Raw genomic sequence first — 72,089 nt, forward strand, 5'->3', positions numbered from 1 at the left:
ATCAATCATACATAGGTGTCCATCTTTCGCACCCTGTCCGTTATCCCCGACCTTCCCCTATATGTGTGGCGTAAACCGGGAGAGATGCTTCAGGAACGACATATTTAAGCCTCCGTGAAGCATGGTTTGGAGGTGTTTCCAGGAGTCGAAAAAGAGTTCCCGAATTCAGAATGGAAATTAAAGAATTAAAACGAAAAACGAAAACTAGTTTGTTCTTTCATCAAGAAAAAGATTCTGAACACACAGCAAGGAAATTAAAGTTGTTATTTTGTATGCATCATATTAGACACATGGAATAGCTCAGATTTAAGGCTAATTAAGAATTTGTTGGTCATTCTCAATATCCGAGTCAAAAAACGGATGTTTCATTTCACGAATCAAAGTGAATACGACGAATATGATCCCAAACCATACGAATATGTTATTATCTATCTATTTATGAAATACTTGAAAGAAAAATGATCAAATATTATGGTGAGTACTATATTTTGATGATGACTGCGTTTCTACTCAATTATGTAATTTTTTTCTGTATTATAGTGGACTTCCAACACATTTGACTGGTTCGTGTCTTTACTTCTCAATTTTGGAAGAATGTCGGGAGTGAGAATTGAACTTGTGACCAGAGATGCCAACCTTCCTGATTCTTCAGGATTTTCCAGACTTTTTAGCACGCTCCCTGATATCCTGACGAACACTCAATTTATCCTGGTTTTTCTGAAATGATCCTAATTTTCTCTGATTGTTGTACTCTTTACATTATCTATATAAATAAAAATGTAAGGCAAAATCTGTTGGTAAGCGGAAAACCCGAAGAAGGGATGGTCCGATTTTAGCCTTCTTTATTTTGTTGTATTCGTCTCTTCCCGTAGATCAATATAGTGGAGAGAAAAACCGGAAAATTTTCGGAAAACTCTGAAGGAAGATCGGAAAATTCGGAAAATTGAATTTCCACATGTTCGAAAATTACATCATAATAAGCGTTGTTAGTCCATTCGATGTTTGCGCTATCGAAATTGATCTTTGTTCGTAAGTGGAAATGGATTTTCAGGCGAAATAACGCATTCCCATATCTTATATCTATCTATATAGGGGGTCTTCGTAGCCTAATTGGTTGCGTGTCCGCTACTAAGCGAACGATCATGAGCTAATAACTCAGGGCCCCTCAACTGACCATCTTTGTGTGTTATTCTAGCTACTACGTCCACGCAACAATCATCATGTGTCGGTAATCCCAGTCCCTTACCGCTCACATTACGATCTGCTGCATCGGTAATTGGTGCTAATTCTAACACAGCAATGGAAGCCTCATATCAGCAGTCCCGTTGTGAACAGTCCAACTGTGAACATTCGAACAATAGGAATATTCTAACGCCGAAAAAGGCGGCATGTGTTGTGTATCGATAGAAATGGAATACTCGGCATGTGTTGTGTATCGATATAATTGGAATATTCTTAGGCCTAAACAGCTACTGTGTTATACATAAAAAAAACAAATGTTTATCGATGGATAGGAATCTTAAGCCTAAATAATATACAACAATAGTTATCTTAACATAAAAATGTATACGAATAAATTCGGCTCTGTGACAGCTGAATTGCTAAATGAGCCTAATAAACGGATGGGATATAAAAAAATCTATCTATATAAATAAAAATGTAAGGCAAAATCTGTTGGTAAACGGAAAACCCGAAGAAGGGATGGTCCGATCTTAAACTCCTGTATTTTGTTGTATTCGTCTCTTCCCGTGGATCAATATAGGGGAGGGAAAAACCGGAAAAAAATTCGGTAAACTCTGAAAGAAGATCGGAAAATTCGGAAAATTGAATTCCCACATGTTCGAAAATTACATCATCATAAGCGTTGTTAGTCCATTCGATGTTTGCGCTATCGAAATTGATTTTTGTTCGAAAGTGGAAAAGGATTTTCAAACGAAATAACGCATTTCCATATCTCATATTCTATAAATAAAAATGGAAGGCCAAATGTGTTGGTAAGCGCAAAACCCGAGGAAGGAATGGTTCAATTTGAGTCATCTATATTTCGTTGTATTCGTCTCTTCCCGTAGATCAACAAAAAAATTCGGAAAACTGAATTCCCATATGTTCTACAATTAGCTAAGCGTTGCTAGTCCATTTGATCTTGGCGCTAACGGAATTGATTTTTGTTCGAAAGTGGAAAAGGATTTTCAGACGGAATAACGCATTCCTATATCTTCTATCTATATAAACAAAAATGGAAGGCCAAATAGTGTGCCCTAAACCCGAGGAAGGAATGGTCCGATTTGAGCTGTCTTTATTTTGTAATATTCTCTGTATCGAACAAGTATTCTATGCAAGGAGAAATATGTTATTTCCAAATGCTTGAACAATCTTGAACGAGAATTGTGTCTGAAAATAATTTTATATTATAGGGTCGAATTTTTGTAGAAGTACTAGACAATTTATAGTAAAAGGAAAATGTAAAGGGTTTTACTGTTTTAAGCATTATAAAGCTGTTTTAAGCATTTTTATAAAGCGTTCTACTGTATAAGCATTATAAAGCACACGAAGGACTTGCAAATATAAATGTGGTATTTATAGTAAATAAATGAGTAGTTTTTCATGCTAAATTTCTACAACGAATATTTTCGATGGTACAGGTTTTTGGACGAAAAAGTACAGATGAGAAAGATTTTTTACCCCTATGGTACAGATTCAAAAGCGGCAACACTGCTTGTGACCTTTAGCGGGAGAGGTATGGATGTTACCACTACGCCAGATCGCCTCCACGATAAATGATTCATATCGATGAGGTATTTCCTATCGGCGTCTTCGTCTCGTGACATCCCAATGGATCCACCATTCGGACAATGATACCTGCTTGAAATTCCATAAAAAATTACACATCTATAAATTCACGATCCGCTGTTTCCCTTTATTCACTAAGTAACATCAAACGAAAGGAGTAAAATGCTTGCCACAAACTCCCGACACGAGAGTGTGTGTGTGGGTGAGGACTGTCAGTACATAAGGCCAACTCCTATCTGCCGTTTGCCAAGTTTCTACTTAACGGGCAAAATTAATAACCATAAATCTTACTTTTCAAACATTTCAACCCCACTCGTTGCTGGTTCACTCGTGCTCCCCCCTCTGTGCCGACGACCCGTCGGAAGTCAAAACACAACGAGCCGCGTGTTGTACCGCGTATGCAAAGTAGCTCAAGTCTAAGCCGGGAAGAATTGCGTACCCCATCCTCTCGTCCTCTTCGCCTCCTTCAACACAGCCAACCTGGGCAGCACCCCGCTAGATCCCAGATGTTGTGCTGCGATGATATATAAGCCTTGCCTTCGGAGCAAGAGTTCCGTAGGACCATCACTTCTCGGCTTTTGCCCTGACGATAACTTCCTTGTAACGCACAGCATCTTGCCGCTCGGAAGATGCCCCACACAAACACAGCACAGACTCTGAGACAGCGGCAGACGAGTTTCGTGTCTTTCGCGTGTGCATTCTAAATTTGATAGGGTTGAATTTGGAAAATATTAAAAAAAATCTCTGGGGTGTTTTACTTCTTCTGCTGCTGCTGCTGCACGGAACCTGTATCAGAGCTGGAAGTCACCCTCACATTTTTTTCGTGTGATTATTTTATCTCGGTGACGGCGTTTTATTTTTTTTCCATTGCTTCGTATTTCAAGGGGGTAAGTTTTTTAATGCGAACGACGAGGGATTGGGAGTGGGAAGAGTTGACGAAGAATGAATATTTTTTCGAGATAATGAGAAGTAATGATTATCTGAGTTATATATTGCACTTTCTTTGTGTGTGTTTTGTAAGCTACATCGCTTTTGTAAAAATGATTGAATTCGAGCAACCTGAGATGAGTTTCGCGTTCAGATCGATCGATATGCAAATTACAGTCGAGAAGGAAAAGGGCACCGAGAACGTTAACCCTTTCGTGTCTTACTTCATTCTAGTCATGTTTGATCTTAGGATTTGAGAAAATGTGAATTTAAATTTTCCGTTATTGATGAATTATCGTTCGGTTGCTCATCGGCTGAATTCTTTTTGCAAAACAACTGTGTACAGAGGAAATAAAATGAAAACCTCAAAAACCATATTTTCATCGGTTAAAAAAATCGTTCGTCAATTCGGCTCAAAAAGGTTATTTAAGGATTATTTTTTAACTGTATCTCTCGAATTGAATTTCAAAGCTGTTCACTTTTTTCCATGCTTTCACCTCAGTTGATCACTTCCTATTTTTTTGCTCCTCTCCTTTCATCCAGCGTCTCGAAGTGTATCATATTTATTTAACCGATTTCGGTTCCTTCATTCATAATTTTGAAAAGATTTCTTTATTTTTCCTCAAAACCGTACGAAACGGGTGTATGAGTGCAAGAAGGTGATCTGTTTGATTTGCGGTTGATTGATTACTGTCTGTTACCTTGGCTCGGCGAAGGATGTTTCTTGCTGAGGCGCATCCTTCTTAGCCCTGCCACGCTAGCGGTTCACTACAGATGAAATGCAAGCGGGGTGAGACGAAGAAAAGGATTTCTCGTGAGGAAAAAAAAAGTGCTACGCTTTGTTACCCGAAAGGTTTAGCTGATGTGGAGGATTTGGGATTAACGGGAATCGTGAGCGGTTTACGTACTGTTAGAACTGGTATGAACTTTTTTGATTTTATTACATTCTCGCTTTTCATTCGTTACCGTAATTACCAATTCAATTTAGCGCTGAGGGAGCTCTGTATTGCTTCCATTTGCCTCTCACAGCGTGTTTTGAAGCGCTCATTAGATCACTATGTGTGGTTCTTGTTGGCGTTTGAGAAAGATTTGTGGCCTCTTTGGCCAGTTCATCTACAGTTTCATTTCCAGGTATTCCCATGTGGCTTGGAATCCATAGGAATTTAACTGTCTTTTGACTGTGATTGACGCGTAGCAATAGTCCATGTATTTTTTGGATCAATGCATTTTCAGAAAATGGATCTTGTATTGCTTTAAGAGAACTCATAGAATCTGATATGATTAGGAATTTATAATGAGAATTATTTTCAATAGCATATTCAATGGCACTTTTTATTGCGAATAGTTCTGCTGAGAAAATTGATGTTTGATTGGTCAAGCGTTCCTGCTTTCGATGTTGTAAACTAAATACAGCATAGCCAACGTTACTGGAGAGTTTCGAGCCATCTGTATAGATAAAATAGAAACCATCATATTTGGAGGCTTGGACCAAAAATTCTTTTTGGGCCATCAGTGGAGTTGCACTTGTTTTAAACGTCATTTTTAAGGATAAATTTATTTCAAGTTCTCCCACAATCCATGGAGGTACAACGTGGAATCTACGTTCGTAGATATTTCCAGTCTCTGTACTGTATGAATTGCATAAGCTTTTGAATCGGTGTATTAAGGATTTGGTCCTTACTGATGGGCTCCATCTATTTGAATCAGACAGTTTTGTGTTTAAGGGATGTGAAGATGAGGCAATTGATTTGATTCCATATGCTAATGTTTGGGAGTCTCTCCTGAAAGATAATGGCATCATACCTGCATCACAAAGGATACTAACAGACGGGCTTGTATTGTAAGCTCCAGTTGCTAATCTTATACCTAGGTGATGAACTGGGTATAATTGCTTCAAGCGTGTATTTGATGCCGAGTTATAAATAACGCTTCCGTATTCCAGTCTTGACAGAACAAGTGAGTTGTGTAAGGTAAGGAGAATTTTTCTATTCGATCCCCAGTTTGTATTGGATAATGTGCGAATTATTTTTACTGCTCCCATGGATCTTACTTTAGCATTTTTCAAATGTCGATCCCAGTTCAGTTTTCTATCGAATGTCATTCCCAGAAACTTGTGGGTATTCACCACTTCTATTTCCTGTCCATATAGAGTCAAGTAAGGTTCGGTGTTACAACTAGTTTTACGACAAAAATGGATGACCTTCGTTTTACTAACCGAGAAACGAAAACCAGTGACTTTGCTCCAATTTTCTAAATTTTGTAATGTAGTCTGCAAAAGTCGTTGTACTTCAACTAGAGTTTTCCCGGATGTATATGCTGCTACGTCATCAGCAAATTTATAATTCTTAACATGCATTGGAATAAAGTTTTTCAAGCGATTCATTGCCACTAAGAACAAGGTTACGCTTAAAACAGACCCTTGCGGGACTCCGTTTTCTTGTGTAAATTTTGACGAGTACGTATTTCCAATTGCTACACAAAAGGATCTATCTTGGAGAAAATTATTGATGAACCACAACATATTGCCTCTAACTCCGTAAGAGGAAAGTGTTTTCACTATTTCAAATCTCCATGCAGTATCATATGCCTTTTCTAGATCGAAAAAGATACATACCAGGTGTTCTTTATTTTGAAAAGCTTCGTGGATATCATTTTCCAAAACAGCCAAATTATCAATCGTGCTACGATGTTTTCTAAAACCAGTTTGAGTGTTATCTAGTAAACCATTGGATTCGAGATACCACGTTAGCCTACGATTAACCATCTTTTCAGAGACTTTGCATATGCAGCATGTCAACGATATTGGTCGATAATTCGTAGGGTTCAATGGGCTTTTATTGGGCTTTTTAATTGCAATGACTATAGATTCTCTCCATTGTGCGGGGAACTTGCGTTGGGTCCAGATATTGTTGAGCATTTGTAGGAGGTAGAAGTATGCATCAATCGGTAAGTTTTTAAGCATTTCGTAATGAATATTGTCAGGTCCAGTAGAGCATCCCTTGCAGCTCTTCAAGGCCATTTGCAATTCTTGCATTGTAAAATTCATGTTCAAATCGCTTTGAATGGTTTCTTCAAACAGAACAATATCATTATTTTCCGTGTAGTTCTTGTATTGGATGAATTCTGGGGAATAAGATGAAGAGCTGGCAATCAATGAGAAATTTTCACCCAATTTATTAGCAATAGCTACTGGTGAATGAATCAATCTTGATTCGGATCTAAGGCAAGTTATCCCTTGAAATTTTGTTTTTCCTGAAATTTTTTGTACTTTGGACCAAACTTCTTTCATCGGTGTTGAGTTATCGATTGTAGATGCATATTTCTGCCAAGAGTTTCGTTGATGTCGACGAATGGTACGTCGGGCTGTAGCTCTTGCGATTTTATATATTTTTTCCGATTCGGGATCCATTTTCCAGTTGAAAACCTTGAGAGCCTTTTTCCGAGCCCTGATGCAATCTGATATTTCTTTACACCACCAGGGAGGTTTACATATTTTAACAACATTCGATGTCTGTGGAATTGATTGCTTTGCGGCGTTTAAAATGCTTGAAGTGAAATGATCGACTTGATGCAATGAATCTGTGGGTTGTTGTTCGATCAAATTTGAGTTTACATAATTCTGATATTCATTCCAATTAGCGAATTATGTTAACCATCGAGGGCGTCTCGTGGTATTTAACATTCTTGAAAGCGGAGAAATGATAATAGGAAAATGATCGCTAGAACATAAATCAGTGTGTACAGTCCAATTAAAATGGTTTGATAGGCAGGCAGAACCAAACGAGATATCAATGGCAGAATAGCTACTGTTTCCAACACTGAAGTGAGTAGGTGAACCATCGTTGAAAATATTCAAGTTCCAGTCATTTATTATTAATTCGAGTATTTTCCCACGTGAATTATTCTGACAGCTTCCCCATAAAATATTATGGGCGTTGCAATCGGTGCAAACCAGAAACGGAGTAGTAAGTTGATGAAAAAGGTCATCTATGTCTGCTCTTTGGATCTGTTGGTCGGGAGGTAAATATAGTGACACAAGTGTAAATTCAAGTGGATTGAACATTTTGACTGCTACAACTTGAAGATTTGTGTTAAGATTTGATTCTTCCGCATGAAATCCATTTTTTACACATATAGCAACTCCTCCTGATGCTCGTGTATGGAAATGGTCTAGTTTATAGTAAATTGAATAGTTTTTAAGCGTGGGTTTCCTTGTATGGTTGAAATGACTCTCTTGGATGCAAATAGCGAATGGGTTGAAATCATTCATGATCGTCTTTAACTCGTTATAATTATTATAAAATCCATTAATATTCCATTGTAATATGCAATTATCCATAATGAATATATGTATAAAGTATGCCAAGAGATATGATTGTTTATAACTGAATATCATCTGTTTCAATATCATCAACGAAGATCGACTGTGAGATTGCTTGTGACAAAGTATGGAGATTTCTAGTTTCTGTCGTTGCGTTTGTAGTATTGGATTCATCTGTGTTCTTCTGAAGCTTAAGGCTATTGTTAGTTGGGTTAGTAATATCATCTGTTATCGAACTGATTTGCGAATTATTCATTGGACTTTCATTGGACTGGTGGAGATTATCTGCATTAGCTGTGGGGTTTTTCATCTCGTTGCTGTTAGTATTAGTCGTTGAGTTCTCTTCGACTTGGTTAGTGGTCATTGTAGTATTCATTTGAGTTTCTCTTTCCATTGTTTTACCTGTTACGCATGGTTGTATTTGTTGAACATTTTGTGAGTTCTCGTTGGTTTTTCCTGTATTATTGTCTCTAGTAGTGTTCACTTTCTTGGGCTCGCCTTCAGATGTATTGAAGTGACTAGAGAACAACTGTCTCAGTCGTGGTGGGTTAGGGTCCGGTGCTTGTAGTCTTCTCTTTTGTCTGGCTTCACGATAGGTGATCTTTTCGGTGGTCTTCATACGTTGAATTTCGAGTTCATCGGTGCCCAGTGTACACCGAGTCTTTAGATAAGGTGTGGTGTCCTCCACGGCAGACAACACATCTTCTCTCTTGCTGGCATTCAGTTTTGTCATGGTATAAATTCGCGCAGTTGGCACAAGTCTGGTTTCCTTTGCAAACATCTTTCTTATGACCAAATTTTAGGCATTTCATGCACCGCAGTGGGGGTGGGATGTACTGTCGAACCCTGCACAGATGAAAACCTACATCAATAGAATTTGGGAGGGTTCCCAAGTTGAAGGTAAGGATGAATGCTCCTGAGTCTTCCAGCTTTGCACCGTTCCGCCGCTTGATTCGTTTTACATTGATAACATGTGCGTGTTTCAACTCCTCTGTGATTTCCTCGTCTTTATGCATATTCAGATCTGGACAGAAGATGGTTCCACGGGTTGTGTTCATTGTAGGATGTTCCATTATTGCGATGGTTATTGTTCCAAGTTGAGTCTGTTTCAAGAGCTTTACTGCTTGCTGTCTGTTTATGGTTTTCAGTAGCAGTCCACCATCCATCGTTCTTCCTATCGTGATATTGGATGTGATACTGTCCATTGCCTTTCTGATGAAAAACGGGGAAACAGTAGCCGTTGTCTTTCCTTCGTCCGTACGTTTTAAAATCAGATAACGTGGTCCATTGTGAACAGCTATTGTGTCCACTTTTTGGTGTTTAGTAAATTGATATTCCTGGTGTGTTGCTCGAACAGCTGTCCTTTTGTTTCCTTTGTTTCCTCTATTGTTTCCTTTTGTAAGCGTTTGTGTGCTATCCAATTCCTGTTGATCCACGTCCAAACTACTGAACCTAGATCCAAAGGTTCAGGATGGCCCTCCGCCATCTGAATCCTCCGTCATTGTCCAACGACCTCCCTCGTGACTTCTTTTTAAATTCTCCTGCTACGCGTGAAAATTAATAGAAATCGACTATGATCTGACGAGCTACAGTGGAACGATGCTTCTCTCTCGGTAGCTTAGATCGAACTCTGTTGCCTTTTTTACTGCTTCAATTTGTTTGAAGCGAAAGTATCATTATGCAGGAGACGCAGGTTGCAGGGGGGATTCAAAAAGGTATGGAATGAAATGAAGAACATTTCTAACTGTCTTATCCTGGAAAATTATTACTGTATCAATGTGTACAGCATACATTTTGGTGTACAACATAAAAAGTATCAAGTATTTCATTTCAGTTCAAATACAGTTCGTTCCTTTCAATAAGCCTATGTATAAATATGAAACCGTTTTATTTTCATTGACAATGCACGTCTTTTGGTCTTGCATGTTTCAAAATATTTGAACCGAAGTATTAGCTATTGGAAACTGAACATTTTTGCATCTCACAGACAATTAATGGATGAGTCGACAAATAAAAACTAGAAGTGGGTTATATCTTTGATATAACCGCAAGGTGGACGTAGGACTAACGTTGACTTAGCAATCAATAAGTAACAAGCATATAAATCTTAGACGTTTCATCTTTCGAATAAAGTGATTATCATGCCACTTCGTTTAGCTGGAAAAGAATTATTAACATTCAAAGGGGGAATCGATTCCTCCTCGGAAATACCCAGCGCAAATAATACCCACTCCCCAAACCCCGACAATTGGAATCATCGTTGGTCCGGAGCAGGATTATTAACGATTGAGAAGGAATGGATTCCTCCTCGGAATTAATCAGCGAAAATAAGACCCCCTTCGCAACAATTCCAACTTCCCAATAACGACAATCGATTGCAGCATTCGTAAACAAATAATTTTATAACGCTGCTTTTATAAATGTGAGTTTTTCGATATGTAATATAAAACCACTTTGATCACTACACCGTATCATACCATATCAAATCCATAGTCAATCCGAGTACAATAGTACTCGCTGCTTGCATCTAATTTTCTATGCCAATTTCCCCTGGCTCCATGGTTTTGAAATCTGTGTTAGGGAAACATTCCGATTTGCAGAAACGCATGCGAGTACAAAAGTACAATTTTACATCATTATTCACTAGAAATCTCAACAGAATATTTACAGAATTTCGAGACGAACACGCTAAACATCTCGGGCGTAGCATGGTCTACATCATTCATTATTGATATTTATATTTATTTTGTCCATTTAATATTATCTATTACTAAACACTAAACTTCTTTAAGCAGTAGTGATACTAACTCGTCTTTTGACTATCAGGTCGAACACATAATCATTAAGATAAGGTTTAGAAGTTTGTCCTATGGGAGAGAAGTTAGTTGATGCACTCTTTCTCTCGTGGGTTTGTTCTAATAAAGGTTTAATTTTAAACAATTACACAGATATGAACGTGCCAACCATCGGAAGGCTGGTATATATTTGTAACATTGTCAGTATCGCATAGTTTTACTGAGCAATTATTATTTATATTTATTTATATTTTATGATTGAATTTTACTAACCAACTATTTTTATCATTTTGATCATTTTTATTCATATTTCAATTTAACACGTTGAGCCCCGTGTCCCCGTCCGGCCCCGTGTCGGTCCTTAGGGGTTGAGTTTTTTGGTAGGAAAGTGCTGACTGACTGGTACTGGCAGTTATAAAATAATAAAATAAAAATATATACGTGAAATATATATATGTGAAAATCTGTGGTAGTATTTATTTATTTTTGAACATATTTATTAAGATGAAAAGATATAGAGGGTTTGGACCTCTGGGAGAAGAGATAGTAAAATCACTCTCACTCCCGCGGGTTCACCCCTATTCCCATTAACAGTTAAATAACAATTCATAAAAATAATTCTTTCATACAGCTACTGATGTGACAATAATCGGAAGGCCGGAGTGCACTCATAATATTCCACATATAATATTACTTATTACTAATTTTACTAACCAATTACTTTTTCAGATACAATTTTCATTAAGTTTTATTAATAGTATAAACTAATCGTAGTGATAGTAATAGTAATAGTAATAGTAATAGTAATAGTAATAGTAATAGTAATAGTAATAGTAATAGTAATAGTAATAGTAATAGTAATAGTAATAGTAATAGTAATAGTAATAGTAATAGTAATAGTAATAGTAATAGTAATAGTAATAGTAATAGTAATAGTAATAGTAATAGTAATAGTAATAGTAATAGTAATAGTAATAGTAATAGTAATAGTAATAGTAATAGTAATAGTAATAGTAATATTAATAGTAATAGTAATAGTAATAATAATAGTAATAGTAATAGTAATAGTAATAGTAATAGTGATAATAATAATGAAGTAATTTCTTTACTAAGTACTACTAAGTTATTAATAATAACAAGCTACGCCAATAGCACTGACTGAGTGTATCCTATGGCTTACCTTCCCTACTAAAACATATCCTAAATTCCCGAGGTATTTATGAGAGGTCGTAGAGTTCTTTGCATCTCTCTTAAGTAAATATCGAACTAACATTCCTTCCCTTTCCTTAGCAGTTGCAAGGACGTGGCCAGGGCAATTCTCAACTGTTGGAGAAATCCTGCCTTCATCTAAGAGATATTACCAATCGTCAGTAACGGATGAAGGCGAGTTTTTGACGTAACAGTTCTGAATTCGTACCACCTACGATATTGTGCAACTTGCTCAATGCTAATGCTAATGCTGTGTAAGGGAAACATTCCAATTTGCCGAAACGCAAACGAGTACAAAAGTACCCGCTGCTTGCATCTAATTTATAAGCCAACTTCCCCTGGCTCCATGGTTTGGAAGTCTGTGTTAGGGAACCATTTCGATTTCCAGAAACGCAAGCGAGTACAAAAGTGCCCGCAGCTTGAACCTATTTTGCATTGTTGATTTTCCCCAGGCTCCATGGTTTCGAAGTCTGTGTTAGGGAAACATTCCAATTTCCAGATACGCAAGCGAGTACAAAAGTATCCACTGCTTACATCTATTTTGTAGTGCCGATTTCCCCTGGCTCCATGGTTTTGAAGTCTGTGTTAGGGAAACATCCATCCATTCCAGCGATCGTATCTCAATCGTTGCGCAATTATAACTGAGTGGATTTCCGAGCGCCGCTCGCTTATATACCGATTGGTGATTTCAATAGCCTGTTTTGAAAGCAATTTTAAGACTATTGAAACAAGTTTTTGGATCAAAAAGTAACAAGTATATAACGCGTAGACATTTTATCTTTCGAATGAAGTGTTTATCATACAATTTCGTTCAGCCGTTTAGGAGCTATTAACGCTCAAAATCTCGTTCTCCGGCGTAACGCTTTCGTTTTCGAAAGTTTGAACTTACACCCCAGTATAGAAATGAAAGACGTAGTCCTACGTCAAAACATTATTCATGGCCGAGATGAAGGATAGAAGGGAAGATTCACGGGTTTCACTGGTTGTGTTGAACTTTGATTGTGTAGTAGCCAGGAAGATAGGAAGTTCACATACCAGGCATACCAGTCAGTAACTCAAATGGTACAAAATTGAATGTGTCAACGAATAACGTTGGAAGAGGATATACAGAAGCTAATTACAGATTTCCATATGATTCGGGAATCTGTAATTAGCTTTCGCATTATGAAAAAAACAGAACATATCACGAACTAAAATGTTTAATTTTTTCTTTGATTTCAGAAATAGTATTCTAATGTCTACTATGTTTGGATTCTAGTGCAACTTCATGGAAGTTTGCTTTTGTCAGCAATTGTAATTACTTTTTTCACAATTAGGGTGCTGAAAACTTCAGTCGTCCAAAACTAAGACGCAAGCGGAAAACTTTTCGTCTCAATCTAAATCATACGGAGTCAATTAAATTTATTTTTCAAGTTCATTTTACATGAAAAAAACTTGCAATCTTTTTTCCCTTGCACTGTCAAATGTTTATTCGTCAAAGGAACAAAAGATTGTGTGACTCTGACTTTGTTCGTTTACGTTTTTGGTCGACGTTACGAGAAGATAAAAATGAATTGAAATTAAGTTTAGAGCACCTCAAAAATACTGAAATTTCAGTTTCTGTTAAAATGTCGGGCCCTTATGATTTTGAACGCTAGCATTGATTTAGGAGGAAAAAACTAGTTCAGTTAGAATAGCCATTTGCTAGAATAGTTCATCAGTCATCCTGGCTCTTAACGCTCGTCAATTCATTTCTAGTCGATTCGAGGCATGTTGACGGCGAATGCCGAAGTAGTCCTAGCCGAAGCGAAGCTACTGAGAGGAAGGTCGATTTTCAAATTTTCATCTTCGAAGAGTTCGGGCCCTGGAGGAAACATGAATGTTTCAAATTATTAAAAAAAAAAACAATTTTGAGCGGGACGACGTTCACTGGATATGCTAGTTGTCTTTCCTTTCTGGTACATGAAAATGAAGCCAGGTATTCAACATGAAGTCAGTTTCTGGGTAATGTTTATTGTATCATTCTGCTTTCAAATCTGAAAGTGAGCATGTACCAAACAAATGGAGGATTTGGAACACTTGTAATTCGAACATTTCTTTGACAGATCGCTATGATGTTTACATTAATCGAATTGAATCATATATCGTAATAAAGAAATTCTAAATTTTGTCGGAACAGTTAATCAAAAAATGGAAAAACGTCTAGCATCTAAACGAAACCCTCACCAAAGATTTAAATAACGTAACGCATGAAGGGTGGGGGTAGGGGGTTGAGGTTGTGTTACTTAATGTGACATAGAGGTGAAGGAGGTATCCGCAATCGTTACGTAACATGCTTCAATTCTTGTTCTTAATTAATCAACGCGCCCATATATGATTGAGCGGATGACTTCGACCAAATGAGGCTGCTAAACATAAATTTATTTCGTCGGTTATATCAGATGTAGAAAGAAGCTAGGGTACTTTGGTTATGCTGAAGCTGTTGGATACAGTGGTCCAACGCAAGAAATTATTCAGTAACAATAACTAATTTCAGTAATCATAATTAATGTAGATGAAGGACCAGACCCTCTTTTTAAATAGGTCATGGATTCATCGTTTTAATCAATCTTGACGCTTGTTTCATGCTCGTTTTTACAAATGCTCCTGAACGCCTCTAAAAACAAATCTCAATTTAAACCTCCTGTTCCTTTCAGCCATACACTCTGTCGAACTTCTATAAGACCAGGTGATGATCTTGCTGCTTTGTGTCATTGTAAACAAACAATGCCTCAATTTATAGTCTAGTGTGTAGGTATTGGTGACTACCATAAACTGCATGATTTTCATATGTGTGTGTGCAAGCGCTGAGCGTAAACGAATGTTTTCGTATTTTCAACTGTCGAGTTTCTATAAGACCAGTTACATTTTCCGTTGTTTTAGTTGTTTTGATCAATTAAATCTGGGAAATGCCGAAGGGAAAAGTCCTCACGGAGAGAGAAGAAAGTCAAATCGATGCATTCAACAAAGAAAATGTTCGTATCAGAGGAACTTCTCGTCGGATTGGACGATCCTATCAAGTAATGCTCAATTATTCGGCGATTCCTCAAGGATATGGTAAGAAGGAGAGAGCTCCACGTAAATCGAAGCTCTCTGACCGGGATAAGCGGGAAATAGCTAGAACAGGTTCGAATACCTCAAAATCGCATGTGCAAATAAAGCAATATTTCAAGTACACCCAGGTTTTTATTTTACGCGGGGGATACGTACCTCGTAAAAAAAACCGCGTAAAAAACCATGTCACCTAATGATAGATATCAAATGGGACTATCTCCGCTAAACTCCGTTACAAGCACTAATTACCGTAATTTGCTCTGAGGGAACATGAGAGGAAAATGTGAGCTGAGGGCATCAATTCATAAAATCCAGTAGGTCAGTGCAAGGTTTCATGAATCGGGGCTTCAGATTCTGGACGGGTCAGCTTGTTTACCAGATCAAAACCCTATCAAGAACTTATGAGAACTGATCGTACGAAAAGTAGATGCATCTTAGAAGCAGTATGAGTGATTTGAAGAGCTTAAACGAGCAGTATCCTCTGGGTAGAACGGAATACACACTACAAGACAGTTATTATATCCTACACCATATACAGTTGAACCCCGATTATCCGCGGAATAGTCGGGCTAGCTCACCGCGGATCACGAAAATTGCGGATAACACAACAAATGACTAAAAATGAGGTGCAAACACAAAAAAAAAAACAGATATTTCAGTATGAAAACAATGATTTATCAATACAGGAATCATTGAATTATCCATCTGTAAGGTCGTGTACACCAGTAGTCCAATAATGTGAAAGTCATGGCCAAAACATAAGAACAAAACCCTACCACTCATTGTCAAATTTAGGGTAGGTTCATAGAATTACTATGGAACTCGCTTTCGCGGATATAAACCGCACCGCGGTTCATCCGCTCGCGGATAATGGGGGTTCTACTGTAGTTCAATTCAACCGACTTCTTTCATATCCTTGGAAACTCAAAAAAATGAGTGGTTCTATAGTTGTGAAACGCAGTGTACACTACAGAAGGTTGACATTGAATCATCGCATTCAGTTGGTGCTTTGCTAATTTGTTGCGGTAGTGCACTTTCAATGCTTTAAGGCAGTATTCTAGTCTAGAAATTTGAAAAAAAAAATAAAATAAAAAAATCCTTCATTTTTTTGTAGTTTAGACATTCAGGAATATACACTAGAAAAGACTTATGCAAAATCCTTTTATTTACCGAATTAGAGCCATTTTAGTGATGCGGGATCTAACCTGGTACGGCCATAGCAGTGAACATTAAAAGCATTATTCTCGAAACTAGTTTTTTCAAACTGGCGTACACGATATCTCAAGTTCTACTTTTCAGAATTTGTTCGATTTTTTCTTGTTTCAGAAAACCAGAAGGGCTGGAATCGTGTACGCCATGGCACAACTTTTTTTTGAACTCTTCCACTTCATCAGCTCGTAACTATTCTAGTTATGAATATTTTTTCTCCGTTCAATTTTTGTTTTATTGTTAAAAGATAGATGAACAAATAATGATATAAAGTATGGTAAAAATATTCTTTGTTCTATTTTTACGGAGCTAGAAAGAACGTCCGAAATTCGTGTCTCTACACTAGAATACCCCCTTAACACGTTGAGCCTCGTGTCAATCTCTAGGGACTGACTTTGAGCTTTTCGTTAGAAAAACATTGATCACTGGGACTGACAGTTACAACCAAATGGTTTGTTTTCGCATGTTTTACGATATTTGACTATCTTCTCAGTTCAATTTCTGATATTTCTGTTTTTTTTTTCTATTTATACAACAAATATCTGGGGAAGCGGGGACCGGCACTGATACACCCGGTCCAACTCCTATAATACCATACACTGCATGATTTTCATCTGTGTGTTTGCAAGCGCTGAGCGTATACAAATGTTTTTGTTTGTATTTTCCAAGTGTGAGACCAGTTACATTTGCCGTTATTGTAGATGTTTTGATCAATAGATATGGAAAATGCCGAAGAGAAAAGTACCCACGGACAAATCGATGAATTTCACCGAAAAAATGTTGGTATCAGAGAAATAGCTCGTTGGATTGGACGATTCTGGGCGTCCCTGAGCGTCCGCGGGATAATCGGAGACCGCTCGGAGCCGAACGGTGATTACCTGCTGACAAGATGGCGGAAAATGTGCCGGGTGGCCAGCCCACTCGATCGCTAAACTGACGATACACGTGTTGCCAGAACTCGGCATGCCACACAGATCCCATCAAGCTAAATTATTTGGCGAATCCTCAAGGAAACGGTAAGAAGAAGAGAGCTCCACGTAATATCGAAGCTCTTTGACCGGGATAAGCGGAAAAGCGGTACACCACGATTGATGAGCTTAAAGCCGCAATATCGGAGACATGGGAAAATATCAAGAAATCCGTTCTGCAGAATTTGGTAAATAGTATGCCAACACAAATTTTCCAGGTTATCAAACGAAATGGTGAGGTTACTAATTATTGACATGTAAATCTGCTGCTTGTTTTGAATTTTTCATTGATAATACTTATGGATTTTTAAATGGTTTTATAAAAACTGCACAGCTGAAATTATCATATTTAAGCCCAATAAATAAACAAACAACTCTTATGAGCGAAATTGACGTTAAATATACATTATTCTAAGCATTCAACAATGTATGAAAATATTATGTTGTAAAGTATCCGAAAATTCATATAAGTTGCGCGCGAACAGATGATTAATGTTCACAAAAAATAACATAGACTATTTTCGTTCATAGTCATATACAAAGTTTAACTCAGCTAATTTTTATAGCACTGTGAATGGGGTGGCATTGAAAATTGTTGCAATCGAGAATGATATGTATGAACGGTAATGTGTCGCTACAGGGAATGGTTGTTACAGAGCTGCATTTTTTCATCAATGTCACTGACAACTGACGAGGCACGTTAGTCACTTCCTACTGACAAAATTCTCGGTCGAATGGTGACTGACAGAGTACGATGCAACAATTTGCCTGTTACTGAGTTTTGTCAATACGCTTTGACCGATCAAGTAGGCGGTAAAATTGTTCATAATGAATTGATGATTGTCGCAGATTGCATTTTTATTTTCATTGAGCAAAGCTTCGGTTTTCATTCCGGTTGTTGCTTCTTGTATTTACTGAAGTAAATACTATGGTGAACACGCGATAACGTGTGAGCGATTGCAAACCATTTAGGCAACGTAATATATAATTGACCAAAACTTGAACAATCTCCACATGCTGAAATAATGAAGAAATTTCTCTTTTCGTTAAAATTTCTGCCTGACATCGAAAATCACGCATTTGAAAGTCCGTTTAGACTCAGTTATATCATTTGTCCTCCTGGAAGTTTTAGCATTTTTATATAAGAATGGTATTCAGGTAGCAACGTGAACAAATGCATCCTGGTAAATGTGTAAACCTCCATTATATCAGGTGACATGGTATTTCTTGTCTTGACGATCAAAGTGCGCTGACTTGCAACATTCTTTGATGGTCAAAACAAAACAATCTGACAAACTATCTAGCATCAAAGAATGAGGAATTTGTTTTGTCGGATTATATTTTGTTGCACGTCGTTTGGTGGTAATGTTGCAATGGTCGTCATAGTAGCCCAAATATATGCAGTGACTGTGACAAACTGCTGCTCTGGGTTGTTATAGAGAAATGACGGAAAAAAATTGCAACGTGATTTTTGAGGGACCTTTGGACATGTCGCTACAGAAAGCCTTGACTGTAGCTTAAAAATTGATTTTAAAACATTTTAAAACAGGTTACTGGATTCACACAAACCTATATATATATATATATATATATATATATATATATATATATATATATCTATATATATATATATATATATATATATATATATATATATATATATATATATATATATATATATATATATATATATATATATATATATATATATATATATATATATATATATATATATATATATATATATATATATATATATATATATATATATATATATATATATATATACAGTGAACTCTCCCTAACTCGATGGATTTCATGGCAGCTTCGATTTTACAAGCATTCTTCTCTCCATAACACGATACCTCCCTAACTCGATGCCTCTCTTACTCGATGTGTTTTGATTCATTTTTCCATGGATTTTCACCTCCCTAACTCGATTGATTTTCGCGTATATGTTTTTGTGCGTTATTACCTCAGATTTCAATTGCCCTTGAAAGTGAAGACGGAGTGTTCGTGTCATCAAACAATTTCTTTTCAAGTATGGAAAACCACGAGAAACCTTTCAAGCGAACAATCAAAACGCTAACCATTGGGCAACGTTTGAGCATCATCGAGCAGGTCGAAAAGTATGGACGGAAGGGGTCTGAAGCTGCAAAAAATTTCAGTATTGCACAAAGTGCGGTATCAACACTACTCAAACTAAAGTAAAAATGGAATCGGAATGGAAAATTGTATCTAGACCAAAATTCGGGATATGGCTTAAGGTTGGTCAATGAATTTTTGTCTTGTCAAGCTCGACAGGATAATTTACCCTTCTGGAAACTGGGAATTCCTAACTTCAAAGCACAACCAACATGGACGGGAGTGATATTCCGCTGGCATAATTAATGCGTCGTGAGCTTGCTGATATCGACGGTACAATACCGTTCGATTGCTCAATGTCTTTCAATAATTAGTGCAAAAAGGACCAAAACGTGATTTGCTGTGATCTGATGCCAGATACCGATATACCGGAAAGTGTTGAAAAACCTGAGAAAAACGCTGAAGATAGTAGTTCTATTGAGATGTTAATTCGAACGTTAAATCAAACCTGAAGAATATGTCCGGAATATTGAAATCAACTGAAAATGTTCCTGTGAAACTATTCGAACATTTCTTTGTGATTGAACAGTTCCTGCGTGATCGTTACAATTCAGTTTGAGTAACATACTTAATCAATATTTTCTTTGTTAACCTAGTGCCTCGTGCAAGTCGGACTCGATTATATACAAACTCGATTATATATGATTCGATTATGTAAAATTTAGGACTCGATTGTATACAGTTTGAAAAACAGTTTTTTTTTATATTTCAAATATGAATAATTTCAAGAAAAAAAATTAACCTTTCAGCATTAAGGTGAAATTTAAGTGGCTTTTATAAGTACAGTGGGTTAAAAATTGCGATTTTTGAAGATTTTGATTGAATCTTCATCATATTGCAGCGAAATTAAGAGAGATAGAAGTTGGGCGCCAAAGAACAAATTGTATAGAGGTTAGAGAGCTTTAATTTAATTGATAGAAACAATCAAGTTTAGTATGAATTTTTAGGATAAAATTAATAATTACAAATAAAAAAAAAACTTTTAAATTTTCCACTTCAAAAATGTTTAATCCACTAATTTAGATGTTCCACTACTATATCCTGTACTAAATTTTCTCATCTTTCAAATGAAAGCAACAAAATCGGATTACGTAGCATACTTTACAATGTAGAGTCAGTTTGAGCCAACAGAATCCGAAACAAAGAAAAAGTTCTATAAGTCTGTCATCGTTGAAATTCTAACATATGCGTAGAAGGATTTTTTTTCGTGAAATATAACCGTCTATCACCTCCTGAAAAATTCTGGAAAAAATATCATTTTTATATGAGAAAGGTGTTTTTTCACTTTAAGGGAATGAATCAAAAATTCAAATTCATACCATAATTGGGACACTTACCCTAATATATGACAATTATTGAGACATAAAAAAAAATTAGGAAAAAATGTTCTGTATCTCGATACCTCCCTAACTCGATGGTCCGGGCTTGTCAAACACATCATTGTGGCGAATTTTGCATTTGGACTTGCACCTACATCCATATAAAGTCCAACTGGTACAAAAATTAGAGCGTGGTGACCATGAAATGCGTCGGGCATACGTCGATTGGGTGAACGAACAACAGCAGCAAAATGCTGAATTTTCGCATCATATTTTCTTCAGCGATGAGGCACATTTTGAGCTCGGTGGCTATGTGAGCACCCAAAATTTCCGTGTATGGGGCTCAGAAAATCCACACGTGATTGTTGAGAGGCCATTGCATCCGCCAAAAGTCACTGTTTGGTGCGCATTATGGTCTGGTGGAGTCATCGGGCCGTATTTCTTTGAAAATGAGGACGGCGAGACGGTAACTGTGAATGGTGAGCGCTATGGCCGCATGTTAACCGATTTTTTTTGCCACAAATATGGATACGGATGACATGTGGTTTCAGCAGGACGGCGCCACGTGCCACACAACACGACCGAACATGGCCATATTGCGAACGAAATTTGAGGGACGCATAATTTCGCGTTTTGGTGTTGCCAATTGGCCGTCCAGATCATGCGATTTGAACCCGCTAGACTTTTTTTTTGTGGGGTTATGCGAAAGACCGTGTCTATGCCAACTCTCCGCAAACTCTTGAACATTTGAAAGACAACATTCGTGAAGTTATGACCGAGATACCGCCCCATATGTGCCGAAAAGTCATCGAAAATTACCTGTTCCGGATCAAGGTGTGCGAGGAAGCCCTAGGTGGACATTTGAATGATGTTGTATTTCACACATAATGGCATAAACCAAACTTTAATTTGAAATAAATGTTTCATCGAAATTCGAATTCTAAGTGTGTTTTATAACAATTTACTTTCGAAATTTAAAGTTGGAAAACCCTGTATATATATATATATATATATATATATATATATATATATATATATATATATATATATATATATACATATATATATATATAAATATATATATATATATATATATATATATATATATGTAGAGATTACACAACACATTTTTTTTAACGGCTCTTAATTAATATCATGAATGGCAGTTCAACTCACTTTTGCTGTTTTTGACAAAATAATATCTTGATGAATGAAAATAAATTGATTTAAGAATGCATTACACTTGGTACGTTGTGGTTGAACGCAATTTTGAACAATACAGATCAACCCTCTTAAGAAAGCCCTTTCACTTTCTTAATGACTAGATCCCGACGACATCTGATTCCAGGAGCTGCCCGAAAAATAAGAATTCGTTAATAATTCGGATATGTCTTCTTGGAGGAAACGATCACTATCGTCCGATGCCGTATTGTGGGTTTATGGTTAGCTTTGGTTGAATGCATTTTCGTTTTTCTACAGTCTGCTACATAGAATTTTTGTTTTGGAGCTGTTGTCAATTGTCCGAAAGCCATGGTCATTTTACAGTCGATAGATTATTATTTTCTGCATCCAGTGGTGTAAGTAACTCAATTTTGAAAAAAAAATGGCGTTAGGTTCGTTTTGGCAAAACCTTGGCCACATATAAGCTGGCGCCCGCTTGGAAATCCATTTAGTTGTAATCGCGATGTAACATGAGGATGGTCTCCCTCATACGCTAATGCATTATGTTCTTCTCTCCTAATCACATTTCTTTTCTGCAGCCGGACTGAAAGAAACATTTAGCGAAAACCGAAGTATCGATGATAACTCGATACAGATGGATGCCATTGACTATGGATTTGATAGTGGAGAATACGAAATGTTTAATATGGTGCAGATGATATTTCACCATATCAAAGGATCCACATTGATGAAAGCAGTTGTTATTAAAACAATCGGGTTCGCATCATTCCTGATAGCAATACAGTTTTATTTGAAAATAGTACGTAGTACAATAGTTGTATAGCTTCAAGCTGAAATTGAAATTTGTTTATAGTTTGGAAACATATAGAAATATCTGCATATTACATAAAAGTGCGCTATTTAAAGACCTGGATCTCTAATTCCTCCGACGTCCTTCGAATCGTTCCTAACTCCTGTCTCTATCACATAATTGTCTGATAATCTTTTGAATTTAATTAAATTGGTGTGGTATGGTAATTTCCTTAATACAAAAGATAAAATGTCCAAGAGTTATATGCTTGTTGAGTCAATAGTTTGAATTTTTTTTTTGAAAACAGGACCACCAACAAGTTCAATAAAGCTCAATTTCAAGTGTATCTCTGTATAAAAAAATACCATATTTATACTTATCCACTCACACACAAACAAGAGAAACTTTCAGCGATCTTTCAAAATATTCATTCATTCATTCATTCGTTCATTGAGAATGAAGGGACGAATCATCTTCTAGTTGAACTCTTTTTAAAACAATAACAGAACACCATTGAGAATAGATTCAGATGCAACTTCAAACAAATGAGTTCCATTCTAGCGGTAGTCCTTCGTCCACCTTGCGGTTCTATCACCGATGTAACCCCCTACTTGTTTTCGACGAGAAACCAAAAATATTCTGGAAGATGAATTTTGAAAGCTGCATGAAAAAAAGTGAAGGATTGTGGAATATAACGGTGCACTTACAGATTGTTTTTCAGAGGCATAGAACTTTAAAATGAAATGAGCTTCAGATATATATATATATATATATATATATATATATATATATATATATATATAAATATATATATATATATATATATATATATATATATATATATATATATATATATATATACATATATATACATATATATATACATATATATATATATATATATATATATATATATATATATATATACATATATATATATATATATATATATATATATACAATATGATCTTGGTACAAACATTTTGCTGTTCATGAGTATCTATCGGTCGATATGAATTGTATATGAATTGAATAAAAAACCAAAGATTCCACCGGTTCATAAAGCTTACTGTGCGTCCAAACGCACTTGTAGAGAAGAAGTGATTCAAAAACGATTCATTGTTGCTTGAATTGATTGCTTCGATGGATGATTAAGTCGTCCGTAAAACGGACAAAGAGCGCGATGTGTTTCTCGAACTGAACCATGATTTTCGTGGAAAATTTGCAAAACTTCGCAGGCGTTGTTCTGGTACAAGTCTATTCATGATGTGAGGGCAAATTAAGCCTCATTGACAAAACAAATTGCCGTTGACTGAATAGAGCATATATCCTAAAGTTATACCAACTTAAAGCTATCACTATAAAACTCCCAACATTCATTCTTATACACAATTTCGTTGCAGTCTATTCCGAGACAAGTACATTCCCGACATTGCTTACCAATATTCCTTTCGAATTCCGAGAATTCCCGTGAAAAAAATATCTTCGGCTGACGAGGACCCAAAACATTGCGCATTTTACCGCCTAAACATCCGAAAAATATGTCCTTACCTTCGCCATTGTGTGTGTGTCCATTTGTTGTGGATGTGATTTGCTACTTTTCTTCTCTCGAGCGTCGTAAACATAATAGAAAGGACACTCTCTGTGCTTCCAGGTGCATAATCATTTTGTTAAATACACATTTTTCTTGGCCTTAGCGCGCACGAAGAAGTCTCATTTTTCTTACCCTTCAGACCGAAATTCTTCGCTTCAACAATTTGATCGCCAAATGAGACACCGAGACACAAACGGAGATGAACCAAGCGTGGAATGTGAGTAACATTACTCAAGAGAAGAAAAAAAACCAGCCTGCAAACTCACCCAACAGCCGCACAACACAGCAAATGTTAGCAAAGAAAAGATTTATACATTTTATAGTGCATTATCCTTTCATTGTGTAAACGTATCCTTTTCGTTTTTCTTCTTCTCTGTTGCTGCTGATGGATTCGAACGGTTTCTCCCCCTGCCACCTTCCATCGAGATCGAATGTTTGTTGTTGATGCCTCGCATTATTGTGAGTCTGTTTGTTGAATGACATTAAAAAGCGTTTCCCCCTTTACTTTTACTCTATCTCGCTATCGATTTGGTGTTTGCTCGAGTAATGTAATATCATTTTGAAATATTTTTCAATAATTTTCAGTTCTGAATTAAGAAAAAAATAATTCGTGGCGCCATGCCGCCAACAAGAAACGATGATTCGCCCTCCAGTTTTCACCTTGGCCATCATCCCCCGAAAAGTCGTTTACTCTGTTCTTATATTTCTCACTTCCCCAACCCATTATTCCGTCCTGTTGCTGTACCGTTTTAACTTTCCATCTCTTTCAAGCATAACTCTTCTTCTTTTGGCTGTATTGGGTTGCTTACGCACTCAAACGAAAGGCTGCTACAGCTCATTTGAATATTGTTCGTGGATCCCTTTTTAATTTCCAACCCTCCCTTTCCATCGCCACCTTCTCGCACAGCATCCCGAGCTCATTTTCGCGGCTCTTCCATCCCACTTCGACAACAGGAAAACCCCATCACAGTTTCCCGCTTTTTTCGTTCTCTGTTGTTTCTTTCGGTCTTCCGTTGTCATTTGCGTACGGCGCGCGTATTTACAAGGGGTTGCGCGACCATCACCAACACTTAGAGCACGCTCCGAGTGGACGACTGCGTATATACGCAGTCCACAGCATCCCATCGCCATCACCACCCAGGCTGGCCGGTTTTCCTCCAGACCAAAAGCCACCGTGAATCGGAATTCGGCCGAAATGTACAACGGCCACAGCCACGGCAACAAAACGGAAACAACAATCTGACGAGCATCCACTTGAGGGATAATTTCTGGTGGAACAGGCGGAAGAACCTTGCCGGGGCAAACCAACTCTTCCCGAAACCTCAACATAAATTCAATTTTTCTCCACCACCCCTTCCTACCCGGACACTTAAGCCTACCCAGCTCCATCACCCACGCAAACACACAGACCGCGAGGGCGCTCTCAGTGTGATGAGTCTCTGTAGTGGTTGAAAAAAAAGAGAAAAATGAACCGCTGGCCAAGGCTTAATGCTTCATCCTTTCTGGACCACCGCGAAAAAAAAAGAACACAGAAAACGACAATGCTAAAAAGTTAAAAAAAAGTTCCCCTTCCGTCAGCTTTCGTAAGAGGATGAGTGGGACGATTGGGGAGACAACGCTCTCTCGGCAAGCAAATGGGCTCCAACCCAGCGAAGCGAACTGGAACACGATTTTCATTTAAATTTTAGAGTGATTTTTTTCTGCCTTCTATGTACCACCCCATCGCGGCGCAGCATCCCATCCCGCGCCCTGCCCCACCCCCGCATGATGAAACAAACCCTTCCCGCGTGTATCCCGCGTGTAGCTCTGACTCCGGCGCGGAACCCCTTATATACCGCGTCGCGAGAAGAACCTCTTTTTGGCGTTCGCGTTTTCCGCTTTTTGTTATCCTTAATTTATGTTGGGATACATTAAAATTCTAATAAAAATGTAACGCGATAAGACGAATTAAGCGAGCAGAAGCCGAGCAGAAAGAAGAAGAAGAGCAGAAGAGTGGAAGAGGGGCGATAGCGGAACGCGGGAGTGCCACCGGGTTTTCATCCCTTCTGCGAGGCGCGTAATTTTTGGTAATTTTAAATTTTATATATATATTTGTCCATGTACCTCTCTAGCTGAAGGTATCTTGCCCGAGGCAACTCTACGGGTTTCATTCCTGAACTTTGGAGGCTTCCCTAATTTAAAATTTTAATGTCCCCGACGTGATGGCGGCGTGATTAGGTTCGCTGGCGCTGTTTTCCCGGGATGAAGTTTCGGATACTTTTCGATGTAGGGCAGCATGAATCATGGATCACATGGATCCTGTATCGGGGTAACTAAAATTGCAGATTGCTGTGTGTCATCTGTGTTATTTGAAGCAGTTTGAATTCATACAAGATAGAAATTAGAGGAGTAGTGTCGAAAACACTTTTTTATTCAGTGATCGAAATTCTCGCAACTGCGAAGAAGGTGATAAAATGAACACTCTAAGGAATATGCCCTTTTACTGTGTCTTCGAGTCGCTACAATCCCCATTTTTCGAAGAATATTCTAGCCTAACCAAGTGGTTTTCCAGATATCGAACGGTTTTCACTGTAAACAATGAAAATAGTTCATTCTTAATTAAAAGAAAAAACAATTAGTGGGCTATACCTGTGATATAACCGCAAGGTAGACGTAGGACTAACGTTGACTCGGTAATCATTTATTTGAAATTGCATCTGAATCAATTAATGAATGAAAAAATATTTTGAAAGATTGCTGAAAGTTTTTCTTGTTAGTTAGTTTTTTCGAACTTGTTGGTGGTCCCATAACGAACCGATGGAATTTAAGTGGCCTTGTAAATGTAACTGAAGATGATTGATACATGATTCATTTTTGTTTTCGTGAGAATAACACGAGATTTTTCATGATCACTCCATGCGCAGAATAGAAACTGAGGGTGCCATTTCACGGTGAAAACGAGATAACCTTATATAACCTTGCATAAAATTCATTTCGTTTTTATCGTGATGTGGCAATTTTTGACTGTTCCATGCGAAAGCAGAACAGAAACTGATGCGAGTAAAAGTACTCACGCCTTGCATGCGTCCGCTATGGCTTTCCAAACACTAATGCAAGCGAGCAAAGGAAATCACAGCTTGCATGTATTCGCTATGACGGTTTCTCCAGGTGCCTAGATTTTGCGTCCGTGTTCGGGAATACATTGTGATAACCAACCATCATCACTAAGCTAGATTGTTATGATTTCGATAGCTTGCTTTCAAAGTAATTTTTGAGCTATTGAAACAATTTTTTGGACCAATAAGTGACAATCATATAACTTGTTGACATTTTATCTTTCGAATGAAGTGATTATTATACCACTCCATTCAGCCGGTAAAGAGGTATTAACGTTCAAAACCTTGCAGTCCAGCGTCACTCTCGCTTTCGAAACTTTGAACTTACACCCCGGTACAGAAATGAAAGACGTAGTCCTACGTCAAAAAAGTCGCCAAGTCGAACATATTTTTAGTGTGCGGTTAAACTGCCCATGTTTGTATACACTCTGTCCAACTTCTATAAGACCACCCTGATTCTATTTCGTTGCAACACAAACAGTTAGACTTTCAACAAGATAAATTCATACACCCATACTAGCGCTGACTGAAAACATTTCATCTTCGGAAGAAATGATGCCATTTTGTGTGCTGACCCTCATGCGCAAATAATGAGCTGTTTTAAAAGCATAAAAATGGTTTGTATGTACGCGAGCAGACATCTCTTTCTGTTTTCGTTTCTTATTTCATTTGGGATTGTGCGCAAAAAAAGTCCATACGACGTCAATGGGGATCGAACCAAGGCCGGCTGGAATGCAAAGCTATTTCACACGACCACGCTATCCATATAGCTGCCAGTGCTGTTATAAAGAAGCGTGAGAATATTACACCTCATCATAACATGAAGTTGGAAAGTGTTTTCTAAGAGGGTAAAGAAGAACACGAACGAGAATATATTTTTCTCTGTCTGGGCCGTGTATTTGGAAAACTATACGAAGAGCTTTCATATGCTTTCATTAAAATGTGTCTCCTGTTTCGCTCGCTCATATTAGCTCTAGCATATATATTATACAAATGACACACGTGTATTGGGGAGTAGAACCTTTTCTGTTATTTTTCAGCTCATTTAATGGAATAAATCGAGATGCCATAACATGCGCTAAAAATTAACTTTGGGTGTACATTGTTGAATGTTTAGAATAAATTATATTTAACGTCAATTTCGTTCAAAAGAGTTGTTTGTTTATTTATTGTGCTTAAATATGATAATTTCCGCTGTCCAGTATCTATCTATATTCACTATCCACTTCAAAATTCATAAGTATTATCGATGAAAAAATCAAAACGATCGGCTGATTTACATGTTAATCACCATTTCGACTAATAACCGCGAAAATTCGTGTTGGAATACTATTTACCAAATTCTGCTGAACGGATTTCTCCATATTTTTTCTATTTTCCCGAAATTGCGACCATGAGTTCTTCAGTCGTGGTGTACCGTTTTCCCTCAATGTAGATTCTGCGTACAAGGATTTTCAACAGGATTCAAGTCGGGAGAGTGAGCCGGCCAGTCCAAAAAATTGAAGTTTTTGGTCCATAATCCATTGCTTAGTTTCCTTGCTGGTATGAATAAATAGTAGTATTATTTTGCCGGAATGTGAATTTTGTGTGAATAACGGTAGGAGAGATGATTCCAGAACATGGGTGACTGACGCTACTTAGCCAAACTAGTAAACACAGGTTTTTTTTACGCGGTTTTTTTGCGTGGTTTTTACGAGGTTTTTTTACACGGATTCTCCAATTAACGCGGTTTTTTTACGCGGTACCCGCGAAAAAAAAAAGACCAGTGCAATATCACATATCCTCCTCAACTCACATCTTTGTCTCATGTTCTCTCAGAGCAAATTACGGTAATTAGTGCTTGTAACGGAGTTTTGCGGAGATAGTCCCATTTGATATATATCATTAGGCGACATGGATTTTTTTACGCGGATTTTCGAATTAACACCGTTTTTTTACGCGGATTTTCCAATTAACGCGGTTTTTTACGAGGTACGTATCCCCTGCGTAAAAAAAAACCTGAGTGTATGCTAGCTGATGCGTGGCAAAATCATGTCAAACAATCCACTGTTGTTAATTGCAAGACGGGTCTATGGTACTAGGTGAGGCCGTTTCGTCACTAAGTTGGTTAGGGGAGCGGTATATAAAAAAGTACAGAAGAAAGCAGAAGGGGATTTTTTTCCTTGAAGCGTGAAAGAGACAGACTGATCACGAGCGAGCTTGGGCACAAGCGTATTGTGTTTTGTTTACAAACAAAACACAGTAGACTTCCAAGATGGCTGAAGAGTGGTTTTAGCAAGTTGGCCCACCTTAGGATATACTTCTACGCGCCTTGGTTAATTGCTTCGTCAAGGCTTGCTTTGTGAAATCAGACATTTTTATATAGATATATGAAAACAACATTAATAACGACTCATTAGATGAAAATGTGGAATCGATCGAATTTTGATGCGCTCGTTGAACAAGGTTTTGATTCATTTGAAGATTTGGTTATAAATGGTTAATATTTTCAAATATCATATTAGTTACAATAGAAATTAGTGTTTTCCAGACGACGTGACTTTTGACGACAACTTGTGCGAAGGTGCTATTTTGTCTGAGGCCGACATAATAAAAACAGTGCAACTTTTGAAAAAAAAATATTTTAAGAAAAATGTACTAGGGGACGAATGGGCTGAATTTTGTATCTATTGTTCAATGTTTTTTTTTGTTTCAAGATAACATAAGTAAATAGTTTCGTATGAAGCGTTTCTCTCTTTATAACGACATCCGAATTCTCTATAGTGACGGTTTTTTATAGCGATAATTCTCTATAACGACGGTCCCTTGCGATGTCGCTATAGAGAGCTTTCACTGTATTAAAAAAAGTTTTTGGATCGATAATTAACACTTAGACGGCCATGAGTGCCGTATTGCACCCAAAAATTATTCCGCTGAAGCCATGAGTGCAGCACTGCACACGCGAAATCTTCCAAAGTTTCAAACGTGTGCGCTACAACACATGTTTTACGTTAAAACTAATGTGCTTTCTGTTTTCTACTGGCCTCAATACATAGTAGGACACTTCGATATCATAGTTTGGCATCACTGCTTGTATTATTCTACCAATTACAATTTTTTTTTTTTTTTTTATTAAATAGTTTATTTTTACAGGCTCAGTTACATAAGTTTAAAGGAGCCAAACTCCTATCTGTATTGTTACAAGTATATAAAAACATTTTTCATTAATTCTAGTGTTAATGAAGTAGAGAACCGATTACTCGCGGTTTGCTCGAGTTTAGAAGGGTGACATATTTTCAGGAAAAGGAAGGGATATAAGGATATGTTGACAATGTTCACACTCACATTCGCACTCACATTCATCATACTCAATTCTTAAGCCTATCTTATATCTAATACGTATTTACATTTCACCTTATTCTATTGTTAGTAAGAAGGGATTTGCTTTCTCGCGAAGGAAAAGGAAAAGGGTATAAGGACAATCACACACGAAGATCGATAACTTTTAGGAATACATATATTTGGGACATGTAATCAAGGTCTAACCGAGCCAACACATCTCTCACCGGCACATTGGGCTGTCTTCCTCTGGCCCGAAGAGAGTTTTCTAAATTCGATCTGGCAACAAGATACACCTCGCACGACCAAACAACGTGTTCGATGTCGTGGTAACCTTGGCCACAAGCACAGATATTGCCATCGGCAAGATTAAAACGAAAGAGTAACGCGTCTAACGAACAGTGATTGGACATGAGTCGAGAGAAGGTGCGAATAAAGTCTCGACTCAAGTCCAGACTTTTGAACCATGGTTTGAGGCTAACCTTAGGGATAATCGAGTGAAGCCACCGACCCAATTCATTTTCGTTCCACTTACGTTGCCAGTTAGCGATGGTAATTTTACGGACTAAAGAATAAAATTCATTGAAGGCGATTTGACGCTGATAAATATCGCCTTCAATTGCACCTACCTTTGCCAATGAGTCAGCCCTCTCATTACCCGGAATTGAGCAATGTGAAGGGACCCAGACAAAGGTAATGAAATAACAGCGTCTGGATAAAGCAAATTTCACGTATTCTCTCAAGGAAGTACGGCGAGTGCTTTTCCGGCCTCACTGAACGGATAGCTTCGACAGAGCTCAGACTATCCGTTACAATGTAATAGTGTTCAACAGGTAGTGAGGCGACGCTGTCCAGCGCCCAGTGTATTGCTGCCAATTCAGCAATATACACTGAGCAAGGATTCTGAAGACTGTGGGAGGTGCTAAAAAATACGTTGAACACTCCAAATCCTGTGGACTCATTCATAGAGGACCCATCAGTAAAGTACATATTATCACAATTGATACGCCCATACTTTGCATTGAAGATCGTAGGAACGATCCCCGATCGATGATAATCTGGAATTCCATGGATTTTCTCCTTCATGAACAGATCAAAATGTACAGAGGAATTGATGTAGTCAGGAAAACAAACACGGTTGGGAATATACGAAGAAGGATCAACCTGCATGGAGATGAATTCATGATATGAAGTCATGAATCCAGAATGAAAATTTAGCCCGATCAGCTGCTCAAAATTTCCGATCACCAATGGGTTCATAACCTTACACCGAATGAAGAACCGAAGAGATAATAAATTGAAGCGATCTTTTAGTGGGAGTAGGCCTGCCAAAACCTCGAGACTCATGGTATGCGTTGAGGGCATACATCCCAACGCAATACGGAGACAAAGATACTGAATTCGCTCGAGTTTAATGAGATGTGTTTTGGCAGCTGATTGAAAACAGAAACTGCCATACTCCATCACTGAGAGATTAGTTGTTCGATACAACATTATAAGATCTTCGGGATGGGCTCCCCACCAGGTGCCGGTAATTGTACGGAGAAAGTTTATTCTTTGTTGACATTTTTTACTCAGATACCTAATATGGGCCCCCCAAGTACATTTGGAGTCGAACCAGACCCCAAGATACTTGAATGACATAGCATGAGTGATCGGTTTACCCAAAAGTTGAAGCTTTGGTTTTGCTGGTCTATGCTTCCTAGAAAAATCCACCATCTCTGTTTTCTCCGTGGAGAATTCGATCCCTAGCCCAATGGCCCAGGTTGAAAAATTGTTCAAAGTATCTTGTAAGGGTCCTTGCAGGTCGGATTCGTTTGATCCTACGAAAGACACCACTCCATCATCTGCAAGTTGTCTTAGGCTGCAATTTTGTGTAAGGCAATTGTCGATGTCGCTTACATAGAAGTTGTACAAAAGGGGGCTTAAACATGAGCCCTGGGGGAGGCCCATGTAAGAGACCCGACTTACTGCCGAATCTCCGTGAGAAAAGTTCAAATGTTTCTCACAAAGCAAGTTATATAACATATTATTCAATAGAGGCGGTAGACCCCGAGAGTGTAATTTGTCTGACAAAACCTCTATTGAAACAGAATCAAAGGCCCCCTTTATGTCCAAGAATACTGAAGTCATTTGTTTTTTTTTCGGCGTAAGCCATTTGAATTTCTGAAGAAAGCAACGCAAGACAATCATTCGTCCCTTTGCCCCTGCGGAACCCATATTGTGTATCTGAGAGTAAGCCATTCGTTTCAACCCAACGATCAGCCGAAACAAGATCATTTTCTCCAACAATTTCTGTATACAAGACAGCATTGCTATTGGGCGGTACGAATTGAAGTCGGACGCGGGTTTTCCGGGTTTTTGAATAGCTATAACTTGTACTTGTCTCCAATCATCTGGAACAATATTATGCTCCAGAAACCGATTGAATAAGTTCAACAAGCGATGTTTCGCCACATCAGGGAGGTTTTTCAGCAAGTTGAACTTAATTCTATCCGATCCCGGAGCAGAATTGTTACATGAGAGCAGAGCAAGAGAGAATTCTACCATCGAAAACTCGGAATCAAGATCGCACCTATCTTGTGGTATATCTCGAACAATTTTTTGCACAGGAGCGGAATCAGGACAAACCTTCCGTGCAAAATTCAAAATCCATCGATGTGAATATTCTTCGCTTTCATTCGTTGAAGAGCGATTTCTCATGTTTCGAGCCACTTTCCATAATTTTTTCATTGACGTTTCTCGTGACAAACCTCCCACGAAAGTTCGCCAATAAGCACATTTTTTCCCTTTGATCAAGTTTTTAAATTGATTTTCAAGGTCCAAATACGTTTGAAAATTCTCAATAGTTCCACGTTTTCGAAAAGCTTTAAATGCGTTCGATTTATCCTGATAAAGCTTGGAACATTGGCTATCCCACCATGGATTGGGAGGCCTTCGACGAATAGTGGAACCTGGGATGGGTTTCGTTTGAGCGCGAACCGCGCTGTCGTAGATCAAACGAGAAATGAAGTTATACTCCTCCAATGGAGGCAAACCATCTCTGGAATTGATGGCTAGAGCAATCGCGTCCGCATATTTTTTCCAGTCAATGTGTCTTGTGAGGTCATATGCCATGTTTATAGATTCTGAAGAATTCGACCCAATGGTGATGGAAATTTTGATTGGCAAGTGATCACTACCGTTGGGGTCCTGGATTACATTCCACTTGCAATCTAACGATAGTGAATTCGAGCAAAGCGAGAGGTCAAGAGCACTTGGGATAGCAGGAGGTTTAGGTACACGTGTTGTCTCTCCAGTGTTCAAAACGGACATATTGAACCTGTTACAAAGGTCATATATCAACGATGAACGATTGTCGTCGTACTGTTCCCCCCAGGCAGTTCCGTGAGAGTTGAAGTCTCCCAAGATCAATCGTGGCGCAGGAAGGAGTGAGCACATGTCAACAAGTTGTTTGCGGCTAACCGCAGCTCTCGGAGGCCAATACAAGCTGACTATACAGAGGTCTTTGCCTCTGATGTTTGCATGACAAGCAACAGCTTCGATCCCTCCAATAGATGGAAGGTCAATTCTAAAAAATGAGTGGCACTTCTTGATTCCCAATAGTACCCCTCCGTATCTGTCATCGCGGTCCAAGCGTATAATATTAAAATCGTGGAAAGAGATATCATCTCGCGAAGAAAGCCAAGTTTCGGACAGAGCAAAAACATCACAATTGAGTTTATGAATTAGAAATTTGAATGTATCCAATTTAGGGATAAGACTACGACAATTCCACTGTAAAACAGTGATATCTCCGACCTCTCTATTTAAATTAGACATCAAGAGAGATAATCATTGCAAGGAGGGGCCATGTTTGCATCAATTGCTGCAAAATTGTCTTTAACACTGGAAGCATTGAGATGACAATGGTTCTGATGGAGTCGGAAACGTTAAAACACGTGAAGATTTGATCCACAAGGTCAGTCAACTTTATAAATCCCGATTGGGAAGTTGAACTGGACGGAAAAACAGGGACAGTTGGGGTTTTTGATGTCCCCTCGAGTGCTGGGCCGTTCAAAGGTGAACCATTCCCACGGAAACCAGGAGGAACCTGATTTTGCTTGTCCGCTGCACTCAATTTTTTAGACATGCTAACAGGGGGTATAACCGGTGGGGCTTGTCCTTGAACTTTGGGAGTGGTCACGTTTTGGGCCGGAGATTCCCTTGGAAAATGAACGGTGTGCCCCCGTTAGCTGTGTCCGCTTCCATTTCGTCAACGGGCAACGTGGCGAAAACATTTTGAGTGTTGATTGATTGTTGTTGGGCCAGTGGAGAAGCGCCCTTTAAAATATCCGCAAAAGTGCGTTTTGAGCGTTCCTTCAAAGAGCGCTTCTGTTTCTCCCAGCGACTCTTGTAAGTTTCACAAGCTGAGAGCACGTGTGGGGATCCCCCGCAGTATGAACACTTATGCTCAGTCGCACTACAGGATTCCCCCCATGTTGCTCTCCGCAAGTTGCACAGCGCTCCTTGTTGGCACAATAATCTGAAGTGTGACCAACTGACTTGCATTTGTTGCAAGTCATGGGCCTTGGCACGAAGAGTCGCACAGGCAGTCTCAATTTGTCCACCATGACGTAGTCTGGGAGGGCCGAACCAGCAAAAGTTACACGAAACGAGTCTGACGGCGTGAATTTCGTTTTTCCCTCTTCTTGGGATACTTTACCTAGTTGGCGACTGTCCAAAATTTGAACGCCCACCAAAGGGAGTCTTTTGAATTTACCAACTCCTTCTTTTATCAATTGGCACGTCAGACCCGTTTCAGTTACCACCCCTGAGATTTCTACGTCATGGGAGAGCACGTAGACACGATACTCTAGGGTGAACCTCTCGTCGATCACAATTGCATTTGCGTGTTTCCGATCACTCACGACAACACGCAGTTTGTTCGGCCTAACCTTAGAGATTTCGACCACGGAGGAATAATATCTTGCCAGATCTTTCGAAACCTGAATGACATTAATAGACTTTCCTTTTGGTTTGGGCCGGAAAAAAACAACCCATGGACCAGCTCCAGATGCGCCGTCTGGATAGACCTTGCCACGAGGAGAGGAAACAACTGAGGGGGAGGACGAGGTCGATTGTTGAGCGGGAGCGGGATCAGTAGGACTGGCAGGCAAGTTCGGGAGTTGAGCGGAAGCGGGAGCGGGAGATTGAGGGGGCGAAGAGGAAAAGTTTGCCAATTTTCTTGAGGGGGGCTTGTTGAGGTTAATCAACTCTTTCTCTGAAGAAACATCTTCTGAGGGGGGAACGCGTTTGAGCGACTTCCCAGCCCCCGTTGTAGCTAGTGAGGAGGAAACAGTAGTTTCAATCTCCATTTCAACATGACCTTCTGCCATTACGGCAGATATAAAATAATACAATTTTGAATTCTTCTATCTTCCTAAACCTAATATATATATATATATTATACCTAAATCGCACACCAATGCGAATGAAATGAAACGGTGTCCCAATCGAACCGCGTGGCAATCGCTCGGTACAGCTGCAACGGTAAATCGCACCACGACACGATGATGGAATCGATGACGATGATAAAGCACACACAGCGATGATACGGCACACGCACCGCGCCCACTGTGGAGGACTTCTTCCTCACGCTGGTTGTGATTGCTCTTCTCACTCACGCAATAAAGAGAACCCCGTTAGGGCGAAATAACTTCACCAGCCACGAACTGATAACGGTATAATCTCCACTATATGATAGACGCGAACAAATTTGCGACCGATGTCTTCGGACTGCGCGAGCTGAATGTTCAATTACAATTTATCACTGCCCGAAATACTCCGAAAAGTTTTTATGACTGGATTGTTTTAATAGAAGACATTTTACGAGTTGGAAATAATGTTATAACCCCAGTAATGAAAGACGTAGTCCTACATCAAAACTGCAAGTTGGGGGAACTTTTGTTCCTACCGAAATGTGTTTCCCTGACACAGACTTCTAGATCGAGAAACCTGGGGAAATCGGCATTGCAAATTGTAACGGATCTTTACTAGAGTGCACTCTTCGCGCTTTCAACCACGACATGCATTTAAGATACAAACATTAAAGTCACCCCTGCACTCACAAATGTTTCCTTGTATGTTCGTCATCACTTGACCAGCGTCGCATGGGTCAGCGGAACGTCAGCAGTGTTATCCTGTTGTGACCCCTCGAAATTTACGAATACTTTTAGGACTGTTTCAACGAAGTGGCAAATGAAATTAATAGTCAGTGTCGCGTTCAGGAAAAAAAATCCTTTTGTTAACGAAATCAACTGTTGGATGGAAACATTGCAAATCTCTCGCAATCATGATCCGTACATTTGGTGGCCAATTCATTTATTTGTAAGGTTCAATCGCATAAGCTTTGCGGAGCCGGTACTACAAGATTTGTTTATACAAATTTTAAACTTAATACTATGTTTAGTAGGATTCGACAAATTACTCGCGGTTCACTCAAGGTCAGAGGACCACAATTTTTGTGGGATTGGTCAGGTTAGGGATATGGATATGATATATCGTTGTCTCAACTGAGGGCTGCCACACGCACTGTAGCATGGTGCATACTGACCAGGGACAACATCTGGTGTTCGACTAGCTGTCGAGGGTGGGCGACGGTGTGATGAGGAGACAAGACAAACAAACTCATAACGAAAATACAAATAACACAAAAGCATAAAAACATATTGATCAACTGCATATAGCAGATGTCGCGAGTTCCCAACACGTCTCTAACAAGAACATAGGATTGTCTTCCTTGAGCCTCTCTGTCTGCGTAATTATCCGTACATTGCCAAACTGCGTGATCGATGTCATCGTAACTGTTTCCACGCCGACAGGCATTGCTTTGAACAAGATTTATTCTGTAGAGATGCACATCTAGCGAGTAGTGGTTGGACATAAGTCTACTCATTACACGAACCAATTCACGACTTACGTCCAAACCTTTGAGCCACACTCTCGAAGAAACATTTGGGATAATCGAATATAACCACCGCCAAAGACTTCCAGTGTCCCAATCGGTTTGCCAACTCAAGAGGTAGCTTTAACGCAGTAATTGGAAAAATTCATCGTATGAAATTTGTCTATCAAACAATTCGCCATCCTGGGCACTCACCTTTGCGAGAGTATCCGCCATCTCATTGCCAGGAATTGAGCAATGAGAGAAGGCCCATTTTTTTCCCCTGTTGGGTACATTTTCCGCTGCGACCAGTTATTTGATCTATTGTGGCGGGTCCCTATTTATTGTAAGCCTTATAAGGGTGTCGTATCGCTATTAGTTGGAGTGATTTCCACTTGCTGACTGTAGGCATGATCCCAATAAGGTATTATAGCACGAATGAACTTTATTGCCTTATTGGGGGAAGCTATCCAAACATCTGAGGGTTGCATTAAACCTATATCAAAGAAATTGCGCCTTCTATGAAAAAGTACTTCGCAATTACATAATAAATGTTCCGAGCTTTCACTTTCTAGGTTACAGAAACGACAGGTATCCTCTTCCAATTTACGTAGTTTCTTTAGGTGACATTTACTTGGACAATGTTGGAATGATTTAGCCTGTCGAGCTACTGTACTATGTGTCCAGATTCCATCAATCTTTGATTTTTTCCAGTTCTTTAATTCCATTTTGAGGGTACATTCAGGGACCCCACAAAATGGTTCTGGTCCTAGGAATGGTTTCGATGATCCACATCTAGCTAACAAATCTGCTTTTTCATTACCTTCAACTCTACAGTGCCCTGTGGAGTTGAAGCCAGAATAGGTTCACTGCACTTTTTTTTAGCTACCTCTCGAAGAAGTTGAATACACTCCCAAACTAATTTAGAAGTACAGGTACTGACTTCAATGCTTTCAATGTAGCTTGATTGTCAGAAAAAGTGCATATGTTTGAATGTCTATAATTGCGCCTTAGACAAATTGTTGCACATTCAATAATTGCCTGTACTTCTGCCTGAAATACAGTTGGCCACTTGCCCATTGAAATTGATATGTTCACTCCAGAGCCGGTTATTCCGACCCGGCACTTTCGTTCAATCTGGAACCATCAGTGTAGAAAATTATAGATCCTGGGTGAATATCAGGTCCTCCTGACTCCCATTCAGTGCGGATTGGCTCAGTCACATTGAATAGTCATTCAAATTTGTATTTCCTGCTATCCAGTCCTCCTGAGTTAGTATCGGAGTAAGTTTGAATTCCTTTGGAATACTTAAATCACCCCTAAGAAGACCCATACAAAGGTTATTTTATAAGAGCATTCGATCAGTGCACTCATCTGCTGCCTCATTTTTGTGAGGAAATAAGATGGGTGCCTACTAGTTTTCATCGACTGGAGAGCCTCAAGCGAACTGAGACTATCCGAGAAAATAAAGTAATTGTCTGCAGGCTTGATGGAGATCATACCCAATGCGATAGCTGCCAGCTCAGCAACACAAACAGAACAGGTCCTCAATACATCTCAATCTTATCCAATCAGAGACGAGAATAGAGCTAAAGAAGTGGCTAGAGCGGTCTTTACGAAATCAAGGGTTGAATGGGCAGTGGATTCCTTGAAGCCCTTTAAATTTCCAGAACCAGATGGGATTTATCCAGTGCTGTTACAAAAAAAGCAAGATTATCACTGACCCTCTTCTGACAGAGATGTTTAGGCTACATTCCTAGTAAATGGCGAGAAGTCTGGGTTATATTTATTCCCAAGGCTGGTAATCGTGACAGGACGACTCCCAAAACGTATAGACCAATCAGTCATCTTTAGTCATCTTTAAAATGATGGAAAATATCATTGATCTCCATATCAAATCATCATATTTGAACAGGAGACCATTAAACAAATTTCAATTTGCCAATCAAGCGAATAAATCAACTGAAACAGCGCTTCACACGTTAGTTTCAAAAATAGAGAAGTCTTTAGACGCTAGAGAAATCTCACTTACAGCTTTTCTTGATATTGAGAGAGCATTGAAGCAATAATGCTTTACACAATTCTATAAGTAGAGCTATGAATAAATGTGGTTTTGACAAGTGCATCTCCAACTGGATACATGCTATGTTAGCCAACCGAATGATAATAGCCAAATAAGGAGGATCAACTGACGAAACCAACAAGAGGCTTCTCTCAAGGAGGAGTTCTGCCTCCTTTGCTGTGGTCTCTTGTTGTTGATGATCTCCTCAACAATCTGACTAACCAGGGGTACGATGTCATTGGATTTGCCGGGTATATGTGAGCATACTATTTCCAACAGAATGCAAACAGCCCCAAACTACACACTCAAATGGTGCAAACTGGAAGGACTCAGCGTCAATCCTTCAAAAACAGTCATAATTCCATTCACCAGGAAAAGAAAGTACAAGATTGCAAATCGGAAGGTGTACAATTGGAGCTTTTCAAACGAACAAAATATTTAGGTGTCATACTTGACCAAAAGCTAAACTGGAATGACCACCTAGAGTATGCTATTTCTAAAGCCCGAATTGCTCTTTGGGCTTGTAGTAGTATATTCGAAAAAATGGGGTTTAAAACCGAAAATGATTTACTGGATATACTCGGCAATTGTGAGACCCAGGTTAAGTTATGCTTCGTTAGTGTGGTGGCCTGAAACAACACAAATATCAGCTCAGAAAAAGCTCGATAAACTACAACGTCTGGCATGCCTATCGATTACAGCAACAATGCCCAGCACACCCTCCAAAGCCCTAGAAGCTCTTTTATACCTTCTGCCCCTGCACCAATATGTGCAACTTGAAGCGGAAAAGGGTGCTCTTAGGCTTAAACGTACGAAACAATTCCAACAAGGAGATCTCAAGGGGCACTTGCAAATCCTGAAAGATTTTCAACTGAACCCTATATTAATCATGAACGAAGACTGGATGGAAACAGAGACTAACTTCAGCGTTCCTTTCGAAGTGATTGAATGCAATCGCAGTGTATGGGAAGAAGGTGGTCCTATAACTCGTCCGGGATCACTCGTGTTTTACACCGATAGGTCAAAAATCGGAAAATCTACAGGAGCTGGGATTACTGGACCAGGGATAGATGTCTCAGTTCCAATGAGACAGTGGCCTTCAGTTCTTCAAGCAGAAATACATGATATACTGACATGTACGAACATTTGTTTGGCTAGGAAATACAGGTATGCCAGTATCTGTATTTTTTCAGATAGCCAAGCAGCTCTAAATGCATTGAAAGCATATACTTGTCGGTCAAAGCTAGTTTGGTAATGTATTCTTTCTATGAAAAAACTAGCTGTAACTAACGAAGTTAATCTATACTGGGTGCCTGGTCACTGCGGTATAGAAGGTAATGAAAAAGCCGATCTCTTAGCAAGATTAGGATCTTCAACAAAATTCGTCGGACCTGAGCCATTTTGTGGATTATCTGCATCCTGTTTGAAATCAGAGCTCAAATCCTGGAAAATATCGATGATTGAAGCCAACTGGAGAGCTCTATCAACATCACGACAATCAAGATTATTCATTACACCTTGTAATACAGTGGTAGACATTCGTTTAGCCGCACCCTATTTTTCCTCAATATTTTTGAAAATAAGTCAATTATTTGTACAGTTTTGCTCATAAAAGACGATTTTTGTTTATTTTCATCGAGTTCATTCTAAAAAAAGTATAAATTATATAATTTTCTAAGTAATTCAAATATGTGGAGTCAGAGTGGTCATTCGTTCAGCCGCATCCTAAAATTTCAATAAAAGAAAATTTGTGCGGCAAATTTCGAGTCCAATCGGTAGCTCATATTTAGTATGTCCACCTCCATTTCGGATCACTTTGAAAACTCGATTTGACATCGAGTCAGACAGCTTTGAAAGTGTTGCCATATTAATTATAGCCCAACATTCCTGAATTACTGCCTTGAGACTGAAAATGTTGTCAAATTGTCATCCGTTTGCATAGACCATCTCGGCCAAGATTCTCCATAGGTTCTCTATGGGATTGCAATCGACTGCCAGCAGGTCATTCAAGAAGCGGAATGTCCTTCTCGGCAAACCATGCCTTCGATTGCTTGGAAACGTGCATAACCCTGCTGAAAAAGCGACATCCTCGGTAGCGTTATTCTCAATATGGCCAATCAAAACGTCCTCCAGTAATTGAAGATATTTTTCGGAGTTCATTCGGATGAAAATGCTGTGATAGGAAACGGCTCCCCACACTGTCAAACTTCCGCCCCCAAAGTTTCGCTTCGATCTCACGACATGCCGTTGATTTAAATTGTACCAATAGCAACTGTAACAGTCCGGACCATCCAAATTGAACTTTTTTCGACGGGAAAATACAACATTTCTCCCTTCTAGTTTTCATTCCTTGTATTGCCGGACGAAAATGAGATGGTTCTGCTTATGGGTGGCGGTCAGTTCCAGCTTCCCTTGAGGTTTCTTCCACATGATGTTTGGTGACTCATTCAAGATGCGCGCAGTATGCCTCTTCGTTACTGGAACAACCGAGTCTGCCTTAATGTATGAGCAGGACATCGTTTCCTGATTACTTCGTGTCTTATTCGACCTTTAAGACGCAAAGTAAGTAACTTTGGTGTTCCCATTTGTTGGTCGTTATATCCCATATTTCTGGCACTATTGAAATAAATTCCGTACCACTTTCTCAGATCGACCAATTTTGGTTACGATCGAGCGATTAGAAAACTTTTGTTCACTGTACATCTTTATTATTTTCCGTCCCTCTTCCGTCAATAGAATACCTCTCGCCATTCCTTTAAATTCTACATAAATCACAAATCTGACCAACTTCTTGCGTTGCACATCTAATATTTATCTTGTAAATTGAACATTCCCAAGTATTTAAAAACGCATGTCTCGGGAAAAAACGACGTTTGAATGTTTATATCCACCGATGCCGCCTTGTGTGTGTGATTGTGACGCACGTCCTTTCAATAAAATTGACTCAAATATACTATCACTACAGCAAATAAGTATTCCGATAAAAAGAACATTCCTAGTTGTTTTGTAAGTGTTTCAAGTTTTTTTTTGAAGTGCGGCTAAACGAATTTCTATCACTGTAGAATAACACGCAGCCTACTCAGTTTGAATAAAGCAGATCTGAGTATGTTGACTGGGCTATTGACCGGAGTATCACCTCAAAAAAATTGGGAAAATAACGTATGATAAATGTCGTTTCTGCAATCAACATTGCTGAAACTGCGGAACATTTACTGTGTCAATGCAGTGTATTGATTCAGCAAAGACTGCGGATTCTTGGAAAGGGCATTCTTATGCCTAACGAGATATGGTCTGCTGAACCAAAAAGGAACTTGTTAAGAGAAGTCATACCTTCTAGGGGGGAGATGCAAAGTCCTAGTGCGACTATCACTTATTCCTTGAGTGATGGAACGAACTGACAGCGCATATAAAGTAAACTGGAGTGCACCACAATAGATCAAACTAATGGTCGCAGTGGAAGAACATAAACAGAACAAGGTTCCTGCAGTTTATGGAAGGCAGAAGAATTAAATAATTGCTATGAGTTAATTCATTTAATTTAATTTTGAATTTCAGCAATCAAACCTTTTTCTGAATTTTGTATGGATTATGCTAATGAGCTATTTTGTTGTAATTTATCTTGTGTTAATGAAAAATTATTGATTTTTTTTCGGCCGGATCGCACATATCGCCCGGATAGGCCGGATACCGGATATTGTCGGGCATCCGTTTCATCTCGATGCTCGAAACAACACCTTTCAAAACGCATTTCTGCAATTGCTGTTATGGTGATTAAATTGCTAGATGCATTATCGAACCCCAGTACAACATCGTTCAGCGTAATAAATTCGATCACAAATCCAGATCCTATCACAGCCGCTCCATAAAAGCCACGAAAATCAATTAACGTTCATTTTCCACTCAATGTGCCAGTCATTCCAAACACGCCACAAACATCTCGTAAATCCACTGTGTCGTAGCTAATCAGAGCTGACAGTAATGACAGCCATTGCGCCGTTTAAGTGCTCAGCTCTGTAAACAAACAAGATGTCAACCCACACCGAACGCAGTGGGCAAGGGTTAAGTACTTCAGAGTGCGTTCGACACTTGATTAACCGCACGCACCCATACACCGGAGGTGAAAAATTACGACATCTTGCGAGTGTGATGCGTGAGTCTTTCGAGACGAAAGAAAAGGGGTCTGTCCAATTCGACGTGGAAGATCGAACTCGAAAGGGGGAATGGCGCACACATGACATGACATGCGCGACCGGATTGGGTTTCCCTTTGGCCCCTTCGTCTTTTTTCGACGCATAGAAAAACGACACAGTATTTATTATGACGACCGATGGTTTAACCCTAAACAGGAGCCAAGGAAAAGAGAAACTCCGGCGTAAGAAAGGGGGAAATCTTTAGGAAGAATGTTTATTGTTGCTTTTCCACTGTTTGATTATGTTGTTACTCGGGTGTTACAACCCATCCCAAAGCCACTTAAGCGGTGGTTTTAGTTTTATTAGATGGTGTTTTTTTAGTTTGTTGCTCTCCTTGAAGAAGGGAGTCGGCACGCGTCTGGATTTTTTTTCTGGTTTTTTTTTACTGCTACGGGTTGAACCGGTGAAAGGGTAATTGAGTGTCGTGTTTTTTGCCTTCTTCAAGATGTAATAAAATTCACCCGCAATCGATGGTATTTCAACTAATTAAGGTTACTCATCGAATGCAGCCAATTTCCGTCTCCCACAGTGAATTCGTATTGGATTTCAACTCATGCGAAGGCCACCCATACAGCTTTCATCAGATCGATAGAAAGCAACGGCATAAAAAATAATAACACAGTGAAAGGCTTGCCAAAGGATTAAATGTCTTTTCAGTGGCGGGATTGGGAAAGAAATCCCTCCCGAAACCGATACCTGTACGTCCCAAATCAGAAAGGAATGAGAAAGAACTCTTGCACAATGGGTTAACATAACAAAAAAAAAACATTCAAGTAAGCGCTGCGCAGGTTGTTATTCCGTACCTCTTTGCTCGAGTTGTTTTCTTTTTCAATCGCCCTAAAAGGATTAACATGAAATGTAATTATTACCTTTCATTTTTTCACGCTCATCCGCCTTTCCTAGGATTTTGGGAGAAATTTTTGGTAAATTATTATAGCGTGTGTGTGGTTTAGCCTTTTAACTGGTAAAAAAAGGGAAACTGTCGGTGGCTGTGAGTTCATTTAGGGAAAAAAATCCAATAAATCAGCAGTAACATGTGATATCAGTTGTTTCCCGTTTTGAATAGAAACATAAAAGATGCGGCCCTAAGATGGTTCATTTTTCTTCATCATCCCTAATGGAACAGGGAAAGTCGAGCGGGAAATTTGAATATCGAAGTGAAATGAAGAGTACATTAACCGCTCGCGGATGACACGTGCTTAAGTGCTTCCAGACGCTTAAGTATCCGATTTACTTTTCTTGTTGCAGTCAGTCAGTTATCCTTGACAAATTGTACGGGGCACGAGACGTGCAGACACTGGGGCAGTAATTAGAGGTACCAACCACGCAAACGAAACGCGCAAAGGTTGTTCATCTGACAACCGTTTGTCAACTCATACTCAAATGATCAAATGGTGTGGCTCAGCGAACACCGAACAGTGCTGAGTGGTTCCATTTGTCTCTATGTCACCAGCCAGCGATTGCATCCCGGTGTAATTTGACGGATGAATAAAGCCATCGCGACCAGCAACTCGACCGCAACGCAATGGTCGCTGGTTGGTCGGTAAAGGTAATTCACTCGTAAAGACAAAAAAAAACAAGAGAGCAACACCGCTAATGGACTCCTAATGGCCGCTCGTAAAATCCAAGCCAAGTCAGCAGGAGAGTGAATCCTGCTTTTGGGGTGAACAACGGGAGTGGTGAGTGGGCGCACGGAGGTAAACACTTGCATGTTGAGGTGAACTTCAGCGGAAAATTGGGCAGTCGGGAATCATTTCGCGGTACTATTTTTGTTCTTCGCAAGGGAAGTAATGTTATCGGTGTAGATTCCCATTTTTAACTATAGATGAAGTTTGAATATTTGTGATGTATACATTTAATTTTTCGTGTAAAAGATTTCCAAATAAGAGTGAAAGGTTTGAAAAATGGAATAATGCGAAATTATGCCATTAGGGAGGGTAATTCCAAACAGAATTGCCGACATACAAAAGAGAGAGCAACTCAGCTCAAATTTCTTGCAATTTTTATTGATAAATTCATCCAAAGTTCAAATCCCGGTTAGTTGATGGATGAGATTTTAGAATCATACGAAGGTTTTTTGTTTTGTATGCGCTGATGTTTTATTTTGTGTGTCGGAGCACATAACTCCCGAACGGGATTCGCATGTGCAATAACTGGAAAATTATATGTTTGTATACAGCAAGCTCATTCGTTAGATTGACGTTAACATTTCTCGTCATTTTTTTCTTCATACAATTGATTGATGGTAAATAGATAAATAAGTAAAAAATAAATAACAAAAATCATTGAAAACAAACTCAATTCCATTTATCAAATACAAGAAAAATAAAAAAAATTTGTTTGTGAATTTTTGCATCAAACAAACCAATTCTTGAAATGATAAATGGAAACATAACCTTCCCCGATGATGTTATCAATCCACTTCTAATTTTATTTCTACTAGTGCAAGAGTGAATATCAGCTGGTGGGTTGAACACAATCTCAACGATTTCGTTGTCTTTGAGGATCTTTAATTCTGCAGCTTCTTCATAATTTATATCCAACTAGCTGAACCGGCAAACTTCGTCCCGCCCAAAATTGGTTTTTTGTTATCAATACCTTCATACATTCACGTTTTCTTACTAAGCGCAAGCTCATGAGTCCAATCTTACTCTTACCTCGATCTTCTGCTCTTCTTATTTGAACGCTTCTACCAAAACCGATCTTTATAATATCAGATTATTTTCAGACACAATTCTCGTTCAAGATTTTTCAACCACTTGCAAATAACATGTTTCTCCGTTACATGGAATGAATGTTTGATACAGAAAATATGATAGAATAAAGACAGACCCCTCCCCTGTTTTTCCCTTAGAGAGGAGGGAGGAGTGTCTATTCACCATAGAAACGTTTCGTGTCCCCTAAAATTTTCACATGCCAAATTTGGCTCCATTTGCTTGATTAGTTTTCAAGTTATGCAGAAATTTATATTTCATTTGTATGGGAGACCCCCCTTAGAGAGGGGTGTGGAGTGTCTACCCATTAAGAAACATTTATTGTACCCTAAAACCTCCATATGCCTAATTTGATTTCATTTGCTTGATTAATTCTCAAGTAACGCAGAAATTTGTGTTTCATTTGTATGGTAGCCCCCCCTAAGAGAGGGGGAAGGAGTATCTAACCACCGTAAAAGAATTTATTTCACCCTAAAACCTCCACATGTCAAATTTGGTTTCGTTTGCTCGATTAATCCTCGAGTTATTCAGAAATTTATGTGCATTTGAATGGGAGAACCCCTTAGAGAGGGGAGAGGAGTGTCGAACCACCTAAGAAATGTTTCTTCCCCATAAAACCTCCACATGCCAAATTCAGTTCCGTTTTCTTGATGAGTTTTTGAACTATGCGGAAATGTATGCTTCTTTGTATAGCATATTACTTCCGGGGTCAGAAGGACCTCCCGCCACACCTCGGTTCCTGGTCTGAGCCTCGGGAACCTTTGAGGTTGGGCTCTCAAGGCCTCTTTTAATGCTGGCAAGCTCGAGCTTGAGGCCAATCGCTCTCAGGGTCGGCTCTTTGAGGAAAAAGCTGATCAAGGCTCGGATGTGGAGTATGGAAAAGCGTGTAGATATATTTTTTTTTACTTTTTATTACCTAACCTCTATAAACCTGTGTGGTGAGTGTCGGTGTCTGGGGTGTCCTCTAGTTGGATCTCGAACGTCGTACGCTGGCTAACTTGTCCGCTGCTTCTCTCGAGATACGAGATTCAGTTTCGTGGTTGAATTAATCCCAGAATAAACGGATCCTGTTCACCCACAGAGAGATACAGAGTTTTGCAAAGGTCCTTTTTTTGTATAAAGGTAATCGATAAATACCTGATTTTTCTACAAAAATCTATCACTTTTCAAACTATATTATTAATTTAATTATATAGTCTCAATTAACTTCTCTTTTTTAAATTTTCCGTGTATCGATTTTGTGTCTGCTGGGTAGTCGCTCTTGCCAATAAATGAACCCTTCTTCTAACGGTCATTTCATTTGCCTTTACACTCTCTTCAGCTCCTCTCTATCTTTCTTTTATTCATTATTGTTCATTATGTATCTCTATCTCTACTTCCGTGGAACTCTCTCCATTCTCTTTTTCCAGCTTTTAAGTGTGAGTGTACTTGTGACTTAATCTAGTCCCTAACACTGGGTAAGTATTTTATGGCATATATTTTTTTACACACTAAATGTCTTATAGTTAAACTCTACAAACGAAAATCATCGACGAAACAAACGGTAACAGGCAGAATAAGAATTTGTGTTCCATTTCCATAGCAACCCCCTCTAAAAGGGAGTATCAAACCACCGTAAAAACATTTATTGCACCCTAAAACCTCCACATGCTAAATTCCGTTTCATTTGCTTGATTAATTCTCGAGTAATGCAGAAATTGGTGTTCCATTTGCATGGCAGCCACCCTCCCCAATTTTTGAGAAATGGAAGGAGTGTTGAATCACCTTAGAAATTTTTCTTGCCTTCTAAAACCTCCACATACCAAATTTGGTTGTATTTGATTGATTGATTCTCGAGTAATGCAGAAATTTGTGTTTCATTTGTATGGCAGCCCCCTCTTAGAGGGGGGAGTGGCTAACCACCATAGAATCATTTACTACACCCTTAAACCTCCATATGCTTAATTTAGTTCCATTTGTTTGATTAATTCTCGAGTAATGCATAAATTTATGCTTCATTTGTATGGCAGCCCCCCCTAAGAGAGGGGGAGGGTAATCTAACCACCATAGAAACATTTATTGCACCCTAAAGTTTCCATATGGCTATATTTGATTTAATTTGATTGATTAATTCTCGAATAATGCAAAAATTTGTGTTTCATTTTGTATGGCAGCCCACTCTTAGAAAGGGGGGGGGAAGGAGTATCTAACCACCGTAAAAACATTTATTGCACCCTAAAACCTCCACATGCTAAATTTGGTTTAGTTTGCTTGAATAATTCTCGAGTAATGCAGAAATTTGTGTTTCATTTGTATGGAAGCCCCTCTTAGAGGGGGGAGTGTCTAACCACCATAGAATCATTTACTACATCCTTAACCCTCCACATGCCTAATTTGGTTCCATTTGTTTGATTAATTCTCGAGTAATGCAGAAATTTATGCTTCATTTGTATGGCAGCCCCCCCCCCCCCCTAAGAGAGGGGGGGGGGTAATCTAACCACCATAGAAACATTTATTGCACCCTAAAGTTTCCATATGGCTATATTTGATTTAATTTGATTGATTAATTCTCGAATAATGCAAAAATTTGTGTTTCATTTGTATGGCAGCCCACTCTTAGAGAAGGGGGGGAGGGGGGAAGGAGTATCTGACCACCGTAAAAACATTTATTGCACCCTAAAACCTCCACATGCAAAATTTGGTTTAGTTTGCTTGTTTATTTCTCGAGTAATGCAGAAATTTATGTTTCATTTTATGGAAGAATCCCCCCACCACCCCTAACGAGAGGGGGATGGAATGTCGCACTACCGTAAAAATATTTATTGCACCCTATAACCTCCACATGCTAAATTTGGTTTTATTTGCTTGATTAATTCTCGAGTAATGCAGAAATTTGTATTTCATTTGTATAGCATACCGGAATACTCGGGGACTTTGGCCTTGAGAAAGACCTTTTGGATGTGGATGACATTAGCGAATTAAAAATCACTTTGGAATATTTCTAAAAATTAGTTTATTTGAGTGGTTTTGTCTAGGTGGTAGGTTGGATACGGAATACAATGTTTTACATCTAAGTCTTGTTGCTTCTTCCCTTATTCTGTACTCCGGTATATGCATTTATGATAGGAAGGAATAAGTATAGGGATAGCCAATCTTTGAGACACTCGCTCATCTTTCACGCTGTCGGTCGCCAACATTATTCAACGAGTTCAGTTCGGGATGAGAATATTCACGAAAAGACATGACGATCGGGTTTCAATTAGGGTAACGTTTTTTAATGAACGATGTGTGCTGTCGATCATGCCCATAATTTCCGATACAATGGAAAAGATGTCATTGGAATTTTTAATTACGTTGGATTAATTCGATTTGAAAAAGCAAATCTGGTTCCATTAACGATTTGCTTTGTTTCGTTTTAGAGTTCAAAATAACACATCAACCATAACTCTGAGCTTAATTAAGTTTAATTTACATATGGAAACATACATCCAATGTTAAATTTTTTCTTTTGGAATGATTTGATAAGAAACAAAATAGTATTATTAATATTCCTGCTGTTCATTTGAATATAATTCGTGGAAGAAGTTAAAATCTATCGGTCATGATTTGCAGTCAAAGCTACCTACTAGGAGAATTACTCCATTGTTAAAGCAATTGCGAACTTTCGCAGCGGATGTCACTGCTGATGCTGTCGTAAATTCTGATTCCCATTTTACAGCCTTCCAGAAGCTTTTCCTATTTTTAGGGGTTTCAAAACTGTTATCATTTCCCAAGCGATAATCGTTGGACAATAAGCAATGGGCGATATAAAATATTGTTTATTTTACGATTACCTTCCTTGTTACAACTCTTCCGGGTGATCGTCTAGGGATGCACCTGATTGGCTCCCCCCATCCAGTCGGCCCTTATTGACTCTTTACCGGGCGAAGAAAGCACAGCGTATCATCATCCCAGGCCGGCGTCAATCGAACGAAGGTATCCATAATTTATCGCCTCTCGATTGTCGTATTTGCGCGCATTTGCCCCTTTCCGACGACTTCCGTACACATCTTCGTTCGTACAACCGTAACACATAAATAAAACCACCGCCGAGCATCTTTAACACATCATTACGGCAACACCCTCGACATCAATTCGCCAAATATACATACATACGTACCTTCGTACGAAGATGTAACCACATATGGGAGCGCGCCGCACCGCACATCACTCGTATTATGCTATGATCCTTTCTCGTCGCCTCTTCACGACTCCTCCGCGAGAAGTGCGGCCGTAAAAGCCGACAATGTCTCCAACACTCCGATAGAAACACTCGAAGGAGAACGGAAAAGCAGCATAAACATCAAATTTTACGATATCGTTATATAATTTCATCATTTTCCTACCATTCGGCGGCGGAGGCAACAGCAGCATCTACACACACACAACACATATGCTTGGGACAGTGCGCGCGAAGGATCCTTCTGATGATTCCAGTGAAACGGGACGACGCACAGGCCCGAGGGGAGATTGGCCTCGGCCAGAGTGTGCGTTTGCAATGTTTGTAGCTACTTATTTATATGCAACCGATACTAATCGTAAAACTTATACAATTCTTTTCGGTCTTTCTTCAGGACTTCAGGTGATGCTTCCCTGTAGCATCACATCAGGTAATCCAATGGGTGACATCTGAACCAACAACCAGGTAACCGTTCTGGTGCCAATTGATGCCATCAATTGGTCCATGATTAGAATCTTCCCGAGCGTTGGAAGGGAAGATTCTAATATAATACACGTGCTTTCGGGTTTTGTTTTCTGCAAAAAAGATGCTCAATTGATGCTTTTCAAATTAGTGACAAAAACAGAAAGCGAAGAACAAATACGGAGATCAATCTTTTTGCATCATGTGTTACATTCGAAACTTATTCGCTTGCTTGCTGTTTACTTCCCAATTATGCTTCTGAAGAACACGAATCCCCTGCAAAGAAAGGATAAGCCTGGAAGGGGCAGCAGAGCAGCAGACAATAAACCTTCGTGACAGTTGCATCTGGATGACGATCTGATAAAATACCAGGATTTGTTTTCACTGTCGCAAAGATAGAAACAACAATCATCTAGAATTTCCGGGTGTTCTTTCTTCATGCGTTTATGTGCTTATTCGTCGTAGTTTGCAGGATATTTCGGCACTTGACAACTCTCCAATCTTACCCGATTTGCTTTTGTAGCGTCACATTCACTTTAACATTTCATTTGCATCACATGAATATATCTCTATCACAATCACGTTAAACGTTGGTAATGCCACATTCATAAAGAATATTTATGTCGTTTTGTGATGTGGCGGCCTTCCTATTATCATAATTTATTTTCTGAACAATTTTACTTCTCTCGGAATTTGGTTTGTCTTAGCCCCCCAATTCACCACGGTGAAAAAAGTTCAAAGTTTCTGAACTGATTTTGTTTATGCATATAGCATTTCCGTAAAGCAGATATCGATTATTACGACTCAAAAGATAGACACATTTGGATGATGCAGCTCAAAGTGACTAAAATTGAGTTTTCCAAACGTTCAATAGAACACTCACAAAGTTACACAAATGAAGTTCGAATTTCTTAAATACTTCAGTCCAACCATTGGTAAAGATTTCAGACAAATTTCTTGGCATACTAAGAAGTAACAGCTTTTCGAACTTTTTCATGGATGAAAAAGTCACAGGAGGATTGTGTCCAAAACACGACCGCATAGTTGACGTAGGATTCCGTTAGGCTATCTGCTGCATGCTGATTTTAGATATGTTTGAAGACTTACATTGTTAAACTCTTCGATAATGATTTGGGTCCGTTTTGCCTGGTTGTTAGGTATGGTTTGTTCACTCCACTAGTGTCCATAACCGAGTGATAATGATAGAAGGATGGTGATTAGTCATTAGATGGTGCGTATCACGTACCAAAGCCGCCCTCCGTGGTCCTGGGCGAGATGACTCCTGTGTTATGTATGGATGAAATAAAGAAAAAAGCTCATCAATGTAATATAAGATAATTATCATTTTCGAACACAAGTTTTCTCATCAGAAAAAAATGTTACTTCAGTATAGAGGAAATATATTTGAAATGGAAAAGGTAATTTCATTCATAATTTTTTATTTTCTGAGTGTTTATTCAACCCATTTCCTTTTCGCTTTAAACCCAACGGAACACGATGCTACATGCCTCAATTCGAATTTCAATTGGGATAACAGCACCCGATACGATATGTAGAGCATATGTGAAATCACTTTTTCGAATACAGTGGAACCCCGATTATCCGCGAAATAGTCGGGCTAGGCCATCGCGTATAACGAAAATCGCGAATAATGCAATACAGGACTAAAAATGAGGTACAAACACAAACAAAATATATATTTTAGCATGAAAACTATTTTCATCAATACAGAAATTATTGAACTATCAATCTGTAAGGTCGTGTACATCACTGATCAAATAATGTGGAAGCCATGACCAAAACAAAAAGGCAAGACTGTACCACTCACTAACAAATTTTGGGAAGGTTTATAGTTTTACTAGGGAACTAACTTTCGCGGATAATCCGCACCGGATAATCCAGGTTCTACTGTATTCCTTCATTTTTCCAATTTTGCTCGTCGCATGGACTTTCCTTGGGAAAAAAAAAATCATTTCATATTTCAAGTCATTTTCACACAATAGCTACCATACACAATTTTACACTTACAGTTGTGCTAAAAGTTTTAGAATACATGATAGGTCATTGATATGAAATTTCACGAAATAATTTTTATTTATATTCCATTAAGCATAAGTTCTATTCAGTTCATTGAAACATCATTCTTCAATCAACCCATCGCTCCCAACTTATTCGCCAGCACGTATGCAATCAGCCATGTCCACCCTAGTTACAATGAGCGCTATCCATTTGTGCGCGTCGTTAGTTAAACTATCGACCACGAGGGTATTTACATGCTGATTCCCCCAGACACCTTAGATTTGAAATCTCTGTTAGGGAATACATGCCGATTTCCCTCAGGCAGCTTGATTCTGATGTCTCTGTTAGGGAACACATTTCGATGGGAACAAAAGGTCCCCCTACTTTCATATGTTTGCAATTCCGCTTTCCTCCAGGCAGCTTGGTTTTGATGTCTCTAAAGGGTGTGTCACATCAAATTGCATCACGGAAAAAACGCTGTAGAAATTCGCCCAGTAGACCGATCCTTTTGAAAATTTTAGACAGTAAAATAAAAACTATTAAACAACTTTTGGCATTTTCTTTTTATTCATACTTCGAGCCCAAGCCCGTATGCTCGCACCTTCCTCTTTACCCCGTCCATAAGGTTCTGTACAACGTCAGGTTGTAGTTTTTTTTTGAACAGAAATCCATTTTCTCTTGAAGTCCGCCTCCGATTTGACAACTTTTGGGTTCTTCCGGAGGGCCTGCTTCATAATCGCCCAATATTTCTCTCCGGCGCGTTGGGCGGGTTCATTTCTTTTGGCACGAAGGTGACCCCGTTGGCTTCGTACCACTCCAACACGTCCTTTGAATAGTGGCACGAAGCGAGATCCGGCCAGAAGATGGTCGGGCCCTCGTGCTGCTTCAATAGTGGTAGTAAGCGCTTCTGTAGGCACTCCTTAAGGTAAACCTGCCCGTTTACCGTGCCGGTCATCACGAAGGGGGCGCTCCGCTTTCCGCTAGAGCAGATCGCTTGCCACACCATGTACTTTTTGGCAAACTTGGATAGTTTCTGCTTGCGAATCTCCTCCGGAACGCTGAATTTGTCCTCTGCGGAGAAGAACAACAGGCCCGGCAGCTGACGAAAGTCCGCTTTGACGTAGGTTTCGTCGTCCATTACCAGGCAATGCGGCTTCGTCAGCATTTCGGTGTACAGCTTCCGGGCTCGCGTCTTCCCCACCATGTTTTGCCTTTCGTCGCGGTTAGGAGCCTTCTGAACCTTGTATGTACGCAGGCCCTCCCGCTGCTTGGTCCGCTGGACGAATGAACTTGACAAATTCAGCTTATTGGCGACATCCCGGACCGAACTTCTCGGATCACATCTAAACTGATTAACTACGCGCTTGTGATCTTTTTCACTGACGGAGCATCCATTTTTGCCGTTCTTCACCTTCCGGTCGATGGTTAGGTTCTCGAAGTATCGTTTTAGTACTCTGCTGACCGTGGATTGGACGATTCCCAGCATCTTACCGATGTCCCGATGTGACAACTCCGGATTCTCGAAATGAGTGCACAGGATTAATTCACGACGCTCTTTTTCGTTCGACGACATTTTTCCAAATTTACGAAAAATTGACAGTGAAGCATGGCCAACGTGATCTATACACTCTTATCTGATTATAAGCGAAAGCTGAAGATATAATTCCTAAAAATTAAATTTCTACAGCGTTTTTTCCGTGATGCAATTTGATGTGACACACCCTTTATTAGGGACCCGCCAATTTCGTCAATTTCGACCAATCAGAAGTGGGTATTTCCATTAGAATAGGGGTTGAGATTTTTCAATTGTTCGATAGTTTGTTTCATGACATATATTATTTTATTCAATGTAAAAAATTGTTAGGGAGTGCTGGAATTGATTGACGCAAAAATCTCATAAATCCATCATGAAATGACTGAGCAATAAGCATTTAAAATTGGACAATTTTCGCGGTGCGCTCGATTTTCGATTTCCAATTTGTACCCTAATATGTTCCCGAGAGACGTAATCCTACGTCAAAAAAAAAATCAGATGGTATTCACCAGTGTTGCCAACGCGTATAGATTTATCTGGAAAGGTACAGATTTTTTAATTTTTTTTGTACAGATTCTGTTCGGTACAGAATACAAATTTTCATCAAAAAGAACAGATTGGTACAGACTTTTTGAGAAACATTTGATTAAACATCGTGACGGCAACTCGAAAATTTTAATAAATGAGAGTATGCAATTCAGAAAAAACTATGTATAAACATCAACAAACACACGAATAACTTGCAAATGTAAATGTAGTATTTGTAGTATATAAATGAGTATTGTTTTCATGCTTATTAAATAGACTATAACGAATATTTTCGATGGTACAGATTTTTGGAATGAAAAGTACAGATGAGGAAGATTTTTAACTCCTCTGGGACAGATTTCAATGTGGCAACACTGGTATGCACTTCCCTCCAGCAGTGTTTCCACACGTACAGATTTATCTGGAAAGGTACAGATTTTTTCGTTATTTTTGGAACACATTCTGTACGGTACAGAGTACAGATTTTAGCCAAAAAGTACATATTGGTACAGATGTTTTCCGCGAGAGAAATTTCTTACATTTGCACAAAACTACATTAAGGTACATGATGACTTTTACGTCGGAGTATCGCTTGGTGCGGCAGGTCGAAACTTTTCATAAATGATGGTATGCAATCCAGACTCAGAAAAAATATGTAGGTTAACACGGGGTGAGTTGGACATATGGGGTGATTTGGACCACCCCATTATCTCAAAAAGTATAGCTCAACTTGAATTTTTTATAATGTCATCTTGTTTTATTGTTGAACCGTATGTAAAGGTGGCCGTACACTGTTTGCCCGGAGGTCAAATATTTGATATTTTTTGACAGATAAGGTTTGATTTGATGTTTGTACAAACACTATTTTGTTTGCCACTCTTCAATTTTCAACAGTAGTAAACAATATCAAACACCGAACATGGAAAAAATCAACTGAAATATTCAAGGTAACCTAAACATGTACCGACAGGTTCGAAGAACAGACTGAAAAAATATTCTAGGCATCCAATAATTGAATATTTGCTTGTCGTGTTTTGTGTAGAAAATATTTGATCAGTACACGTTGACCAAATTTTATCTGTCAAAAAGAGTCAAATATTTGGCTTCGGTCAAACAGTGTATGAGCACCCTAACTAACGTAAAAAAAACTTTGGTAAAATTCGACAGGTCGAAGGTAACGGTAGCATTAACACAGCAAGCAATTTTATTGTCAAAAAATGTGAGTTTCCCGATCGTGGTATAAGGTTTTTCCCGCTGATTAAACAAACTTTTCGTGTATTGTGCAGTAAAGTTCTGTTCTCCTACAGAAGAGGAACAATTTGATGCAGCGAAACTGTAAGTTTGATAACAATTTATGAAATTAATTGCATTTTAATTTTTGGATGTTGTGTGTGGGGTGACATGGACATGTTTTTGTGGGGTGAATTGGTCCTACAGATTTGAGGCTTTTCTTTGATCTAATTGATTCCAGATGCCACTAAATTACAAAAAAAGGATGGGCAGACAACGTTGGAAGAAGGAGGAGCTTGAAAGACCAACGCAGGTCTACTAAGAATGCTTGGTAGAGAGTGCACGTAGTTTATTATGCAGTGACAAATATGTAAATATCCATGTATATTCATCTCTAAAAATCATCAAAATTCGTTATTGGCGTTAGCTCTGAGGTGCCCTTTCCAGTGCTATTGATTGTGTAATGAAAAGTTAAGAACATTGAAGTTAAATTGTCAAAACTATCGCCGCTGCTAAGCAGACATTGTAACAGACAAAAGAAGTGATTTCGAGCAGTTTGTGCACTCAATCTTGTCCAAAATGTTGGAGGATGAAGTTAGTAAACGACTGCGTAGTAACTCAGTTCGCAATGTAGCCCCGGCAGCTACCAAAGAAATGAGTGTAGCTGAGCTCGCAAGCTTGATGACTCCTCAGCTGTCCGCATATTCACAAAGCGCTAAGGATGATAACAAAAAACTCGGAGATAAGCTGGACAGACTAACATCACAAATGGAGAGCATGAAGTTGGAACTCTCTGCAGATATTCAAACACTGCGAGATGAGTGCAATAGATCTCATTCTGAGTTAGCAGCAACGGTGGGTAAAAACAAGGATGACACTACCCAAGCACTGGAGTTTGTTACGAGGATGGATGACTTGATCGTCAGCGGAGTTCCCTATACCGACGGTGAAAATCTCCTGGAGTATTTCCATAGATGGTGTCTTACTTTAGGATATAAGGACAACAACTTTCCTTCCGTGGATATTCGCCGACTATCATCGAAGAAGCTTGAGACAGGCAACAGTGCGGCTATTTTGATACAATTCGCTTTTACTGTGCACAGGAATGGTTTCTTCTCTCGATACATGCGAAAACGTACCCTTTCGTTATCATCGATTGGTTTCTCTGTTGACAAACGCATATTTGTTAACGAGAATCTCGGACCTACTGCAAGGCAAATAAGATCGAAGGCTTTACAAATGAAGAAAGAAGGAAAATTACGCACTGTTACAACCAAAAACGGCATGGTATTCATAAAACGAAACTCAGATGATCAGAGTGTACCAGTATCATCAATGAACGAGCTGGAGCCGTTTTTCAAAAGGAATTAAACAACACGTATTTGTTCTACTGTAATATGAAAATTGTCATGTATAAGATATCGATAAAGTTCAATGTAGTTAAGTTTGATAAAATGCTCGAAATAACCCTCCTCCAATATGCTGATCGTCATAGTAATGATAATGGATAATTTTAGCAATAGTAATGCCTCTACAGATTGGTGTGTACCAGGAATAGTTATGAAATCGTCTTTTTACCCCGGTAGGCTCTCAATATGCTTCGCAAATAGTCAATCAATATGTGCTCGGAAGTTAAGTAAGCTTCATGAATTGAAACAAGTTTTTAATATATCTGAAGTTGATATTGCATGCATTTGTGAAACTTGGTTGAATGAGCGCATTGATAGTAGTTTGATTGCTATTGATGGTTACAATCTCATTAGGAACGTTAGAACTAAAAGGATGGGCGGAGGAATAGTTATTTATCTCAAAAGAGGTTTATGTTATCGTATTGTTGATCTGTCAAACAATGATACCGATAGAATCACTGAGTTTTTGATGATAGAATTGTTAATCGAAGGGACGAAAATTCTGTTAGCTGCTTTTTATAACCCTCCGGGAGTTGACGCCTTGATCACTTTGGATATATTGCTACAGAAATATGGTTCGCTTTACAGTCATATATACTTTTTGGGTGATTTCAACACAAATTTGTTAAACTCTGTATTAGTTTCAACGACACGGTTCATGGATGTTTTATCCAGCCATCAGATGGAAAGCTTGGGTCGTGAGCCTACTTATTTCTATAACAATGGCTCTTCTCAACTTGACCTCATTTTATCCAATAGTGTTGCTCGAGTTCTCAGATTCAACCAAATACAAATTCCGGTTTTATCAAACCATGATCTCATCTTTGCATCACTGGATTACAGTATCGTAACTGAATGTAACAATGTTAGTTATCGTGTTTACAATCGCATAGATGTTGATGGTCTTAGAACGACCTTAAGTGAATTCGATTGGGATTATTTTTATTCGTCATTTGATACTGACGTTTTAGTAGATTATTTTAACTCTGTTGTTACTAATTTATATGATCAATATGTACCTATGATAACATTCAGACCATCCAAAACAAGAACGAATCCATGGTTTAACAGTGCTATTTGTAGAGCAATAGTCGATCGTGATCTAGCGTTCAGGCAGTGGAAAACATCACATGAGCACGTCCATCATGAACTATACAAAAGGCTTCGCAATCATGTGACTTATCTCATACATGAATCTAAGCAGCAATTTTATAAAAATCTATTAAATCCTGCACTTTCTCCTAAGGTTTTGTGGAAACGTTTGGGTGATATGGGAATAGGAAAGTCGTCCACATACACAGTCAATAATTTTAACGCTAATGAGATTAATGAATATTTTGCCAGCAACTATCTAGACACAGACCAACAGCCACTTTTTACGATGAGACTTCATGAAAATCAGTTTAGTTTCAATGTAGTCAGCGATGTTGAAGTTATTAATGCTCTGTATGAAATCTCGTCTAATGCTATTGGTACTGATAATATTCCTCCTCGCTTTTTGAAGATAATTCTGCCATTAGTCGTAAGACAAGTTACTTTCATATTTAATACAATCATCACTACACAAAAGTTCCCAACTGCATGGAAATATTCAATAATAATCCCAATTAGAAAGAAAAGTACGTTAACTTCCATCGATAACCTTCGTCCCATCAGCATTTTGAGTGTGCTTTCGAAAGCATTTGAGCGCATTATCAAAAATCAAATATGTTTACATACTCATGAAAATAGACTTTTGAACGAATATCAATCAGGATACCGCCCTAAACATAGCACCAAAACAGCTATGCTCAAAATATTCGATGACATAGGGTTGATTATGGACGAAGGCAAACCAGTAGTTTTCATCATACTGAATTTTTCCAAAGCGTTCGATACTATATCGCATAGTATTTTATGCAGAAAACTAGCAAACAAGTTTGGGTTTTCTGGCAGTGCTGTCGAATTAATTAGTTCATACTTATGTAATCGTTTTCAAACTGTGTGGAATAGTTTCAATTTTTCTAATTTTCTTCCGATTAGATCAGGAGTGCCTCAAGGTTCTGTTTTGGGGCCAATTTTGTTTTCGTTATACATAAACGACCTTCCGAACACTTTAAAATATTGCATGGTTCACCTCTATGCAGATGACGTGCAACTATATCATAAATGTACTTTACAAAATACAAATGTAATCGCTTTCCAAGTGAATGAAGATTTGGCTCGTATTTCTGAGTGGTCATTGAGAAATAGATTGTCAATCAATGTTAAAAAGTCGTACGCAATGTTCATAGGGGATGCTAGAAATAATGTTGACAGGCCGTGTTTGAGGCTGAATGACTCATTATTGCCATTTGTTAGCTCTGTTACCAGCTTGGGCTACAAAATCCAGGAAAATATGGAATGGGACAATTTTATTCTCGAACAATGTGGAAAAGTGTATGGAAAACTACGCTCATTGCAGCTTAGTGGTAGTTTTCTGAGTCTTGATATTAAATTAAAATTGTTTAAATCGCTTATCCTTCCTCATTTTATGTCGTGCGATTTCCTTTTGATACAGTCTTCATCAGTTGCAATCAACAAACTAAAAATAGCTTTAAATTCATGTGTACGTTTCGTGTTCAATCTAAATAGTTTTTCGCATGTTTCACATTTGCAGTCAAAGTTACTTGGATGCTCGTTTCAAAGCTTTGGGAAGCTTAGATGTTGCTTGCTGATATTCCAACTAATAAAAAACAAAGAACCACAATATTTGTTCAGTAAATTGAGACCATTGAGAAGCGTTCGCTGTCGGAAGTTTGTAATTCCGCGGTACCACTTGATGAAATATGGCAATTCATTCTTTGTCAGTGGCGTTGCAATTTGGAATTCACTACCGAATGATTTAACTTTGGAAAGATCAGATTCAGCATTTAGGAGAGGGTTGTTCGAGCACTTTCGTGAAAATTAATTTAAAAATGTGTTAGATTAGAAAAATTATAAAAATTTCCAAGGTATGTGTCACTAGTTCTACCGTGTAAATGCATTGTAACATTGAAAAAGGCATTGCCTTAAGTTGCAGAATAAACAGTAATAATAATAATAATAATAAGAACGGATTTTCTTTGACCAATCATCGACAGTGTTTGAAAATGCTCGAACAACAGGGGAAAGATCCATGCAGAATTCGAGATTGTCTCAATCCAATTTTTCTGGTCTGGAATCTGGTCAAGACACCTGGTATCGATCCCAGAACACTGTTACAGATTGTAACATTATTTCTAAATACTTTACATAAACATAAGTATGTTTTTTTCGATGAAACACACACTGGACCAAATCACCCCACAATGATACAGACAATATTACAAAAAAAAGACAGCTCAAATCGGACCATCCCTTCCTCGGATTAAGGGCACACCAACACATTTGGCCTTCCATTTTTGTTTATATAGATAGAAGATATAGGAATGCGTTATTCCGTCTGAAAATCCTTTTCCACTTTCGAACAAAAATCAATTTCGTTAGCGCCAACATCAAATGGACTAACAACGCTTAGCTATTTGTAGAACATATGGGAATTCAATTTTCCGATTTTTCTCTCCGCTATATTGATCTTCGGGAAGAGACGAATACCACGAAATATAGATGACTCAAATTGAACCATTCCTTCCTCGGGTGTTGCGCTTACCAACACATTTGGCCTTCCATTTTTATTGATAGACATAAGTAATGGAAATGCGTTATTTCGCCTGAAAATCCATTTCCACTTACGAACAAAGATCAATTTCGATAGCGCAAATATCGAATGGACTAACAACGCGTATGATGATGTAATTTTCGAACATGTGGGAATTAAATTTTCCGAATTTTCCGACCTTCCTGCAGGATTTTTCGAAAATTTTCCGATTTTTCTCTCCACTATATTGATCTATGGGAAGAGATGAATACAACAAAATACAGGAGGCTAAAACCAGACCATCCCTTCTTTGGGTTTTCCGCTTACCAACAGATTTTGCCTAACATGTTTATTTATATAGATGCAGCAAAATTACGCATTTCCAATTTCCTTATCTTGATCTAATCACTATCATAAATAACACGTGGTCGTTTGCGGTTAGATAATGTGGAGATATCTTCCTCATCCGAGGAAATCAGACGAGATCGTCTGCGCTCCAATGGTGAGCTGAAATCCTCGTCATCTGTGAAGATCTTATTAAATCCTTTTCACTTGCCCCTTAACCTTCGTCGATATTAGTTGGCAGTTTTTGTTCGATCAATCGATTGTAACGATGCATGCAAAGATTCAGATCATTCCAGAAGCGAACGGCTCTTTCAATACAAGGATACATTTTCATGAAATGTGTAACGTTTGGGCGTCACTAAAATTAGGCTCTCTATTAAAAGGCCTGAAGCCGGGTTCAGACGGTGCGAGTAAGCATACGAGTCGGACTAGTCAGTTACTGCAGTGCAGCTACTCACACCGTGTGAACACATCATGCCAGTTAGTGTCATGTGTGATCCGGCGTGCGAGCTACTTCAAAGTTTTTTGAATTTACTCGCACTCGCATCCCTCAAAACGTCAAAAACTGGATTTAGCATTCGAATCAGGGATGCCAAATGTGAAGAAATGTCTTTATTTTTAAGATATTTATAAATATGCGAAGATATTTGTAGACTTTAAAATTATTGGAAAAACAAACAAAACCATCACAGTTTCTAAACGAAATCGTTGTTATTTTGTTTTGCACGCTGGCTGAGCACGCTTCCTTTTTGAGATAGTTTGCTTGAGAATCTCTAATAAAGAATCATTATCAGGCACAATTTTCATTCAAAATTCACTCACAACTTGCAAAAAAAGTATTGTTCTAAGAAACAGAATACATATTCGATTCAAAAAAGTACATTTTCACTCATTATTTTAATTTTTGACGCGAATTTCTTTCACCTGAAAATCTACTATCATTTCCATTTCACAAATTGATACACGAAGCTGCTGGCAAGGCGAAATAAATAAAATTAAAAAAAAATCTTTTAGACTGCCATTTATAGCATCATATACTTCCAGAATTATCTTAGCTATGAATGCTTTCGAGATTCTAAAAAATATCGACAACAATCTGAACGATATTCCAAAAGAGAGGCACATCAATGTCATTTTTTAATTTCACTCTTGCAGGTATAGCATTCCTCACGAGTGTATCTTGGCGTTGTATTTTTGGACCAATAAAATCCAACAGTGTTTCCACTTTTTCAAGCGTTCTTTCCCAACACTGCTCTGTACTCTAGAGGATCATCATCGTAGAGCAGGGTTGCCAATAATATTTTTCAAAAAACTGGAATACTGGCTCTTAAAAAAAACTGGAAGAAAACTGGATTCTGTAAAATCTTTTTACTTTAAGAAGTTCGACTTTGATTTATCTAAAAGATTTTTTTTACCTATTCCAATGCTTGAGAAGTACAATTTCCTTCGAAGCTTCGTGAAGAATTTATATGTAGTTCTATAAAAAAAACCCTCAATTCAAATTAACCATTCAAGCTGATCAAATTAACGATTCCCACCACTCGAACATTACTGTGAAACAACATTTGAGGATCTTTCCTTCTAGAACCTCTAAAAAATACGGATAAGACTTGAAAACTTGATTAATTGTGATGTATGAGGTTCACACGTTTTCTGGTTGTAGATCACTCCATCAAACCTAACCTCAATCCGTTGTTATTTTCCTTCTAACTCGAATTTTGGTATTTTTGTAGTGTTTATTTTGACAATCTTCGTTGCTATCTTTTTCACACTCACTAAGAATGTAGAATAGAAGGAACATTGCCTGCGAATGGTGGATCTCTATAGTAACATGTCCGAAAAAGAACTTGAAACTATTTAGAACCAGAGCAGATGATCCGAAGCCCGTAGGGAGGACGGTTGTGATAGTTGTTATCCATCGCTATTACGTAAAGAAAGAGATACCTCTCCACAGTCGCAATTGAAGTTCGATTCAGAGTACGTGCGATTGATAACGGAAAATGTCACCGGAAATATTGGTTTTAGAAGAAAAACTTCAGGTTTCCCTTGCTGCTTGGGTAGGCACCACACCGTATTGAATTCGTAAGAGCAAGCGGGAGAAAAATAACACTGAGAGTGTGGAAGAAAAGAAAGGTCGATCTAAGGTAAATACACCTCAAATCGATCGAACGAAAAATGTAAGAAAAATTGGTCAAGGAATAGGAGGGATGATATTTATGCATTGTGAATTTATTTTATATTTATACATAACTTTTTTATATTTATACATAAAATTAATAATAATGAAGTGCACATATAAAAACACTGGATAAAACTGGATAATATTTTAAAAACTGGAAGATTTTAGGGTTTAACTGTTTGACTGGATCAAGGAAAAAAAACTGGAAGAATCCAGTTTAAACTGGAACATTGGCAACGCTGTCGTAGAGTTCCTCCAATATTGGAGGCTTCTTTTCCTTGCATTCAATTCCTGGCCCAAATCCTTTTGCCTTTCTGTTTTTCGGATAGTACCTTCAGTTCGAAGAAATTCAGCACAAAGTATTTTTATACAAGGTCAGCGTGTATTTCGCGATAAAATTGTGTAATGATAAATGCAACTGGAAACCTGAGACGAAAACTGCCAATAGAGAAGTCGATTTCGGATCAATCATCTGTCAAATTCGAACTTGATTGCTCTTTCTGACTATTTTGTGGACATTTGAAAAATCATCTGGCATCCCTGGTAAGCCAATGCTGTAGTATCTAGTTTCTCGACAGCAGCTCACACTGTGTTAACGGACAAGGCGAGTCAACCAATTGTCAAGCGAGTTCACCGGTCCAGTAGCTGCTCACTGTCAAGTCAGCTACTAACAACGTATAAATGGGCCTTGACTGACAGCACACGCAACGCGACGCAACTGCACTGGAGAAATAGTTTAGTAAAAGCAGCTACCAAATCTTTAGTAGCAAAAACATTGGTAAAATATACACATTTTTTGTAAATATTACTAAAATTGCGTAAAAAAGATGTCAGACGCAATGAATGTTCCTACCAGGAATTCGTATATTTTACTTCATACCATTAGTAAGTTTGTTTTTATTGTCATACCTAACAACTGTGATGTGCGCACTTTGTCTTTTGTCTTTTGGAGACGAAGCGATTCGGAGGTAAGCACTTTGTTTTTATTGAATTCAATTATGTATTCATCTCCCCCGAGAATTTGTTTTCATATTTTCGGCGGGGAAAATTGACCTAATACATTTTTTTTCTTTTTTAGTTGACCTTAAAATTATATGCAGTACAATCATTCATCATAAACAAATCGGAGATAAGTATTCGTTTTTTTACATCATTACATCAGTCACCTCGGTCGGGAAACTATTTTCATATTCCCGCCAAGGATAAACATCAGTTATATTCTATACATTACAACACTTTTGACCTTTTTCCTTGTCTTTACAGCTGGCATGATCCCAGACTCGTAATACTTATTTACCAAAAACCATCCAAGTTATGAGATTGAAGGTAACGGCGAGTTTGTCGCTAAGATTGGAATCTTTCTTCAACACATCATCGACCGTAAAAAACTTAAGGTGAACATACATAATTTATTGCATATTTAATATCATTAACATATGTATTTCTTTTCTTCATAGGGACACGAGAGAACAAAATACGGATGAAACGTGCTAATTCTACCGTCACTCTGCTAATCAGCTGCTTATCAGCTAATGCAAATCAGAGCGATGCAGCAGGAAGAGGAACGGGAACTTGCTTTGGAAATGCTCATCAAATTGAGGTGGTTGAGGCTGCGATTAAAATTTGCCTCTTGTACGCAGTTTATAGAATGATTCCAACGAGAATTATTGATGTTGTTTATAGAATAAGTTATTAGTATAATTGATTCTAAGTATGTAGAATTAAACGCAATCAAATACAATTTTTTAAATTAAAAATAATCATTAAAAAATATTATCATTATCCCTGATGATTACTTCTCACAAATATGAAGCAAAATTTTCACTGTTATTGCACCAATGTTGGACCAACAATTTGTAGTTTGTTTGACATATGTGCCTACCATTCTTTTTTTGTAACATGTACCAATGATTAGTAGGGTAGAAAATGACTAGAGAATTGGTAACATGTACCAAAAAATTCGTCATATTTACTAAATTTTCCTCTCAGTGTGCCAACCGCTTGGCGAGAAAAAGAAAATAGTTTTCAAGCGGAAAAAGACTTTTTTTTTCGAGAGGTTATTTTCATACCGTTTGGTCGGCCATTCGCGGGAGAGAAAAATTATGAATTCTTTTTTTCTTCAAAGTGTGAGGTAGGCCACAATACTGACCATTTGTGAGTTTTAGTGGTTTAGTGATGGAGTGGCGGCAGGATCGAGAATCGGAGCTGTCCCAGTACTCGGAACTCCTAATACAGCGGGATCGAGCGACGAGCTCTCCTCCAGGACAACGGGATCGAGCGATGAAGCTCTCCGAATGAAAACAAACGTGGGCTTGGGTCGGCAGATGACACAGATGAGCGCGGTATGAATGCGTGTGCGTGTGCATAAAATTAATAAAGGGGAAACCCAAAAACTTCTACAATAGCGCCCAACGTAAAAATTTCCGCGTGCTCTTTTAACACAACTTCATTTGGGGTTGTAGTGCAATTTATTGAACAGCACGCTAAACCGCACGACAGGGTTGTATCGCGGATTTTATTTGGGAAATTTTGATTTTTATCATTTATTACCGTGAATGGAAAGTGAGTGGAAAAAAATCGTGATTTTGTTTTGCTTTTGTCTTGGATTCGTTGCTTCGCATATAAATAAATCAAAATTTTATTTCATGAATTATTTATCAACCGTTTGGGCACTGCAAATGGGAATGCTAGTAAGACTCGCTGACAACAAATTGTCGATCTTCGCTGGCAACGAAATGTTAAAGGTCGCTCAAAAAACAAACTATGAAATCATACTATAAGTAATATATCGGGACAGCATAGGACGCAATAGCACAAAAGAACAAAGCAAAATAAATGAATATAAAAAAAATTAAAATAGTTTAGATCGGTAATAAGTGTATGACGGGGTTGTCAAGAAAAATACACTCGAAAGTAACGCGAATTGGAGCGCGGAAAAACTTCTTTTTGGGCTCTTGATGATTACGAGGAGCAAATGCCCATAATCCCCAAGAAGATTGAACCCAAAAGAAACACGTTTTCTTGAAATTCAGTATTTAATTTTCAAGAAACTAAAAGGAAATAGTTGTCAAGCGGGAAGAAAAAAGAGAGATCAATTCGAGAAGTTATTTTTGGGCGAGTCAGTCACTTTTAGTGTGCGCGAGTGTTTTAGTGTAATGGGATTTGCCTCAGAAGCTGAGGCAAGTCATTAAGCCCATTTGCGTGCCTAAAGGTCACGTTTAGTTCCTGGTGCTTTCGCATGTTTTGCGAACGCTCGGTGAGTTATTGCCAGCCGCGTTTCGAAGGGCAGAAGTAAAGCCGTTAGCCAGCCAGTGACGGCATTTTGATTCACGTGGCCCGGTGAAGGGCCGGAGTCCGCCTGGGAGGAAATCTATTTTCTGCCAAAACATCAGCCGATACCGATTCACCTTTGATTTTTACGTGGCGAATGGATTTACTACGAATAAAGTTATAACCCTTACCTGAGGTCTTTCTTCGTACTTGAAGATGGCTCGATCTTCTCTAACCAAAGGTAAGGCTCTGTCTCCGCCCAGAGAGGTATCTGAGCAGAGTTCCAGACTAGTAGAGATGAGGATAGACTGGCTACCCGATGTAGTAGAGATGAGATGTGATCGAACATAATCAAGACGCTTGATGTATATTGATCGTTGGTTTATTTGCGACTGACCACTGTTCTGAACATATCGTGCCCTTTTATACGATTGGCCCATAGTCATTTGAATAGCGTTTGTTTTGATTGCGTCTGGAATTTTAACTGTAATACATTTGCGCTTTGTATAGCGGGTTCATTTCCATCCGTTCCCGTCTTTTGACAATTTGCTTGTTATTGTTCGTTTGTTGTGATTGTTGTTTTGTGTTTCTTTCTGCCGTTTGTGTGTACACCTGAGACGAGACATGACAATAGGGGGCCGATTCCGGACCACTTTTTCTGTCAAACTCGGACCACTTGCAACTCGACTCCTGATTGGTTGATGAGACAAACAGTTGACAAAGATAAATATACTAAAATGGGATTTCCAACATTTTCACAGTGTTGCGAAATATATTCAAAATTGACTAATAGTTGCATTCATATTTCAATTTAGCGAAAATTTCTATTATGGATTCTTTGTATATTTTCGTTTCTGCTACGTCCTGTGTTCAGTTCCCGAAGAGAGGGAAACATTGTACAGTACTGTTAGTTTTTGAACGATGTCAGAGTTGAATTTTAAGGCCTTATTTCCGTATACACTGCACGGTGAAAACGAAATGAAGTGTATCCGCGATGACAACTATACAATGTTGACAGCTGGAAACAAAATTAGTTTTTAACAAGGCTTACTACTCTCACCACATCAGATTAGCCGGCCCGAAGGCAGTTTTAAATTTGTTAAAATCTGAATGAAAATTTTTACTTGGCGTTGTTTATTTACTTGAAGCACGTCTTTCTTATCATAACTCAACCCATTTTCTATACACTTTCCGATATTCTCATTAAAATTTATTATAATATAAAATTATCTTCAGATACCATTTTTGTGAGAGATTATTTTACCATATGAAGAAAACAAATTTTTCCATTCATATTGAACATTAATTCGATACGGAGAAGTTAATTTTCATTCAATTCATGTATTTCAACATATCATACTCCTGTTATCAAATCTACGTTTTCTATTTCTTTTTGCTTTCTCTGCATTTAAATTTGTTTTGGTTACCAAAATAACAGGAAAATACTAACTGTTTAAAATATGACACCCGATTTTATAATTAATATGAAAAATTGTACAGCTCAAATAATACATGAGACGAAGAACACATGTTTCTCTTATGGGAAAATAATCTTCCGAAATTTTATAACATTTGACAACCTTCACATCTCGCGTGGCTCGGCTCCCTGTTATCTAGCACTTGGTTGACGAAAATGCAGAAAGAAGAGTAAGAAGCCAGTTGTCACGTCTTGTCTTAGGTGTACACAAATAGGTAATGTTCTTGCAGGCAATTGATCCTGATGAAGAGGTAAGTGACAATAACTATTTTAATGCATAGATACGCTAACCGTTCTCATTTACAGGTGCGGATTCAGGCCTTTTGCTGTTGATGTTGTTTCTAGTGTTAAGTGTTTGATAGTTTTATAAATTTGTTTTGTAGATTTTAGTTTGAAAATGAAGTCTTCAACAATTTATCGATATGTGTGTGTTTTGTTCCTTGATTGTTCGGCCTGGGCCGTAACCGGCTCAAAGCTTTCTCTCTTCTTATTTTCTGATCCAAGGGAATTTCCTTCTGCGAATGATCTTTGATCCACATATGAAGTGCCTTGACATAGATAGTGCCCTGCCGTTTGTCTGATGCTACCTTGATTCTTCTTATTCTTCTTTTTTTTACTATTTTAACAATTAGAACAAAATCGTGCACCGATGAATCTAAATGGCACCGCCGATATTCACTCACAAATTACTCTGTCAATCTTCAAAACCTCCGCTCCAACTCAACCCTTTCGGCAACCGCCACTGTTGACGTGAGCGTAAACTTTACTCTCAATTCACCATAACAAAGGAACTCACAGCTTGCTCCGATTTCGGGACACAATTTGAGAAACAAAAAAAAACGGCAGCGTAAAGAAAAAACGCAAGAAATACGAGGGGTGTGATTTTTTATCCGAGCTCTCGCTGCTGTCCCGTCAAAGGGGTGACTTTTTTTTCCACTTCGCTCGTGTTCTGTATTCAAATTTTGTATGCCAAACGCATTTAGGCGATTTAATTTAACCCGTTATTTTTTTTATCCGAACTTTTTTTCGTTTATTCTTTTTTTTTTTGGTTCTCTGTTTCGTCGGAGCATGTGCGCCTAATGTTGTTTAGTCAGTCTACCGTTTCATGAGGGTAGCCGGTTTTTTTATCATCATCCATCAGCACAGAAAAAAACGGGTTTTCTCCATCAAGTTTAAAAGCTGAATCGCGAGAGTAGTTTTTTCCCCGTAGGAAATGGAATTATTAGATTAGAGAATGGGTTTTAATTGTGTGTGCACTCGCACTCGGAATGTTTGTCACTCGTTTTTTCTTTTGTTTAGCTTTTTGGAGAAGCTATGGAAAGAGTCCTTAATTAAGGGATAGAATTTTTTGTTGTCTTATGTTTGCTCGCAAAAAAAGTGTTTGTTAAAATGAGAAGCTTGAGGTTCGAGGTTCTGGTTTCCGGCGCAAACTGGGTAAAGGGGTGACATTTTTTGTGCTACAGTTGGATCTATTGTTTCCCGTTGGAATTAGAGGTTTGACAGAAGAAGGATTTTGACGAGAGCAGATGTTAATAATTTTCTGTTTATTCTGGATCAAAGATTTTTTTTTTTTTTGCAATCTACAAGTCATTAGTAACGCTGATGTAAATTAATGCATAATACCCCATTGCGTGAGACACTAAAGGGCAGTGCATTGAATTGTAAGTTTGAATTAATATATTTTACATCCCTCGAAACATTGCGATTCGTAACAGCTTCACCGAAAGCTATTATATTACAATTAATTGCATTCTTGCCACCGGCACCGAACTCAACTCGTTCGTTTTCTAATTGCCCATTCAAATTTATGCACATATCAAATCGGTTCGCATCCATCCAGCTGAAACATTTCCCCGTTCCAACCATCGGTTTATCTCGAAAACGAATATCAAATTCCATTCCCGGAGTACGTGCTCAGAAACGGTACCCCGTTGATCTCGCTTAGCTCAAGTCAGGAGAACAATGATTTAAAATTCTAAACCCTTTTTTCTCTCTCGAACAATAATTTTTTATAAACCGTCTGTGAATGTAAAAAAAAAACTTCACCCCACAGACAAGTTCAGAGCGTAAAAAACCCTTTCCCTTGGCTGTGGCACGTGCTTGATCTGGTTTGTAAGAAGCAGAAAAAAATATCATAAACATGCACCAAAGCACCAAACCGGGAAAGGGTTCTGGCGCTCCGCAGCAGACGTCGATAGGAAAAAAAAAGATTGAAGCTAACGGGAACTCACTCGCAGCATCCGCAGAATCCTGTCGTCGCGAGTGAGGCTTATTATTCTCGCGCACACGCGTTTTAATCGAAGGAGGAGAAAAAAATGTGGAGGGTAAAAAACTGTGAGGGTCACGCATATGCTTCCAATCTGGAACGGTGCACCGGATAGGAAAAAAAAATGCTGCTAGAGAGCACATCTTTCAGGATGCAGAATGATCGTGAAAAAAGTAATGTGCAAGCAATTCTGTGCTCATGCAGGACCATGTGCAGACGTATCGAAATCGTACTTTCACATGCAAAACGTATCGATCCGAATCGAAAACAGCTGATTATTGTTTACCTCCAGCGGTGAGGGCGTTGGAAGTGCCACTGGTTGTGAATGAACGAACCCCGAATTAGGATGGGTGGATTATAGTGAAATTATAGAGTAGGCATCAACGGGTTGAATCAATGCTAGGGTTATGTTAAGGGGTGTCTCGTATCGATTTTGCGATGGGAATAAATCATGTTCTGTTGTCAACATTGACGAGCTAGCAACTTTAAAGAATGCAGAAAGTGTTCAAAAATTCTCATCTTGAGTAGATGTTGCAAGCGCTAAAAACTGAGTGTTTCTAATAGGAGTACCGGTAAGTTTCTTCGATTTTTATTCCAAAAACTAATGCTTTATTCTGCAAAAATGGTTACAAATTTAATATTCAAAGTATTGCCCATCGCTAGTCACAACTTTTTCCCATCTTTCTGACAATTCACGGATCCCTTTGTGGAAAGAATCAGCTGGTTTGTCGGCCACCCACAAATCGATCCTATTTTTGACTTCATCAAAATTGGAGAAGTGCTGGTCAACCAGGCCATGTTGCATCGATCGAAAAAAGTAGTAATCGGACGAAGCAATGTCTGGAGAATACGGCGGGTGGGATAGGACCTCCCATTTCAGCGTTTCCAAATACGTTTTGACCGGTTCCGC

The sequence above is a fragment of the Toxorhynchites rutilus genome, chromosome 2, assembly GCF_029784135.1.
Source record: "Toxorhynchites rutilus septentrionalis strain SRP chromosome 2, ASM2978413v1, whole genome shotgun sequence".
NCBI lineage: Eukaryota > Metazoa > Arthropoda > Insecta > Diptera > Culicidae > Toxorhynchites > Toxorhynchites rutilus.